The 55,287-nt window shown below is 42.6% G+C and overlaps 3 protein-coding genes across 5 annotated transcripts; all 3 read left to right on the plus strand.

Moving 5' to 3' along the window:
* Positions 1 to 5,532: 5,532 nt before the first annotated feature.
* Positions 5,533 to 28,928, plus strand: LOC306930013 (transmembrane protease serine 9-like). The gene is made up of 16 exons (XM_079510750.1): positions 5,533 to 5,592; positions 5,918 to 6,015; positions 6,542 to 6,642; positions 8,018 to 8,143; positions 9,741 to 9,877; positions 12,135 to 12,277; positions 13,102 to 13,251; positions 13,521 to 13,525; positions 23,763 to 23,827; positions 24,163 to 24,260; positions 24,812 to 24,912; positions 25,762 to 25,887; positions 26,610 to 26,746; positions 27,661 to 27,803; positions 28,437 to 28,589; positions 28,835 to 28,928. Exons 1-16 carry the CDS (start codon positions 5,553 to 5,555, stop codon positions 28,841 to 28,843), a joined length of 1,632 nt encoding a protein of 543 aa, XP_079366876.1. The 5' UTR covers positions 5,533 to 5,552; the 3' UTR covers positions 28,844 to 28,928.
* On the plus strand, positions 17,081 to 22,463 carry LOC306929055 (elastase-1-like). The gene is made up of 8 exons (XM_079509415.1): positions 17,081 to 17,208; positions 17,524 to 17,621; positions 18,183 to 18,283; positions 19,180 to 19,305; positions 20,034 to 20,170; positions 21,076 to 21,218; positions 21,965 to 22,114; positions 22,387 to 22,463. Exons 1-8 carry the CDS (start codon positions 17,169 to 17,171, stop codon positions 22,393 to 22,395), a joined length of 804 nt encoding a protein of 267 aa, XP_079365541.1. The 5' UTR covers positions 17,081 to 17,168; the 3' UTR covers positions 22,396 to 22,463.
* Positions 28,929 to 35,054: 6,126 nt separating the features above from the next.
* On the plus strand, positions 35,055 to 52,280 carry LOC306929053 (elastase-1-like). 3 transcript variants are annotated; one of them, XM_079509411.1, is made up of 8 exons: positions 35,055 to 35,186; positions 41,009 to 41,109; positions 42,688 to 42,788; positions 45,386 to 45,511; positions 46,232 to 46,368; positions 47,269 to 47,411; positions 50,068 to 50,217; positions 52,187 to 52,280. In XM_079509411.1, the coding sequence occupies exons 1-8, from the start codon at positions 35,183 to 35,185 to the stop codon at positions 52,196 to 52,198; spliced, it is 774 nt and encodes a 257-aa protein (XP_079365537.1). In that variant the 5' UTR covers positions 35,055 to 35,182; the 3' UTR covers positions 52,199 to 52,280. The 3 variants fall into 3 exon arrangements, with proteins under 3 accessions (XP_079365537.1, XP_079365535.1, XP_079365536.1); XM_079509409.1 differs by lacking the exon at positions 35,055 to 35,186 and adding an exon at positions 36,502 to 36,562; XM_079509410.1 differs by lacking the exon at positions 35,055 to 35,186 and adding an exon at positions 40,464 to 40,510.
* The last annotated feature ends 3,007 nt before the right edge of the window (positions 52,281 to 55,287 follow it).

Raw genomic sequence — 55,287 nt, forward strand, 5'->3', positions numbered from 1 at the left:
CAGTGGTGCTCAACCTTTTTCATGTCAAGGACCCCCAGAATTATCTGTATTTGGCTGCGGAAACCCCATCTGAAAATATGTTGTTCCAGGGACCCCCCAAACGTTTGCTGGGAAAGAATATATATTCAAACATTTCGCCACTTTTTCACGATCTTTCAAAAATAGCAGATCTACAAGCTTGTAGCGCGGCACCGAGTGCCACGCTACGAGCTTGTAGATCTGCTATTGTTCAATAGCTAAAGTATAACATAATGATTAAAACACCAAACGGGGTTCCCGTCAAAAATGGGTTAATAGGGCGATAAGGTAATAATACAAACTCCATGACACTTTTAATGACTTCGGGTCTAATTAACCACATGGACCCTGGAGCGTCCCCATTCTGGGCATGTGATAATATTGTAGGCAAACATTCGGGTGAACATTACAGATCTATACAGGCTCGGAATGTCTCACAAAGTGACACGCTGTGAACTTAGATGAGCTGTTTTCAACATGATTTGGTGTAGAGGGAAAATGGGAAGGGACCACCGGAGACCCTGGTCAATGAATTATAGGGTTTCCATAAAAGACGGCCCCATGCCCCCATGCAATGCAGAGACTTCCCTATTTACCAGAGGGCCATTGTTGTAAAGCTGCTCCATTGCCTGGCCCGTTAAGAGCTTGTAAATGGGCTGTGAAAGTTTTAATATACTTTTTTTTTTGTTACTGAGAGACTCAGGATTACGATAAACTAATCCATCTACAATGGCAATGTTCAATGTCAAAGAGTTCAGAAGGAAACAGAGAAAATAAATCTTCAACTCTGTTCTCACTGTATTTGAATGCCTCTATATTTGTGTGGGTTGATGAGGCAACATGGCTTCATCTCATTAGGCCTACTTTGCAGGTTTAATGCAATCTTTTTTATATATATTTTATTTTTTACTGTCATTAAAGCAGCAACATCCTGAAAGGATTTACTGTAGCAGCCTAAGGGCACCCAAGGATGTCATGGTGTATTTAAACTGTTTAATCCTTTAGAACTACATGAGAAATGTCTCCATTAAAAGAATATTGAGTGCATTCCTCTATGAAACCTGTTACTTTGTTAACCTTGCAATGCTATAGCTCCATCCTACTATAAATGCGCCACGTCTCTGCGTGCGTGCGTACGTGCGTGTGTGCGTGTGTGTACGGTTGTAATGCACGTAACTCGAGAACCGTTTGACCCACTGACTTCACATTCGACACACGTGTTCCACACCACGACAGGGAGTGCAGTGCCCGGTATCAAGTCGGTCGGACCCACGGTTCTCCAGAACCACCACAAAAGGCTCTGGTCAGGCTCTGCCAGTGGGCCTAATGAGGCCAACTCCTTTCACCTGGGCCAGGCTCTGCCAGTGGGCCTAATGAGGCCAACTCCTTTCACCTGGGCCAGGCTCTGCCAGTGGGCCTAATGAGGCCAACTCCTTTCACCTGGGCCAGGCTCTGCCAGTGAGCCTAATGAGGCCAACTCCTTTCACCTGGGCCAGGCTCTGCCAGTGGGCCTAATGAGGCCAACTCCTTTCACCTGGGCCAGGCTCTGCCAGTGGGCCTAATGAGGCCAACTCCTTTCACCTGGGCCAGGCTCTGCCAGTGAGCCTAATGAGGCCAACTCCTTTCACCTGGGCCAGGCTCTGCCAGTGAGCCTAATGAGGCCAACTCCTTTCACCTGGGCCAGGCTCTGCCAGTGGGCCTAATGAAGCCAACTCCTTTCACCTGGGCCAGGCTCTGCCAGTGGGCCTAATGAGGCCAACTCCTTTCACCTGGGCCAGGCTCTGCTAGTGGGCCTAATGAGGCCAACTCCTTTCACACTTTTCAGTTTGCAGTCTTCACACACAGGCACATAAACAGATCTCCATGTGGAACACCGGCTGACAGTTAAAACGGGTGCTATGGCAACGTATATCATTAGGTTCCCAAGTTGCATCGTTCCCAAGTAGGCCGGTGGCCAACTGCGAGGGGCACGGCATAGGTCTAGTATAGTGAATGAATGACAGTGATTTTTGTATTTATTTCCCTCTGAAACTTCCTCAACATGGTGAAGTTAACAGTCCATAAAAATAAGTGCAAGGGTTTGTTGTTGTTCTACATGTGCATTGTTAAACATAACTGCATTCTTTCAAACAAAACAGGCCTTTGAAGCAAAGAAGAACCACGTGTGTACAACCACATTCAGTTAAAAAGAAAAAAAGTTTCTTCATAATAATAATAATTGTTAGCATGATCACCATGGATGGGGCCATGGTGGAGCAGTTGCCCCCACGATCCAGCTAAGGATAAGCGGTTGAAGATGGATGGATGGATGGATGGATGATCAACATAGCAAGTCACATTATTGACAGTCACCAAAAAGAAAGGCAGGTGCATGTCAGACAGATTTATTATCTCTGCATGGCCGAGACTATGTTTTGAATTTGTCCGTCCGTCTGTGGACAGCTACTCTCCAGCACTGTTGGCATGATTGCAGCAAAACTGTGCACACACTCCCTGGATGCCAGAGCAGCTCCAACATTTTCACATGGGCCTGTTATAGGCCACCAGGAGGCAGATTTTTGCAAAACACATTTTTGAGCGGTGCAGCCACTCCAAGGAACAGCAATGTGTGTCCGTCTGTCTGTTTAGAGTACCGACAGGTGACAAAGTGGCACTGTTGAGTTTCTTAGCAGCCATTACGTGATTTCAGCTGTGACAGTACAGTCAGTAGAGGGACCCCCCGGGGACTCCCACACGGTAACTCTGTCATTTCTTGACCGGTTCGGACGCGGGGCGGCTCGCCGGAACCAGCCCCTCCCCCCCCCCCCCCTGGGTAAAGTATAGTTGCACCACTCACCACACACAGGTGTGATTTTTGACAGTACTTGACAGATTTAGTCCAAACATCACGCAAATCGTTACACAGCATCTCTAGTCATTAAACAAAATGGGCCTTTTAGATTTTTCATATTCCATCCTGATTAGCTATAAGATTTGCTTCCAAAGTTGGCAGGAGTGCTCCGTTTTGAACAAAATGGCTCAAATCATGAACCTAGCGTGCAATATCCGTGAAATTATGCACGCACATTCCCACTAGGCATGAGAGGAAGAAATGCCACTTGAACTTTTTGGCTTTTTCAAATCAGCCTCATGGTGGTGTTATAACAGGCCGATTTGCACAAGACTTAAGGCCAATAACCCTTTGCCCTGCATTGTTCACATCTGCCTTTGTCAAAAATGAAAAAGTCTTTCAAGTGACTAAAATGGTTATTATGTAACATTATATAACCATAATTAAGAGTTTGAGGCCATGCACAGTAATGACTCTCATTATGTTTGTGTGCATTTAGACATGAATCTCAGCATTATGCATAATTTAAAAGTAACATTCTAACACATTCTAGGATCCATCCATCGGAGTGAAGGAAAAGTAAAACAAACAAAATCACAAATTTCTCCTATGCTTACTGTATACTGTGTTTGGAGTTAGATATGATATATGTTCATTGTAAATAATAATAATAATGAAGGGGGGGAAAAACTGTCCACTTCCAGCATTCTATGCTCATTTGAATTAAAGTGGCTTTGAAAATCATCAATGGACAAGACTACGGGTGACCCTAAGGGTGAAAGACAGCATTTTGATCTTGCACTCCTTATTAGCAGTTTCCTGCAACCAGATGTTATTCATTTTGTGACTGAGACAGACTCCCAAGGCAGGACATTTGTCATGAACTTTTTTTGGGTGGCTCAAGAAGCACAGCTGTTTAGTTTGCGGGGGGTGTGTGTTCACGTTCACACATGTTTGTGGGATGTATTGCTATGCTAGTAGAACGTAAGGTTCTACTAGCATAGCAATATATAAGGTAATTTTATTTATAAAGCGCCTTTCAAAACAACTGCTACAAGGTGCTGTACAATAAAATAATAGAATAAAACAAGAACATCACAGTCATAAATAAACCAGCAATAAAATAAGAAACAGAGCAACAAAAAATAGAAATAGATACATACAGTACATATAAATCAACAGAACATCACATAATCACTATAGCAAACCAAATGTTTACGGTGCAGTCCAGATGAGTTTGTATAGCAGCTTCTTAAAGTTATCTCAGCATTTGTTAAGTAATGTGGTCAGTCATTCCAAAGTGTAGGTGCTACAAATGCAAGGATATGCAGATGCTATACTTTCATGGCAAATGAAGGCACCCTATAGCAGCCAGAATTGTACACCGACTTGTGAATGGTACAGATAAGACCTAATGTCAACGAGTTCTCACAGTAGTCACAGTAAGGTTTTATCTGTATAAGTGCATTGATAACGACACAGGCAGCCACACATAATAATTCTTTATGATGTCTCGCCTGTACAAGAGACAACGGTATATATGCACGTGGGACTGTGTTTCTATATTTGCTATTTTTGTAGCCATGCATCTTATGGGTATTCTGACATTTAATATTTTTTTACCTTTATTTAACCAGTAAAAACACATCTTTTACAAGTATTATATAGTATTATATAGTATAGTATGTATAGTTTACATAGATACTCCACTGTTACGTTCTTAGTCTACGCATGATTCATGATAACTACTTTTTATATATGTGATGTATACCATTTTGTTATTGCTTAATGTAAGTCGCTCTGGATTAAGAGCGTCTGCTAAATGCCTAAATTGTAAATTGTAAATTGTAAATGGCCAAAAGGCAGAAATATAATTCAACTTCAATGCTACATTAATGTACATGTCAAATTACACAACGCCAATATACATCCATGACACACCTCAAGGAACCTATGTAAATATATAAAACATATCAGTAACCAGGCGCAAGAATTGTGCACATACTGTAAAAAATAAATACACAATGTACATTATCAACAGGAATAATAAATATATGGCCCTATACAAAGGCTATTACACATCCGAACATGTGCAGGTGATGGACTGTACATCTAAGATTGCATACTGACATTGTGTATTGTTATTTAATATATATATATATATATATATATATATGACATACTGCATATGACCTGTTGTCCTTCTTTTCTCTCAGAGAATTTCACCCACTTTTTGGCGCCTGTACAACTGTGATGTATTGTAGGCTTATTCTGCATTCAAATAGTTCCAAACTGTTCCAAACCTGGACTGGATAATAGACCTGCTATTTGTCTCAACAACAACAACAACCGCAAATGGCTATACATTTCACAGGCAGTCATGTTTTCGTTTATTTTTCAGCTAAAAGGTTGGCTCATGCTATCCTTTTAAATTTAAACATTGATATACAGTATAGCTGGGCCATTCTACACAGAGTATGATCCATTTGCCATTGGTCACACCAGGGGGTGTGAGGCCATTGGCTATGATAACGTGTATTCTGTCTGTGTGTGAGAGAGACCACAGGTGCATACCTGGCTGCTGACACAGGGGAAGGCTAACCACATATTCCAGATTAACTGAAGGTCAACATCAGCTATAAAGGAAGGGGACTAGTGGAGTAGCCCCATTTCTTTGCAGACACATTTTGGAACACTTGCAGACATGCTCAGACTTTTGGTGTTGACCACTTTTGCAGCCATGGGTAAATGCAGACACCTGCACAACACGCACACACGCGCATACGCACACACGCGCATACGCACGCACGCACGCACGCACGCACGCACGCACACACGCATGCGCACGCACACACACGTACACACACACACAGAGGGTTTTACTTTTTGTCCCTCGCTCGCACACTTTCATTCTCCTTTCTCTTTCTCACCTTTTCACACACGCACACACGTACGCACGCTTGGAAATGCATTTAAATGATGTAACAGTATTGTTTTGGCACAGCTGTGAAACTATATGCCCAATTAGTTGACATTGTTTTCTGCTTGTCTCCCATGTGTGCTCCTCAGTGCTGGCTGACCTGGAGCCTCAGCCCAGGTATCTCAGCAGGGTTGAGGAGAGGGTTGTGGGAGGGGAGGTGGCCAGTCCCAACTCATGGCCCTGGCAGGTAACATTTTGCAACATACACAGCAATGTCCTCGTGTGCATTTAACCCAGAGAGAGTTAAATGCTATAACAAAATGGACCCCTAATTAAAATCTTCATCTTCAAAAGGTCATGCCCAAAATAGGAGTGATAGGTTGAAAGTCGCACATATGTGTAGCCTATACCGTGTATATACACAGACATTTTGGAATTCTGCTCATGAGATTTGAACCCTGTGGCTGTGGAAATTGACATCTTAAAGTTCAACTAAAGTTCATATGGTGATAAAATGGACTGTGGTAAAAACATTAAAAAGTCCGCACACAGCTCTGCTCCACAGTGTTCCGTTTATGGTGAAAACACTGACATTACAGGGTTGACGACGTTTCAGCCATTGTTGGAACACTCATCGCAGAGATATTAGGCTTTTTGGTCGTCAGGCAGAGACTCTGAGCCAATTCTGCTACGCCTGGTCATTATTTAACCCTAACCTTAAGCTTGGTATGAGAATTTCTTTCACTAGAACCGTGTTTTTTTGTTTCTCTCAGATCTCTCTTCAGTACAAGTCTGGCAGCAGGTTCTACCACACCTGTGGAGGAACCCTGATCACGACATCATGGGTGATGACTGCTGCGCACTGTGTGGACAGGTAACGTACTGTACTATTTGTAGTAAAGTACCAGCCTTCTCTTTATTTTATTGGTCGTGAATTTGAGTTATCCTCATACAGTAGGTCCAACATTTGGCTTAATTCCTCTTAAACCATAATCTACTTAAACCATATGGTAACCAAACCCTAAGAAATGACCTCTGGCCACATCTTTGGCCACCTAATATTTTCCTTCCACACCAAATGTCTTCACCGAAAATATATATCTATATTTTTTCCCAAATGTTCGCCTATTTTTGAGGATGTTCATCTGGTACGATATACCTGAATAGGGACGCTAGGGTACAAGTGGTTAAACACAAAAAACATTTTGTGTATGAAGCTACTATTAGCTCAAAATCTATGTTTACCAAAATACAGAAACAGCCTGCCATTTGCCGTTTGCCAAGTATAGACATTTGGGTTTGCGTTTAGTGAAAAACAATCTCTAATCCACTCACTCACTCAAAAAGAAAGAAGTAAAGCCTGCAGTGAGGGGCTGAGTTTCAACGAGGACAGCTGTGCTGCGTTACACAGAATGTTTGGGGAGTGATCACTATCACTAATGATTACGAGGCACAAGCCACTGCGGGTTAGATGACAACTCAATGGAGAGACTGTCATGTTGTGACTTCTTTCTGACAGCAATGGAAATCTAATTTCACTGTGACAGCAATGGTGTTCAAATTATACCAGGCATCAAGGCATGATACAGTCTCAGTCTGTCGTATTGTGTTGTTTTCCGAGGTCTGATGTGCCTCATTGTATTCACTTAATATAGCGCCTGAAATGCCATTCTATACACATTTCACGCCAGGCCTCTGTCACTGACGGGAGTATTGCATCTTTTGAACCGTGTGATTACGCCAAATACGGTATAGGAATGCCTTCCTTTTGAAAGGCATTTTAAGGCAAGCACTTAAATGCAGTATGCAAAGTACAGTACAATTGGAGGCCTTGGAAAAAACAGAAAGTGAATTAGCGAAAAAAGATAGATGGACGGACGGACGGACGGACGGACGGACGTTTTATTAGTCCTTTGAGAAATTATGTCAGCACCTTTCTACATGTACAGTATCATGTTAATTACAAATACAGTACACACATTTGCCTTACAATATAACATGTATAGGCGAACATGTCAACTGCATCTAACACACACACACACACACACACACACACACACACACACACACACACACACACACACACACACACACACACACACACACACACACACACACACACACACACACACACACACACACACAGATTATGGACGAGCAGCAGAGATAACGTTTACATGCAGAACTGAGTGCTATACGGTTATGGTTATCATAGTTGTAATGTGAACATGTCTGTCTTTCTACAACAGATCCAGGACGTGGCAAGTGGTTGCCGGCGAGCACGACCTGAATGTCGACAGTGGCAAGGAGCAGGTCCTCGGTGTCAGTCAGGTCTATATCCATCCCAAGTGGAACTCCAACAACGTGGCCTTAGGGTGAGCAGGATGGCACATCATTCTATCAGTTAGCATATACAGTTGGAGGCCATCGATATTGTCCTTTTCTTTTTGCTGAGGTTTGCGTGATCTGCGCAAAAGGACAGTTAACCCATTTTGGGCGGGAACCCCTTTTGGTGTTTTAAACATTATGTTATAATTTAGCTATTGAAAAATAGCAGATCTACAAGCTCATAGCGCGCCACCGAGTGGCGCGCTACGAGTTTGTAGGTCTGCTATTTTTGAAAAATCGTGAAAATATTTATTTCAGAAAACTGGAGGATTTAGAAGGATTTTTTTAAATTTTGAGGTCAGGCCTAAATGGGTCAAATGATAAGGGACAATATCGGTGGCACCCAACTGTAGATTTCACAACTCATTGTGGTTACACCAGTCGTTCCCAAACGTTTTCATGTGAAGGACCCCCAAATTGACACCAATTAGCCTGCGGACCCCCATTTGAAGAGATAATGCCTCAACCCGTTTAATGTCAAGGACCCTCAGTTTGACATGCATTAGTCTACGGACCCCCCATTTAATGGCATTTCTATCTCTGAGACCCCAGTTTATTATTGTAAAATTAATGTTAATTGAACTCTGAGAGTGTACAAATGGAACCAAATGGTCCCGTTAGGGTCCATTTGGTTCCATTTCACTCTCAGAGTTACAGACCCATAAGGGTCCATTTGGTTCCAAACTATCATTTAGCTGGGGACCCCCTGGAACTCCCTCAAGGGCCCCTGGGGGTCCCCGGACCCCACTTTGGGAACCACTGGGTTACACTGCCTGTTTGATTTTCTTTGGTACACCAGGGTTTACAGTTATAATCTGAAGATGATCTCAGTGTCTTTGCAGATACGTTCAAAGTAAATGTTCTGACACACGGTAGTACAGGTGTGTCAAGGTCTTTTTAAGTTATTATATTTCTAACTTATAGAAAAGAAACAGTTTGGATTGACATTTTGGACTAGTTACTAGTCCAACTGGCAGCCAGCAGTCTGTTGGCTTCGCTCAACATAGCCTCGGAAACCCAGACATTTTTATGCTCAACCCAACACCTACCCTGGCTGTGCTTCATTTCCCTTGTGGTATCCGGAGAACTCGCCAGTTTACCAACTCGCCGCGATTTATTGGAGTTTAGTTTGACCTCACCTTCATTTAAATTGCATTGAATTGAGAGAGAGAGAGAGAGAGAGAGAGAGAGAGAGAGAGAGAGAGAGAGAGAGAGAAAGAGAGAGACACAGAGAGAGAGACAGAGGGAGAGAGGATAGTTGTTTAGAGTCAACACTAGAGAAAGTAGGAATGCTAAAAGTTTCAACACCAAAAGTACAGAAACAATGTAATTCATTAGTAAACAATTCCTGAAATGGTAGGCCTACTTATCATTGGTATTCACATACTCACCTTTTATTTCTAGCTGACCATTTAATTGCACAAAATACTTTGATCACTTTGGAAATGAACTATAACAGCTGTGAGTTTAACATACTACACTAATGAAGACAGCATGTTAGCATAGCGATGAAGACATTGATGAAGAATGCTCGCCGTGGCGACTTGGTAAACTGGCGAGTTCTCTGGTATCCTTTCTGTTTAGATGGGACATCGCCCTGCTGCGCCTCTCCGATCAAGCCACCCTGAACAGCTACGTCCAGCTGGGCTCTCTGCCTCCTTCTGACCAGATCCTGCCCCACAACAATAACTGCTTCATCACTGGATGGGGACGCACTGCCAGTGAGTTGGATATTCATGAGCGGTGCCTTGGATGAGTTGATCTGCTGCACCCCACCGTCTTTAGTATTTGATGATGACGTATGATGATGATGATGTAGTCACTACATAAATGACTATAACGTCATGTGGGCCACTACATCAGGGGTGGGCAACTTTGACGACGGAGAGGGCCACTATAGTTCCACACTCACTCCAGAGGGCCACTATAGTTCCACACTCACTCCAGAGGGCCACTATAGTTCCACACTCACTCCAGAGGGCCACTATAGTTCCACACTCACTCCAGAGGGCCACTATAGTTCCACACTCACTCCAGAGGGCCACTATAGTTCCACACTCACTCCAGAGGGCCACTGTATTTCCGCACTCACTCCAGAGGGCCACTGTAGTTCCACACTCACTCCAGAGGGCCACTATAGTTCCACACTCACTCCAGAGGGCCACTATAGTTCCACACTCACTCCAGAGGGCCACTATAGTTCCACACTCACTCCAGAGGGCCACTATAGTTCCACACTCACTCCAGAGGGCCACTATAGTTCCACACTCCCTCCAGAGGGCCACTATATTTCCACACTCACTCCAGAGGGCCACTATATTTCCACACTCACTCCAGAGGGCCACTATATTTCCGCACTCACTCCAGAGGGCCACTATAGTTCCGCACTCACTCCAGAGGGCCACTATAGTTCCACACTCACTCCAGAGGGCCACTGTATTTCCGCACTCACTCCAGAGGGCCACTGTATTTCCGCACTCACTCCAGAGGGCCACTATATTTTCCACACTCACTCCAGAGGGCCACTATATTTTCCACACTCACTCCAGATGCCAAATTGCATATTTCTGTCGTAGCAAAAATGCGACGCGTGCAGTTGTAGATCAGCTATTTTTGCTATATTTGAATTGAAATCCTGAATAATGTTTTGCTATTTTCAAAGGGGAATCCTGAAAAGTAACCTTTTTATTTAATTTCAAATGCATTTAGTTATAGTTATGTTAGTTTTATGAACTAAATACAAATATATTGGACATAAGCTGCCCACATGACGTCCTAGTAATTCATTTTGCCATCGACTTAATGGGAATTTGGGGGCGGAATAACAATGCTTAGACACGCAAACACACAAAGCCATGCGTCAGAGCGGTTAGCAACGCTCAAAAATGCAGTAGAAATAAGAGGCTTTAGGACTGTAACTTGTTCCCGTCAATCATTTATGTGTGTTTTGAAAGCAAGCACCTTCCTCAGGGCACAGACTGTAGTACATGACTGACAACAACCCACACCAGGATGAAGTACATGAAAACAGAGGCGACCATGTGTAATAAATAAGTGTAGGGGTGGCGAAAGGCAATCTCTCAGAGATGGCGGCTCTACAGGGGGGGGGGGGGGGGGGGGGCGGGGGGTTGGGCATTGGGGGGGGAATAGACCACCCAGATTGGACTTTGTCCAGTCAAGATTCATGGCCAGTATTTAATAGTAATAAAACATATTCCAATATTTGAATATGTTTTACAAATGTCAAATCTATATGTTCTTTATATGATTATTATAAATATACATTTTCAAATGAATTGAATAGTTAATATTACAAGGTAATAAATGCAGAAGACATTATAATGCTCAACATAATTGCATTCTTTTGTTGTTGTTGGTGGTGCTGCTGCATAATTGTAGCCTACTTGTAGCCTACTTTTTCAACACACTACTGTGTTTATTGTATAGGCGAGTATTTGTTATACATAGATGTGTTACATAGAGATGGCCAGTGTATAGAATTAGACAGCAGTATAGTAATAGTATAAGTTGCTATAGTAGTAGTACTGTAGTAGTAGTGGTAGTAATAGAAGATTTGTGCCATTCCATCGCTGGGCTGGTGTCCCTCGGCCAAAATAGCCAATCTAAGAGCTCACAGCGCGACACATCGGCGATGGTGGCGCGTTGATACGTTGCCTGTTTTTGGCATGGGACTCCACCGCATCACTTGGTCGCCAAGGACTTATTTAACTTCTTTTTCATGATGTCCTGGAGCGCCAAGGACGTGTTTTTCGTGTTTTATAACATGGTAAAAAATAAAAAGTAAATTTTTTGAAAAAAATAAAAATATCTAAAATGAAAAAATATATATATGGTGGCGGTCTGGGACTGTTGGCGCCCCCTGGTGGCGGTGAATGAGTTTTAATATGAATCAAGCTTTACTGTATTCATACATGTACTGTATTGTACTCAAGGCTTTTTGCATGTCTCTTTTCCCAGCTGGTGGCAACCTGTCTGCCCAGCTGAAGCAGGCCTACCTCCCCCTGGTTGACTACAAGACCTGCAGCAGCCGACTATGGTGGGGAAGCACCGTCAAGGAATCCATGGTCTGTGGTGGAGGCGCTGCCGAGGCTGGCTGCAATGTGAGTATAGAAAAGAAAAACTACAACTGAAACTATTATCATAATTGTCATGATTTATGCCTTAAAGGAGCATTCAGTGATTTGGGTGATTTGGAAAAGACCCTGGTCCACCCGGTAACAAGATGTGCACATGTACACGCTCTACAGTGGGGGAAGTACAACAGACCAACAGCACATGCACCAATGCCCGCCCCACTCGATCATGATTGGAGGAAGGCCCCTCTCATCCTGATTGGATGAAGGCTTTGCCACCCAAAGCCCAAACCGAAACTAGGGTTTTTTGACCCCAGGGGCTCACTGGGGACAGGGAGGAACTCCTTATATGGTCAGCACACTTTATAGTAGGGAGGATTATCCAAAAAATAAGAAAAAATAAGTGATATTTGAATTAAGTGAAATCACTGAATATATCTTTAAATACATTAGCAGGCTGTTTGTTTGCGGCGTGACTCCCCAGAGGGCTAAATTTAGGTGACAGAACTTGTTCACATATTTTAAACTTTAATGTTAGAATGGAAGTCAATGAGACTCTAATCGGGCTGCAAGCCCAAATTTGGATTGGAATTTGGCTTATAAATGACAATGTCTGCCAGTACGTGTTTTGAGTCCCGGGTAGGACATAAATCTTACCGATTGCAGCTTTTAATGAAGATGTTTAATTTGAGTCAATATTTACACCATGCAAGTTAAAGTTTTACTTTGTGGCTTCAAATTGGACTAAAATGCAGAAAAGCATGCTTTATAAATAATCACACAACTGCCTCTGGCATGTGTTGCTGTCACTTAAATCACACCCTTGTGTCCTTTCTGTCTGCATACCATAGGGCGACTCTGGTGGCCCTCTGAACTGCCAGGTGGATGGTAGATACGTCGTCCATGGTATTGCCAGCTTTGTGTCCGGCTATGGCTGCGATACTCCCAAGAAGCCCACCGTCTTCACACGTGTCTCTGCCTACATCGATTGGATGAACTCGGTCAGTATAAGATCCATAACTAATGAAGTGATCTCTTACAGGAACATTTTTTATTCTTTATTCTTCAGTATAGAAGTGATATCATATGTATGTATGTACTCAAAAATAAATGGTGTGTAGACTAAAATAGAAATTTCAGTGCCACTCACTAAATCTCAAAAATCTTTCATGGTGTCACTTTTTCTTCCTTCAAAATGTGTACATTTAAGGTATTAAGGGTTAAAGTAAGGTCTATTATATTATTAAATACATGGTCTCTTTGTTTCCAGATCATGTAAGGAGGAACAGAAGAATTAAGTCTGCATTCAACTGTATGTCCATCAATCTTCTCCTTGTATAGTCTGATGCAGAAATAAACGCCAATCAATAAACTCATTGTATTTACTACTTTCTATCATTCTGAATAGTGTTTTATGCAGCATTTCACCATTATAATGATTCATGTGACATCAGAGGAGGTCACACAATTGCAAGTGCCATTGTGGATAATGGCTGCAAGTATAGTTGCAACTTGCAAGTAGTTGCACGTAGCTGCATGTTGCAAGGAGTTCAACCATTGGTGTGGTTTATTGGGCTTAAGGGATAGTTCAGATTTTGTTTTTCTTAAGCTGTATGAAATACTTGCCATTAATATAGTGGTTGCAACTGTATTCATTGATTGCCCGAGTCCGGGAGTACCACAGCCCACCACAAAATGGCCGGAACTACTTAATATTTCACCAAAACCAGAGCAGAACTCCCACCACGGGACTCGGGCAATCAATTAATACAGTTGCAACCACTATATTAATGGCAAGTATTTCATACAGCTTAAGTTAAAAAAATCTGAACTATCCCTTTAAGGCTGGCACTAGAGGAGATGCAATGGGGTTACTTAAGGTTCAGCCTCCATAAAGTATGGAGGCGCAAATTCCATGGCAATACATCCAGTAGTAGATATCCTGTTTAGGACCAGTGTTGAACTAATGTACAGTACAGTACCAGCTGGTATAACTGTCTGCCACACTGACAAAAAGAAATAGCATCACATTTGATAAATGTAAGTCAAGTTCACTTCACACATACATTGTGGGATATTGTATCAGTAAGTGCACTGATAATGACACAGGCAGCCACAGATGAGATATTGTTTGTTGCGTCTCACCCATGTAAAAATGAATGGACGACGTCACGCCGATACACAATACAGGCAGTAAATTAAGCCAATTTGGGAGCGATTTCAAATCTTTCTATATCCGGGTCGAAAGACACCCTGGACGAATGCTATTGGTTGGGACAAGACATGGGGCCACAGCAGGGGTGGGTCTTACTGAAAACCCACATGTACAACAATTATTCACACCCACCAACAAAATGAACTGCATCAGAAATACATATTTACAACTACAAACAATACTTTTGTTCTTAGAGACCCTATATGACATGCAAAAGAGGGGGTAATCCGGCTATCTAATTTATTTTTCTTTTTATCATGACATCACGCAGCAGTCTTATAATACTATTATATACTGTAGGCATATTACGGCTCCTGATAGTGTAAACCTGAAATTTGGCCTGGGGAGAATTAAGGCACCTCAGATGGGGACAGGGGGCTTGGTCACCGGGGCAGCTCGGGATTATGCAAAGGTTACCCTTGAAAAAAACCCGACGTCAACTCAATTTCATTGTAACTAAGATATTGGATAGAAATTCCGAAATTGTAATGCTATCTGCTATAGACTAACAAGCTAGCATGTGCAGCGGAGACGCTGAGCAGAGTTGTGAAGAGTGAAGTGCGAACTTGTCAATCAAAATCACATCAAGGTAGCAACGCCGCTCCCACAGCATAGCCGACTTATTACATGGTGATTGAAAGCAGACTTTAAAGTAGTGACTGGAAGCATAAAGTGACCATGTTTGGTCATTAATTAATCAATGATGAATTGCATTTTTATAGCGCTTTTGCTTTTCCAAGTGCTCGAAGCGCTTTACAAAGCAAAGCAAAGCAAAGTTCTTTGTTTACCCAGGGTGAATGGACTAAGCTCGAGACTTGTTTACAGCCAGACCCTGCTCATGAAACATTTCATGGTTGAGGTTCAATGCCTTGCTCAAGGGCACTTCAGCGTTGGTAATTTTAACGTGCCGGTCCGGGGATACGAACTGGCGACCTGCCGGTATCAAGACCGCTCCGCCACCGCTGCCTACAATGGTTCATTCATTCATTCATTGGGAGGTGAAGCGACAAACAGTCGACGCCAGCGTCCTCACTTCCCACATTCACACAGCAAAGGTGGCAAGCTCACACCGACCGACTGTTACGGCCCTTTAAAATTGGCTCGAACACCAAGGACCATGACATAAGGACAGTCAGTTTAAAAGTTTACCAAAAATATACCAAATTTATTTAAAATTAGGCAATAAATAGACACTGAACCCCAAACAAGCCAGGAATGCAACACACAAGACTGAATAGCTTCTTAATCAATAAAGGGTTAACTTAAATGCCAAAACAATAATAAACTCAAAACCTAACTAGGCATCCTACCAAACAAACAAAGATATGGGCTGGTAAACTAATAAGTGGGGGAGCCTGGGGAGCTATGCACTATGTGCATGTCGGAGTCCCCAGACTCCCCATAAACTACCAAAACCAAAATAAGAACTAAACTAGGCAAAAAAACTAACGGCAAACAAATACTTACGACCAGCCCAGTAACTGAAATAAAGCAAACCAAGAGCAACAGAACACAAGGGAACACAACTTTTCAGGTTGGGTGTTTGGGAGACAATGAGCTGCTCTCCACAGCTCCTCTTTATAGCCTGCTACTCATCACTCAATCAGGGAACAGCTGACACAGGGTGTGGCAGCCAGAGTCATCAGGTGATTGACAGGTGTCTGTTTAGACCAACAGAGGTCAGCAATATCACAGGCACTACAACAGAAAGACAGAGTAACATTAATGAACAGAATAGACAGATAGAGTATGAGTAGAGAGAGTATAGTGTGCCAGCACAGAACACCATGCGTTGATGCCATGTGTGCATAATATGTGCAAGCACCTAACACCGACTCATTGGAGGCAGTGTAGGGTTCAGTGTCTTGCCCAAGGACACTTCGACATGTGGACAGGAGGAGCCGGGATTCGAACCGCCGACCCAGGGATCATTGGACGACCTGCTCTCCTGAGCCACAGTCGCCCATCAAGTCTAAAGTTAAGCCAAAAAACTTGCAAAGCCATAGATAGAGGATAGTTTTTTCTGGGCCCGCACAGCAACACTACAGACTATACGCACAACTGTGTTTCTTTACAATTTGCTATTCTGTATGATGTCTCACCTGTACAAGAAACTACAATATACGCACAAGGGACTGTGTTTCTATATTTGCTATTTTTGTATATACTGACATTGCACACATTGCATATTATTATTTAGTATGACATACTGTATATGATCTGTTTTCCTTGTTTTCTTTCTTTTCTCTCAGAGAATTTCACCCACTTTTTTGCGCCTGTAAAACTGTGATGTAGGCTAACAATAAGAAGAATATATAACTGAGAAGATACTGATATTTTATTCCATAATGTTTTTTGTGGTTCCAAATCTGGACTGGATTATTATAGACCTGCTATTTGTCTCAACAACAACCACAATTGGCTATACATTTCACAGGCAGTCATTTTTCAGCCAAAAGGTTGGCTCATGCTATATGAGTATATGATCCATTTGCCATTGGTCTCACCAGGGGGTGTGAGGCCATTGGCTAAGATAACGTGTATGTCTGTCTGTGTGTGAGAGAGACCACAGGTGCATACCTGGCTGCTGACACAGGGGAAGGCTAACCACATATTCCAGATCAACTGAAGGTCAACATCAGCTATAAAAGAAGGGGAGTAGCCCCATTTCTTTGCAGAAACGTATTTTGGAACACTGCAGACATGCTCAAGTTTTTGGTGTTGACCACTTTTGCAGCCATGGGTAAATGCAGACACAACACGCACGCACGCACGCACGCACGCACAGACACAGGGTTTAACTTGTTGTGTCTTGCTCACGCACTTTCATTTTCCTTTTGATATGTTTATTGACAATGTTTACATGTACAGAAAAATGCACATAGTTATACATCACCATCAAAAGGATACACACAAACACACACACTCGCTAACAAACAAACACTCGCTTGGAAAAACATTTAAATGATGTAACGGTATTGTTTTGGCACAGCTGGGAAACTATAATGCCCAATTAGTTGACATTGTTTTCTGCTTGTCTCCCATGTGTGCTCCTCAGTGCTGGCTGACCTGGAGCCTCAGCCCAGGTATCTCAACAGTGTTGAGGAGAGGGTTGTGGGAGGTGAGGTGGCCAGTCCCAACTCATGGCCCTGGCAGGTAACATTTAGCAAAATACATACACAGCAATGTCCTCGGTGTGCATTTACTGTAACCCCGAGAGAGTGAAATGCTATACCAAAATGGACCCCTAATTCAAATCTTTTAAAGGTCATGCCCAAAATAGGAGTGATAGGTTGAAAGTAGCACATATGTGTAGCCTATACCGTGGATATACACAGACATTTTAGAATTCTGCTCATGAGATTTGAACCCTGTGGAAATTGACATCTTAAAGTTCGACTTCATTCGTCCATTCACCAACCTATCTTCATATAATTGGTCCTCACTAATAGTCATGATAAAATGGGCCGTGGTAAAAACATTAAAAAGTCCGCACACAGCTCTGCTCCACAGTGTTCCGTTTATGGTGAAAACACTGACATTACAGGGTTGACGACGTTTCAGCCATTGTTGGAACACTCATTGCAGAGATATTAGGCTTTTTGGTCGTCAGGCAGACCAATTCTGCTACACCTGGTCATTATTTAACCCTAAGCTTGGTATGAGAATTATGGCATTTCTTTCACTAGAACCGTGTTTTTTTTTTTATTCTCTCAGATCACTCTTCAGTGGAAGTATGGTAGCACATGGCGCCACACCTGTGGAGGAACCCTGATCGGGAAATCATGGGTGATGACTGCTGCTCACTGTGTGGACAGGTAACGTACTGTACATACAGTTTGTAGTAAAGTACTGTACCAGCCTTCTCTTTATTGGTCGTGAATTTGAGTTATCCTCAAAGGTCAAACATTTGGCTTAATGCCTCTTAAACCATAGAGTTACGTTTAAACCCTATGTAATCAACTTAAACCTTATGTTAACCAAACCCTAAGAAATGATCCCTCCTTGGCCACCTCATTTCTTCCTACTACACCAAATGTCTTCACCGAAAATAGCCAATCTATATTTCTTCCCAAATGTTCGCCTAATTTTGAGAATGTTCGTCTGGTACGATATGAAAAGGAAGGGATGTCCGCACACTGTTTCTCTGCTCCCAGGGAATCTTATTAGTACTTTTATATTTTATATGTACTAATAGAATTTCCTGGGAGCAGAGAAACAGTGTGCGGGCATCCCTTCCTTTTCATTGTACGTATATTTTTGACCAGCACCTGTAGAATTTCTGGTCTGGTACGATATACCTGTATAGGGACGCTAGGGTTCAAGTGGTTAAACACGTGTAATGTGCATTTTGTGTAATAACTAAGCTACTATTAGCTCAAAATCTATTTGTAAACGTTTACCAGAATACAGAAACAGCCTGTGCATTCAATGATTGGAGAGAACACTAACGAGCATATAACGAGTTTGACACTTGTACAGCCCAATCAGTCAACTCAGTGCACATTTTCCTTTGAAGTTCAAAGGGATCAATTAAGAGCTCCTGCCAAGCCCCCCACCCACCCACAGACAGAAACGTCCCTATAAGAGTGTCAACATAAACAGTGGAATGTCAACATAAACAGTGGAACAAAACCAAAATACTCAAAGTTCTCAAAGTTACGTATAATGCCTTTAACAACAATATGTCTGTCTTTCATTCGCAAAAACACAGCCAGAGGACGTGGCGCGTGGTTCTTGGCGAGCACGACCTGAACGTCGACAGTGGCAAGGAGCAGGTCATGGGTGTCAGTCGTGTCTATATCCATCCCAAGTGGAACGCAAGCTTTCTATCCTCAGGGTGAGCAGGCAGATCATCCTAACATCCATCATAGATTTCAAAACTCATTGTGGTTACACTGCCTGTTTGATTTTCTTTGGTATACCAATTAGTTTACAGTTATAATCTGAAGGTGATCTCAAGAAAGAACATAGTAAATGTTTTCTCTGACACACGATAGTACTGGTGTGAAGGTCTTTTTTATGTTATTGTTATTTTTCTAACTTATAGAAAATAAACAGCTAAAGAAAAGTTTGGGTTGACATTCTTTTTTTTTGTTTATTTTTTATCTCATAATTTTGCAACCCATTTTTTTCACCCAGTGTCAATTATCTAATGTAATCCTGGGCGCTACAATTCCTCTGCCAACCTGGGGGGGGGGGGGGGGGGGGGGGGGGGCAGTGGACTGACCTCATGCTTCCTTCTATGCATGAGTAGTCCAAGCTGCTTCTTTTCACCTCACAGGGGAGCGTTTCCCCGGCTGGACGTAGCGCGTGGAAGGAACACGCTATTCCGACCTGCAGTTCCTTTCCCCTCCATCAGGCACCCAGGCTCGCCAGGGGGAGGTAGTTTAGAGACCAGGATTACTGTATGTTTTTTGTGAGGGTACCTACCCTAGGGGACACGGGGAGAATTGGGTTGACATTCTTTACTGTCAAAGTAACTATAGTGCAACTGGCAGCCAGCAGTCTGTTGGCTTCCCTCAACCCTACACCAACAGCTGAATGTGTGCTGTAATTTCTGTTTAGATGGGACATCGCCCTGCTGCGCCTCTCCGCTGACGCCACCCTGAACAGCTACGTCCAGCTGGGCTCCCTGCCTCCTTCTGGACAGATCCTGCCCCACAACAATAACTGCTTCGTCACTGGATGGGGAGTCACTTCCAGTGAGTTGGATATCAAATTAAAAATCACATCCGTGTGAAGTGAGGGGCGAACTTATCATCATACATCATCCATTCATTGTCAGTGAGTTGTTTGTGTAGGACAAAAATAGCCGATTTGCTCGTCTGCATATGACGTAAATTCTCCATTCATTGTCAATGGCATTTAATGTTTGTGTTAGGACAACATTGCCGATTTGCTCGTCTAGGCCTACATATGACGTAAATTCTCAATGGCATTTAATGTTTGTGTTACGACAAAAATATACACTATAGCTGAATATAGTAGGGGCTCAAAAATCACACCCGTATGAAGTTTGGGGCGCTCTTATCATCGTACATGTCCTACACATGTTTGTGTAGGGCAAAAATAGCTGGACATAGGATGGGCCACATCCCAGTGTGAAGTGAGCGGGTGATCCAAATACAGTAGAGACTAAAGAGGCTTTAGGACTGGGTTTCCGAGGCTATTAGGACTGTAACTTGTTCCCGTCAATCATTTATTTGCCTGTGTGTTTTGAAAGCAAGAACCTTCCTCACTTCTCAGGGCACAGTACACAGACTGACAAGTGACAACAACCCACACCAGGATGAAGTACATGAAAACAGAAGCGACCATGTGTAATAAATAAGTGTAGGGGTGGCGAAAGGCAATCTCTGTGATGGCCAGCTGTACTAGACAGTAGTAATAGTATATGTACTGTAGTAGTAATAGAAGATTTGTGCCTAATTCATATTCCATCGCTGGGCGGTGCAGTCCCTCCGCCAAAGTAGCCAATTTACTAGCTCACAACACGACACATTGACAATTGAGGCGCGTTGTCAGCTTATACGTTGGCTATTTTTGGTACGGGACTCAAGCTTTACTGTATTCTTGTATATATTCTCCTTCCCGTCTCTTTTCCCAGCTGGTGGCAGCATATCTGTCCAGCTGAAGAAGGCCTATCTTCCTCTGGTTGACCACGTGAACTGCACCAGACCTGACTGGTGGGGCAGCTCTGTGAAGACCAACATGGTGTGTGGCGGAGGCGGTGCCGAGGCTGGCTGCAATGTGAGTATATAAGAAAATCAGACCCGTCTGAACTGATTGGTGGTGGTGCTGTGTGTGTGTGTGTGTGTGTGTGTGTGTGTGTGTGTGTGTGTGTGTGTGTGTGTGTGTGTGTGTGTGTGTTAGGGCGGCTGTGACAGTGACACTTGGTGGTCAAGCAACGCTATTTCCGTACTTGGACATACTGTACACAGGGATGGAGGGACGGGAGGGAGGGACGGAGGGAGGGAGGGAGGGAGGGAGGGAGGGAGGGACGGACAGACAGACAGACAGACAGACAGACAGAGCTGTTCATTGGAGTGGCTAGCACCACTCAAAAACTACAACTGAAACTATTATCATAATGTCATGCGTGGCTCCCGGGAGAGAGATTAGTGCCACATTTAGGCCACAGAACTAATATTTGTTCACGTGTTTTCAATGGAATTTAATTTTATACTTGTTTATATATTATAGGCCTACTTTATATTTAAAACTTAAAATTTTGAATGGAAGTCAATGAGACTCCTCCACGAATTGCAGCTTTAAATGAAGATGTTTCATTTGAGTCAATATTTACACTGAGAGATGAGAGTTTAAATTTTACTATGTGGCTTCAAATTGAACCAGAATGCAGAAAAGGGCAGAAAAGAATAGAAGATTCAAAATCTCGCATGCTTTATAAATTATAATCCCTCTGGCATGTGCTGCTTTATCAGTAATTGGACCCTCGTGTCAACATACTTTCTCTTTCTGTCTGCATACCATAGGGCGACTCTGGTGGCCCTCTGAACTGCCAGGTGGATGGTAAATACGTCGTCCATGGTATTGCCAGCTTTGTGTCCGGCTATGGCTGCGATACTCCCAAGAAGCCCACCGTCTTCACACGTGTCTCTGCCTACATCGATTGGATGAACTCGGTCAGTATAAGATCCATAACTAATGAAGTGATCTCATACAGGAACATTTTTTATTCTTTATTCTTCAGTATAGAAGTGATATCATATGTATGTACTCAAAAATAAATGATGGTGTGTAGACTAAAATAGAAATTTCAGTGCCACTCACTAAATCTCAAAAATCTTTCATGGTGTCACTTTTTCTTCCTTCAAAATGTGTACATTTAAGGTATTAAGGGTTAAAGTAAGGTCTATTCTATTATTAAATACATGGTCTTTCTTTTTGTTTCCAGATCATGTAAGGAGGAACAGAAGAATTAAGTCTGCATTCAACTGTATGTCCATCAATCTTCTCCTTGTATAGTCTGATGCAGAAATAAACGCCAATCAATAAACTCATTGTATTTACTACTTTCTATCATTCTGAATAGTGTTTTATGCAGCATTTCACCATTTTAATGATTCATGTGACATCAGAGGATGTCACACAATTGCAAGAGCCATTGTGGATAATGGCTGCAAGTAGTTGCAACTTGCAAGTAGTTGCACGTAGTTGCATGTTGAACTACTTAATATTTCACCAAAACCAGAGCAGAACTCCCACCACGGGACTCGGGCAATCAATTAATACAGTTGCAACCGCTATATTAATGGCAAGTATTTCATACAGCTCAAGTTAAAAAAGATCTGAACTATCCCTTTAAGGCTGGCACTAGAGGAGATGCAATGGGGTTACTTAAGGTTCAGCAAGGTTCAACCTCCATAAAGTATGGAAGCGCAAATTCCATGGCAATACATCCAGTAGTCTTCAAGATATCCTGTTTAGGACCAGTGTTGAACTAATGTACAGTACAGTACCAGCTGGTATAACTGTCTGCCACACTGAATAGCATCACATTTGATAAATGTAAGTCAAGTTCACTTCACACATACATTGTGGGATTGTGGTAAAGACAGACTGACTTTCCCACTTATGTCTTTTTACCCCAAGTATTTTATGTTTCAATACAATCACCTTATGCATTACAAATGGACAAACTCAGTTGAAATATACATTTATTGATTTAAAGAAAAAGCTCATTGCTCAACCAAACTTACTTCCTGTTTTTGGGTTTGATCATCCAAAACAGTCACAGCTGATTCCAGGGATCCTTTTATAGGCTGGTGGAGGAACCTAATTGGGATTTACCACTTATGGGTGTGTGTGTGTGTGTGTGTGTGTGTGTGTGTGTGTGTGTGTGTGTGTGTGTGTGTGTGTGTGTGTGTGTGTGTGTGTGTGTGTGTGTGTGTGTGTGTGTATTTGTATTATGTAACTTTATATTATGAATGAATTTTTGTGGTTCCAAATCTGGACTGGATTATTATAGACCTGATATTTGTCTCAACAACAACCACAATTGGCTATACATTTCACAGGCAGTCATGTTTTTGTTTATTTCTCAGCCAAAAGGTCATGCTATATGAGTATACAGTATGATCCATTTGCCATTGGTCACACCAGGACGTGTGAGGCCATATAAGATAACGTGTATCATGTCTGTCTGTGTGTGAGAGAGACCACAGGTGCATACCTGGCTGCTGACACAGGGGAAGGCTAACCACACATTCCAGATCAACTGAAGGTCAACATCAGCTATAAAAGAAGGGGAGTAGCCCCATTTCTTTGCAGAAACGTATTTTGGAACACTGCAGACATGCTCAAGTTTTTGGTGTTGACCACTTTTGCAGCCATGGGTAAATGCAGACACAACACGCACGCACGCATGCACGCACGCACGCATGCACGCACGCACGCACAGACACAGGGTTTAACTTGTTGTGTCTTGCTCACGCACTTTCATTCTCCTTTTGATATGTTTATTGACAATGTTTACATGTACAGAAAAATGCACATAGTTATACATCACCATCAAAAGGATACACACAAACACACACACTCGCTAACAAACAAACACTCGCTTGGAAAAACATTTAAATGATGTAACGGTATTGTTTTGGCACAGCTGTGAAACTATAATGCCCAATTAGTTGACATTGTTTTCTGCTTGTCTCCCATGTGTGCTCCTCAGTGCTGGCTGACCTGGAGCCTCAGCCCAGGTATCTCAGCAGGGTTGAGGAGAGGGTTGTGGGAGGTGAGGTGGCCAGTCCCAACTCATGGCCCTGGCAGGTAACATTTAGCAACATACATACACAGCAATGTCCTCGGTGTGCATTTACTGTAACCCCGAGAGAGTGAAATGCTATACCAAAATGGACCCCTAATTCAAATCTTTTAAAGGTCATGCCCAAAATAGGAGTGATAGGTTGAAAGTAGCACATAAGCCTATACCGTGTATATACACAGACATTTTGGAATTCTGCTCATGGGATTTGAACCCTGTGGAAATTGACATCTTAAAGTTCGACTTCATTCGTCCATTCACCAACCTATCTTCATATAATTGGTCCTCACTAATAGTCATGATAAAATGGGCCGTGGTAAAAACATTAAACAGCTCTGCTCCACAGTGTTCCGTTTATGGTGAAAACACTGACATTACAGGGTTGACAACGTTTCAGCCATTGTTGGAACACTCATCGCAGAGATATTAGGCTTTTTGGTCGTCAGGCAGAGACTCTGAGCCAATTCTGCTACACCTGGTCATTATTTAACCCTAAGCTTGGTATGAGAATTATGGCATTTCTTTCACTAGAACCGTGATTTTTTTATTCTCTCAGATCACTCTTCAGTGGAAGTATGGTAGCACATGGCGCCACACCTGTGGAGGAACCCTGATCGGGACATCATGGGTGATGACTGCTGCTCACTGTGTGGACAGGTAACGTACTGTACAAACAGTTTGTACTAGTAAAGTACTGTACCAGCCTTCTCTTTATTGGTCGTGAATTTGAGTTATCCTCAAAGGTCAAACATTTGGCTTAATGCCTCTTAAACCATAGAGTTACGTTTAAACCCTATATAATCAACTTAAACCTTATGATCCCTCCTTGGCCACCTCATTTCTTCCTTCTACACCAAATGTCTTCACCGAAAATAGCCAATCTATATTTTTTCCCGAATGTTCGCCTAATTTTGAGAATGTTTGTCTGGTACGAAATGAAAAGGAAGGGATGTCCGCACACTGTTTCTCTGCTCCCAGGGAATTTTATTAGTACTTTAATATTTTATATGTACTAATAGAATTTCCTGGGAGCAGAGAAACAGTGTGCGGGCATCCCTTCCTTTTCATTGTACGTATATTTTTGACCAGCACCTGTAGAATTTCTGGTCTGGTACGATATACCTGTATAGGGACGCTAGGGTTCAAGTGGTTAAACACGTGTAATGTGCATTTTGTGTAATAACTAAGCTACTATTAGCTCAAAATCTATTTGTAAACGTTTACCAGAATACAGAAACAGCCTGTGCATTCAATGATTGGAGAGAACACTAACGGGCATAGAACGACTTTGACACTTGTACATTTTCCTTTGAAGTTCAAAGGGATCAATTAAGAGCTCCTGCCAAGCCCCCCACCCACCCACAGACAGAAACGTCCCTAGGGAAGAGTGTCAACAGTGGAATGTCAACATAAACAGTGGAACAAAACCAAAATACTCAAAGTTCTCAAAGTTACGTATAATGCCTTTAACAACAATATGTCTGTCTTTCATTCGCAAAAACACAGCCAGAGGACGTGGCGCGTGGTTCTTGGCGAGCACGACCTGAACGTCGACAGTGGCAAGGAGCAGGTCATGGGTGTCAGTCGTGTCTATATCCATCCCAAGTGGAACGCAAGCTTTCTATCCTCAGGGTGAGCAGGCAGATCATCCTAACATCCATCATAGATTTCAAAACTCATTGTGGTTACACTGCCTGTTTGATTTTCTTTGGTATACCAATTAGTTTACAGTTATAATCTGAAGGTGATCTCAAGAAAGAACATAAAGTAAATGTTTTCTCTGACACACGATAGTACTGGTGTGAAGGTCTTTTTTATGTTATTGTTATTTTTCTAACTTATAGAAAATAAACAGCTAAAGAAAAGTTTGGGTTGACATTCTTTTTTTTTGTTTATTTTTTATCTCATAATTTTGCAACCCATTTTTTTCACCCAGTGTCAATTATCTAATGTAATCCTGGGCGCTACAATTCCTCTGCCAAACTGGGGGGGGGGGGGGGGGGGGGGCAGTGGACTGACCTCATGCTTCCTTCTATGCATGAGTAGTCCAAGCTGCTTCTTTTCACCTCACAGGGGAGCGTTTCCCCGGCTGGACGTAGCGCGTGGAAGGAACACGCTATTCCGACCTGCAGTTCCTTTCCCCTCCATCAGGCACCCAGGCTCGCCAGGGGGAGGTAGTTTAGAGACCAGGATTACTGTATGTTTTTTGTGAGGGTACCTACCCTAGAGGACACGGGGAGAATTGGGTTGACATTCTTTACTGTCAAAGTAACTATAGTGCAACTGGCAGCCAGCAGTCTGTTGGCTTCCCTCAACCCTACACCAACAGCTGAATGTGCTTAATTTCTGTTTAGATGGGACATCGCCCTGCTGCGCCTCTCCGCTGACGCCACCCTGAACAGCTACGTCCAGCTGGGCTCCCTGCCTCCTTCTGGACAGATCCTGCCCCACAACAATAACTGCTTCGTCACTGGATGGGGAGTCACTTCCAGTGAGTTGGATATCAAATTAAAAATCACATCCGTGTGAAGTGAGGGGCGAACTTATCATCATACATCATCCATTCATTGTCAGTGAGTTGTTTGTGTAGGACAAAAATAGCCGATTTGCTCGTCTACATATGACGTAAATTCTCCATTCATTGTCAATGGCATTTAATGTTTGTGTTAGGACAACAATGCCGATTTGCTCGTCTAGGCCTAAATATGACGTAAATTCTCAATGGCATTTAATGTTTGTGTTACGACAAAAATATACACTATAGCTGAATATAGGAGGGGCTAGCGCCCCTCAAAAATCACACCCGTATGAAGTGAGGGGCGCTCTTATCATCGTACATGTCCTACACATGTTTGTGTAGGGCAAAAATAGCTGGACATAGGATGGGCCACATCCCAGTGTGAAGTGAGCGGGTGATCCAAATACAGTAGAGACTAAAGAGGCTTTAGGACTGGGTTTCCGAGGCTATTAGGACTGTAACTTGTTCCCGTCAATCATTTATTTGCCTGTGTGTTTTGAAAGCAAGAACCTTCCTCACTTCTCAGGGCACAGTACACAGACTGACGAGTGACAACAACCCACACCAGGATGAAGTACATGAAAACAGAAGCGACCATGTGCAATAAATAAGTGTAGGGGTGGCGAAAGGCAATCTCTGTGATGGCCAGCTGTACTAGATAGTAGTAATAGTATATGTACTGTAGTAGTAATAGAAGATTTGTGCATAATTCATATTCCATCGCTGGGCGGTGCAGTCCCTCAGCCAAAGTAGCCAATTTACTAGCTCACAACACGACACATTGACGATTGAGGCGCGTTGTCAGCTTATACGTTGGCTATTTTTGGTACGGGACTCAAGCTTTACTGTATTCTTGTATATATTCTCCTTCCCGTCTCTTTTCCCAGCTGGTGGCAGCATATCTGTCCAGCTGAAGCAGGCCTATCTTCCTCTGGTTGACCACGTGAACTGCACCAGACCTGACTGGTGGGGCAGCTCTGTGAAGACCAGCATGGTGTGTGGCGGAGGCGGTGCCGAGGCTGGCTGCAATGTGAGTATATAAGAAAATCAGACCCGTCTGAACTGATTGGTGGTGGTGCTGTGTGTGTGTGTGTGTGTGTGTGTTAGGGCGGCTGTGACAGTGACACTTGGTGGTCAAGCAACGCTATTTCCGTACTTGGACATACTGTACACAGGGATGGAGGGACGGACGGAGGGACGGACGGACGGACAGACAGACAGACAGACAGAGCTGTTCATTGGAGTGGCTAGCACCACTCAAAAACTACAACTGAAACTATTATCATAATGTCATGCGTGGCTCCCGAGAGGGCGAGAGAGAGATTAGTGCCACATTTAGGCCACAGAACTAATATTTGTTCACGTGTTTTCAATGGAATTTAATTTTATACTTGTTATAGGCCTACTTTATATTTTAAACTTAAAATTTAGAATGGAAGTCAATGAGCTTTAAATGAAGATGTTTCATTTGAGTCAATATTTACATTGAGAGATGAGAGTTTAAGTTTTACTATGTGGCTTCAAATTGAACCAGAATGCAGAAAAAGGCAGAAAATAATAGAAGATTCAAAATCTTGCATGCTTTATAAATTATAATCCCTCTGGCATGTGCTGCTTTATCAGTAATTAGACCCTTGTGTCAACATACTTTCTGTCTGCATAGGGCGACTCTGGTGGCCCTCTGAACTGCAAGGTGGATGGTAAATACGTCGTCCATGGTATTGCCAGCTTTGTGTCCGGCAGGGGCTGCGATACTCCCAAGAAGCCCACTGTCTTCTCACGTGTCTCTGCCTACATCGATTGGATGAACTCTGTGGTCAGTATAAGATAACTAATAATCTCATATAAGGAACATTTGTTTTTGAACTCCCGGCTTCAGTATAGAAGCGATATCATGTATACTGTATGTACTGAAAAATAAATGGCTTGTTTTGCAGACTAAATCTCAAAACTCTTTCATGGTGTCACCATTCTCTTGCTAAATGTGTACATTTAAGGTATTCAGGGTTAAATTATGGTATTTTCTATTATTAAATACATGGTCTTTCTCTTTGTTTCCAGATCATGTAAGGAGAAGGAGAATTAACTCTGCATTCAACTATATGTCCATCAATCTTTTCCTTGGGCAGTCTGATCCCTCTGTGCAGAAATAAACACAAACAATAACAAACAATAACAAACAATAAACTCATTGTGTTTACTACTTATCATTGTCATTATATCATTATATCTGTTTTATGCAGCATTATAGCCTTTAAATGATGCATGTGACATCAGAGTATGTAATCTTAACAGTTATATAGGGAAGGACACAGATGACAGAGCATTGCAAGCAGTCTATTTTCAGGAAGGTCACTCAAACCTCAATCTGAGAACCCATCGTCAATAAATAATGGAAACACTGTCTAAATTCTAGACTCCAGGTTTTACACCTTAATTGTTAAATTATCAGCTGAAATGATTCAATGGAGCTCTCTTTATATATAGCCCTCTCATAAAGACAAAGACATATCTGCAAAGACTCCAATGTACTGTACTGTCACAACACATAAAGGCCATGACATTTGGTGTTCAAAGGTAAAGGTCAAGAAGTTTGATTAAACACTATAGCCTATGCTGACAGGAGTCCCCTAAGGCTCTATATTTGGCACTCCTCCTTTTTCCCTTTTTATACCAAATTACTTCTCAGAAAATACCAGATACAAGCTCACACACGTTGAGAGCTTGTATGTAGATCTATTTTTGAGTGGTGTAAACCACTCCTACAACTGGCTTTGTTGATACTCCTACAACTGGCTTTGTTTGTCTGTCTGTCTGTCTGTCTGTGCTCAAAAAATGAGCACGGTTGCTATGGTCACCCAGTTCACACGGGTGTGATTTCATTACGTCAGACATTACGTCAGACCACAGCTGATCAGTCTATATAAGACCTTACACCACTCAGTTCACACGGGTGTGATTTTTAGTTTACGTGTCTGTCTGTCTGTTTGTCTGTCTGTCTGTTCGTACCAAAAAATGAGCATGGTTGCTATGGTCACCCAGTTCACACGGGTGTGATTTCATTACGTCAGACCACAGCTGATCAGTCTATATAAGACCTTACACCACTCAGTTCACACGGGTGTGATTTTTTGCTGTATGTCCGGATATTTTGGCAAATGTTTGCCTATTATGACATGCCTATATATAGAATAGGGAGGCTAGAGTTCACGTAACACATTCCTCATTTCCTCATACCTGACGAACACCCATAAGGGGTCGAAACGTTGTCATCCTCCTAATTGAATAACATTCCTGTGGGAGCTACGAAACAGTGTGCAGACTACTTCTCCTTCTCCTGCACGTAACACATTGTCATTGACATATATGCACACCTCCTCGTTACCCTGGTCCCTATTCAGTGACTACTACAGAATACAAACGGGCCCCTTCATAGACCAAAAGAGTAATTCCTAGGAGTTTCTCTCCAGCTCTCACTTGGTCTTTATTTATCCTCTACTCGACAAACAGAAGTATTGCAAGGAAGAGTCAACAAGCATGTGTATCTTGTTGTCTTGCCTCTGACTGTGTCTCTACTATCATCACTAGCATTAACAGTTATCTAAGTGAGCTAACATCAAACACCTTTATACGAGCAACAACCAACATTCATATCATTCCCCACGGTTTTGTTTGTTTGCTTTCTAAAACAGGTATACTGTGGTACGCATTTGAGTGAAGTGAGAGTACAGAAAAGATACAGCTTCAGGCAAACAACACCTTTCTGAATGAGAACCGCCGGTGTTGTGTAAATAATAGGTGCTGAGTAAAGGAATGATTGTGTGGGACAAAACACAGGTGCATACCTGGCTGCTGACACAGGCCATGTGTGAGCACATTATCCAAATTAAATGAAGGCCAACCTAGGGTCTCAGGAGGCCTTTTGACCCAAAACATGCTCAGCGATTACTCTCATAGTAGCTGCCTGTAGGTATACCGTAATAAGATTTCAAGCTGCAGCTGCAGTAGCCTCGGTCCCAGGCTCACTTAACTGCGAAAAAGAAGAGCCTGGTCACAACCTAAGGCAAAGAAGCTATCGAAAGGCGGGACTTCCGCCGTGTAACCCCCCCCCCCCCCCCCCCCCCCGGAAGTTAACGTTTTTTGACCAATCGCAGCGTTGTGTTCCCGAAAATGTATTCCCGCTGAAATGATCATTGGGTGGGGACTAGTAAACACAGCCGCACCGCGTGACGTAGTTATCTTACACGCAACACTTCCGCCACTTCCGCTGATAGTCTTTTCAGCGTACTTCTTGCCCAGGGTGCAGCTGCAGTGCTACTCAACCTGCGGCCTGTACGTTGGCCGCATGCGGCTCCTGCTTCTGCGGCCCGTCATGGTCATACCAATAAAAACACAATAATTTGTTTTTTTTTCCATTGTTTTGAACAAGATTGTAGGATTGTATACGGTATGCGCCCCTTTATTTGTTTGTTCCAAGATTGTAGGCGCCCCTTGTTTATTCCAAAATAAAGTGATATGGCCTGATGTCAGCTGAGTATTAACCACTTACTTATTGATTCAACTGTGATAATTGGTTCATTTATATGTTCTCTTCACATTTTGTGAACATTTTGTAACTTCATCATTAATCACAATGTTCATTGAGGTTTGGCCTTATAGATAGAAATGTGGCTTTTTACTGTGTGTTTTCATTTTTGAGTGGTGTAAACCACTCCTACAACTGGCTTTTTTGTGCAGAAAAAATGAGCATGGTGGCTATGTTCACCCTGTTGTAATGACGTAATGAAATCACACCCGGGTGAACAGGGTGAACATAGCAACCATGCTCATTTTTTCTGCACAAAAAAGCCAGGTAATGAGTCAGCCATGATTTCATTACGTCAGACAGACCTTACACCACTCAGTTCACACGGGTGTGATTTTATTAGACTATAGTCATGTAGTCCTCCTGAAACATTTTATAGGCCCGTCAATCTAAGCTGAAAAGGGGGCGTGACCAAAAATAAATTGCCAATATAGAGGGTATGCACGTGACATCATCAGACCCGGAAGTTATGCAGGAATGCCTACTGAGTGGCAAAAAATACTTTCTGGCCTTGACAACCCATGCATCCAAACAGAAAAGTCCAATCTGGTTGCATTAAACAACGTTAGCCCAGGCGGTGGCGTAACCGTCTGGGCACCCGACTGGTAATCCAGTCGCAGTGTGCCGCGGGTTCGACTCCCGAGCCCGACACGGCCTTTACTGCATGTCTTCCCCCATCTCTCTCCCGTTTCCTGTCAGCCTACTGTCTGTCCCTTCAAAAACCAATAAAAGGCGTAAGCCGCAAGAACATATCTTAAAAAAAACAAAAAAAAACAACGTTAAACAATGTTAAAGTCACTTTGCATGTTGCTTTGCCACTCGATGTGCCATTCATTTTAAGCATGCGCATACCCTCTATAGTAATGATCCTTAGGGTCATCCAAATAACAAAACAAATTGTGAATGCACACTGTGCAGTGCATATTGTACATTTTTTAAGAAAGTTATCAAGATGAAATTTCCCCAGTTGATTACTTACATGAAGACAATGATGTATTGTAGTGCATTACAAGTTTTCTGAAATTGTATATTTAAATATGCAAATTAGGCATTAGGCTATATAGGACAATATGCCCGAATTTGCTAAACTTTACAGAATCAAAATCGGAAAATTGGATACAGCCAGAGCAATATTATTTAATTTTGTTTACATGTTAGAGGTTTTAAACGAGGGAATATTCAATATCTATACCTGCTGTACTATATGTATGTACAGAACTTTCTTGGCCTGTAACAATATCTGGTGTGTGTGTGTGTGTGTGTGTGTGTGTGTGTGTGTGTGTGTGTGTGTGTGTGTGTGTGTGTGTGTGTGTTTGAGGCGTGATAACACTATGTACACATATGTTCCAAACCTCTGACCTCTCGCTCTCTCTCTCTCTCTCTCCAAACCCTCCCTCCACAGACTCGTACAGGCACACACACACACGCCAACATACTAAATATCCTCTACATAGGCCTATGAAACCATCATGAAACCACCTGCTGACTAGATTTTTTTATGGCCGATATGGCCGATTCTGCTACCGATTATAACTTTGTTTGTTTTCTCTCTTTTTTTATTTGATGTAATCATCGTGATGTACCAAAATCACCAAACTAATGGTTGGTAGCAGCATCAATTAGATGTTTTTTTTAAAGGATAGATAGGGACAGGTATCAATAAGATTTATCTTCTTCCTGCTCCTTTTCTTTTCTATTATGGAATATGTAAAAAGTACAAAGCGCACACACACACACACACACACACACACACACACACACACACACACACACACACACACACACACACACACACACACACACACACACACACACACAATAATTTTCTTAAGACAAAATAATGTCCAAACTATTACTTAACAAGCCTGTCTCTCTCTATACGGTTTGTTTGCTCTCCCATGTAGTCTCCCAGCTGCCTCAATTAGATGCCTCAAACACCTACAGTACACCTGTCTGTGTTCTGAGGACGTGTAGAGAGTGTTAAAGGGGCTGGGGCTGAAATCTCGTAAGAGGGCACTTTTGAACAAAAATAGCGAAAATAGCAGGTCTACAAGCTCACAACGCGTCGCAGAGCTTGTAGACCAGCTATTTTCGGGGTGCAACCCAGCACTCTTCATCTATACTGGAGATGCGGTTGTACGACATGGATTTCGAAAACAAATTTGTCCAACGCAAAATGGTGCGTTCCAAGTTGGAAAGGAAAGGAGTGGCATTTGCATTTCTTTCACTGTAGAAATGCTGCATTCATGGTCTGGAGACACCAGTTGTTTTACAGACGGGTAAAAACAGACGGGTTGATGTCTATGTGTGCACGTCCCTGACCCTACAGGAGTTGTAGTTGTTGATACAGTGGCCATTTCTGGCTGTGGGAAAGTAACACCTGCATCTACCACCTGTACGTCCCCTCGTGATGCCACAATCTACGGGCCGACGGCCTGGAATAAACTCCCACTACAGCTCAGACACGCACCCTGTAGACATCTTTAAACTCCCACTGTATACAGCTCAGACACGCACCCTCTGTAGACATCTTTAAAGCTCAACTCAAGACTCATCTCTTCACTCTTGCTTTTAGTTGAGTTTATGAGGGGTGCTCCTATCTCCAGCTTTTGGTGTCTGTCCACAAACCTTGTCCTACACAAACATTACATTCCTATTGACATTGCATTGAGAATGTTACGTCATAGTGTCTGCAAATTGTACGATGATAAGTCTTCTGCACTCACCACACGTTTGCGTATGTGGCTATGCAGCGAGCTAAACACTCTAAGAAAGCAGCCAAGACAGGAGCTGAACTTGACACATCTTTAATAGAAGCTGTGAAACTATGAAAAGAAAGGAAAAGAGCATGTGTAAATTCCACATATTACATAATTTGCCTAAACATTAAACAAATGAGCATTAACAGCACAAGTTATCACTAAAGTAATCCTTTACAAGCAACATCTAGAAATAACACAATACACAAAGTAATGACCTAAACAGGTAGGCTATACTAGGCAAGTGACCAAACCGTATAATCAACTATCACGTGAAAGCATAATCATTGTAGGTATGGAACTGTACTGTCTCTGATGTAACCAAATCAAACATAAATCAGATACCAGAAAGCATGGCTTAATACTCTTTTCAGACACTCAAACCAGTAAATAAAGTACATAATGTTCCCCAAAGTCACTACATTAAACCTAGACCTAGAATGCCTGTGATCATTTAATTAACTTCGTAAATTTTCATGTATCATAGGCATAGAACGGTCGCTACTGTCCCTGGTTGAATTCAATTGTGTGCGGCCTGAATGTGATAAATGCTCCGTTTGTACTCACCCATTAAATAATTCCAAAAACGTGGAGTGAAATATGGTCCTCTAGTTTTATATCCATGTGAAAGTTCTGTCACAAAACGTGTATTTAGTAAATTATCTCCACTTTTTCAAGAGATGCACACGGACGTCTTTCTCTCCGGGCGAGGGGGGACTGGAATGATCGATGAACTGATTTTAGACGTCATCACCAATTGACAAGGGAAACACAAAAGTTTGGGTCACACAATTGGCAGGTGGTGTGATTAATTACCCAGCACCTATCGCAAGGCACCTGCCAATTGTGTGACCCAAACTTTTGTGTTTCCCTTGTCAATTGGTGATGACGTCTAAAATCAGTTCATCGATCATTCCAGTCCCCCCTCGCCCGGAGAGAAAGACGTCCGTGTGCATCTCTTGAAAAAGTGGAGATAATTTACTAAATACACGTTTTGTGACAGAACTTTCACATGGATATAAAACTAGAGGACCATATTTCACTCCACGTTTTTGGAATTATTTAATGGGTGAGTACAAACGGAGCATTTATCACATTCAGGCCGCACACAATTGAATTCAACCAGGGACAGTAGCGACCGTTCTATGCCTATGATACATGACAATTTACGAAGTTAATTAAATGATCACAGGCATTCTAGGTCTACATTAAACCAAACTGGCTTAGAAACATATTTACTTACAAACGTTGCTTCTCAAGGGCACACAGAAACACAGGACATCAAATTGAAGCGGCCTTCTTTCACTGTGAATGAACTACTGCAAAGCTGGCACTGCTACTAATCACTTCATTGCTGAAATGGCTACACCTGGCTAGCCTGGCTAATAAGCCAGACTAATATCACACAACACTGTCGCGGTATATTAGTCTGGGCTGGCTCCACTTGGATTTCATTTCCCGGGGGGGCGGGTTCAAACATTTTCTCTTTGACGCAATTGGTCAGAGCTACTGTCAGTCAAAAGTCTCAAGCATTGAACGTCACTGTACCAAAGCCCGCCCATATTGCATACCGTGTCCCGATTGGTCCGACCTGTTCTCGGTTGTAGGAAAGAGGCGTGCTACTGAGCCTCGCCAGACCGTAATCCGCTGGTAGGCAATTCTTTTTTGCCAACGGCTGATTCGGTCTGGTTTATTAACCAGGCTAACACCTGGCTACCTGGAGCATTCACAGGAGTAACACTATACACATAAACAAAACATTTACCTGCCCCTAGCACTACACAGCATTGAGGCAAAGTCCATGTAGTGGGGGCAGAACAATACACTGACACCACGCTAGACAGGAACGCCCAAAAGCGTCACATCCGGTTTTAGCCTGGGGTAAGAATTTTCTATGGCTGCCAATGCAACTTGGTCCAATCCTTAATCACATACGGACAAACATCTATGCCGATGCTATCTAACTTGCGGAGGTAGCGTGCCTTGTCCACGGGCAACAGATCTTTCAACGTATGGCATTGCAAATACGTTTGATAATCGCTACTCTGCTCAATATTGTTTTGAAAATGCCGCAAATTGCATTGCATTGCAGTGAACGAGCGCAAATCACAACTTCCCCCGGTTGTGGGCGGAGTCACAGTTTGAGGTGCTGTTTACGCGCCATGGTGTCAGTGTATAAGAGCTATATGCTGACATTCCCTCAGTGGTGTTTATCGCCCTCTAGGGGCAGGTCAATGTTTTTGGTTTCTTGTTTAGGGGTTTCTGTTCATAAAGTTCCACATTTGAATGCTCCAGGTGTTTCCTATCAGCCAATCAAGTGATTACTAGCAGCTTTGTGGTTAGTTCAGCCACAGTAAAAGAAGACAGCTTCAGTTTGATGTCCATCCTGGTTCTTTATGTCTTTGAGAAGCAACGTTTTTTCACTCTTCAGCTCTCACCACACGTGTACGTATGTGGCTATGCAGTGAGCTAAACATAGCTTCTGTTAACAAAGCAGCCGAGACAGACAGGAGCTGAACATGACACATCATTCTCCATGAAATTATTATATTTTTTATTCACCATTTTATTTATTTTATTTTATTGTATTAGTTGTTTGTTTGTTTATTTAGAGGACTGTTATTTTCTCAGCTGCTGTTGGCTACCAGTTCCCACCTGATGTTGTGTGGGAGTTCAGACTGATCCAGACTGTACTGAATAATTGCCAGCTTGCATAGTGTTTTGAGGTTAGGACTGAAGTCTAGGACATACAGGTCACCTGGTCTGTTGTCTGCTCCAAAGAGGATGATACGATCTCCCACCATGCAACAGCACATGTTAAACATCCTATGTGGGTGTTTCCCCTTGGGCTCAACCATCTTCCAGGAGAAGGTCTCTGGACTGAATTTCCACAGATCATTGAAGTATTGGTTCAATCTGCGTCCACCAAATATGTACAGCTCTCCATTGTAGGTAAAGGTAGAATGATCCCTACGTATGTCTGGAAGAAGCTGTGCAGAAGGTGTGTTCAGCCAATGGTTAGTCTCTGTGTCAAACACTCTGATGGTGTTGTACTGACCCATCCCCTTGTAGCCCCCAAATACAAACATCTTGGTCCCGATGATGGTGGCACAGTGACGTTGTGTAACAGGAGGTGGAGGTCCTCTGGTGTTAATTAAAGTCCAGACCATTGTGGTGGTATTCAATATGTAGATGTCATTAGTCACAGTGCATCCAGTCTGGTTGCATCCTCCATGGATAAACATTACCTTCCCCAAGACACAGGCTGAGTGGTAGAACCTCCCCTCTGGAACAGTCCCAGAAACCTGTGGTTTGAACCATATGTGGGCGTCAACATCAAATGCATGAAGCACATTCTTCCAGTACTTATTTGTGTAGCAAGTGTTCCTTGTGTAGTGATTATAACCTCCCCAGAGGTAGACAGTATATTCTATCAGCACAACTGTGTGTCCCCAGCGCCTGGAGGGAATCTCAAGGTAACGTTTTCCTATTCCAGGCGCCACTGGGGTCAACTTCCTCCAGCATAAAGACACTGTGTTGAAGATGTGTACTTCAATGCAATCTCTACTACTATGGTTTCTGTCTCCTTCAAAGCAGTAGATCTCGTGTCCGACCACCACAGCAGCCTCGTTCTTCCTATGTTCTCCTTCCAGATGTATCGTCCAGTGAAACATTTCACACAGCAGCTTCACCGTCAATGAGTGTTGACAACTAATTTACAGATGAACTTTTTAAAATGAAGGAGGATCGGTTTCCTTGTTACAAGTCGCTAGCTGATCGCTATCGGACAAGTCTTTTTAAAGAACGATTGCACGGTTGTGATGTCATTGAATGATTATGTCATATTGTCACGCAATCTGGTTGGCCATTTGGCCAAAACTAACTATGTCAGTACTATGACGTCAATCATCCATATTTGGGCCTATGGACGGAGAGAAAGTAACCAAGCCAGGCAACACCCGAAACCACATTGTGAGGAAGTGAACTGGCATGAATTTGCAGTCTCAAAGCCATGAGCTCAACCCATGTCTGTCCCTATTCATCATCTAACTCTAAGATCACCTACTAACCCATTTCTGTCCCTATTGGTCGTCTAAGAGCACCAATGTCTCACCATTTGGTGGGCGGTATATGGGGCAGCCGGTCAGCATGTGTTCCACAGTCTGTAGTGGATCCCCACATTCGCAGTGGGCACTGTTCGAGAGACCCCACTTCTGCATGGCTGCACCGAAACGTCCCACACCTGTCCTCAGGCGGTTGAGGGTTGTCCACTCCTTGCAGGGGAGATGCTGGCCAGGAACATCTGTGGGGTCCTCAATGCAGTGGTGAAGCCTGGATGGTTCCGCTGCCTTCCACTGGTCCCTCCATCTCGCCTTCACCCAGGAAGCCTTGGAGGTGTCAACTGGTGTTGTGAGGAGCAGTTCCTGGGCCTGTGTGGCAAAGTACTTGAGTTGCGTGCGCTGTGGCGTCTCCGTGACGACCTTGTGGAGGAGGTGGGATTTGCTCAACTGTGCCTTCCGAGCGAGGGCCAGAGTGGCTGTTTCTCTCGCCTGACCTCTGCTGGAGCGATTCCAGCGAGGACCGGCAGTTGGTTTGGTTGGAGTGGCTCGTAGGCATCCAGAGACAGTCCATAGGGCGGTGTTGAGGGCTGCGTCCCGCTTTTGGACATGAGCGCTACGGCTCCAGGCTGGGGGACAGTACTCAGAGGCTCCAGGCTGGGGGACAGTACTCAGAGGCTCCAGGCTGGGGGACAGTACTCAGAGGCTCCAGGCTGGGGGACAGTACTCAGAGGCATGAGCGCTACGGCTCCAAGCTGGGGGACAGTACTCAGAGGCTCCAGGCTGGGGGACAGTACTCAGAGGCTCCAGGCTGGGGGACAGTACTCAGAGGCTCCAGGCTGGGGGACAGTACTCAGAGGCTCCAGACTGGGGGACAGTACTCAGAGGCTCCAGACTGGGGGACAGTACTCAGAGGCTCCAGACTGGGGGACAGTACTCAGAGGCTCCAGGCTGGGGGACAGTACTCAGAGGCTCCAGGCTGGGGGACAGTACTCAGAGGCTCCAGGCTGGGGGACAGTACTCAGAGGCTCCAGGCTGGGGGACAGTACTCAGAGGCTCCAGGCTGGGGGACAGTACTCAGAGGCTCCAGGCTGGGGGACAGTACTCAGAGGCTCCAGGCTGGGGGACAGTACTCAGAGGCATGAGCGCTACGGCTCCAGGCTGAAGTTAGTCAAACGGTCCATGCGTTCCTTTGTTATCGTCCGTCAAAAATGCAACGGTGGATGAGGAACGATACAGAAAGGGAGGTGGACTCTCTGTCTCCCTCTAGTGGACGAGAGCTGTGTTTTTAAATGGTCTAACGTGGGAGTGGACGGAATCTAAACAAGAACTAAATAAAATCCATTTTACCCAAAATAGAGCTGCAAAACTAGCTCTACATTGCTCATTTAGGACCGGCATTGAAATAATGCAAAATTAATTGTCATGGATGAGAGACTATAGCTTGAAGTTTGATTCTGTTAAAAAAAAAATCTATACGTCACATGAACCTGCCTATCTGTCTTCCCAGCTGTTGATTGCAGAGAGGTGCTTTCACCCCTTAAACCCAAAACTGTTATGTCACTTATACTGGAATAGACTTACATAATATTTAGTTGGTTTTAGACTGAGAAGAGATATGATGAGGAAAGAGATTGTTTTAGATCGTGTCTAATATTTGTCAGTTTACTACATTTTTCTTTGATTTATTTATTATTTCATCTTGTGTGTTTCTGGTTATCGTTGTTATATTGATATTATATTGATTTTGTATGTACTTGGCATATTTTAATGCATTACTTTTTCACTATTTAGGTTAATCGTTTTTGTCCTTTGTACATGAATGTGTATATAGGCTCTTTGTTTTTTAATTGTCTCTGCTGAGGCAGTGACTAATGGGGATCTAAAATAAACAATAAACAATGCGTAGTCAAAATAGGCAAAAAATATATATTCAAACAAATGCCTTTGATACATCTTTACGAGACGAAGTAAGGCAATCGTCAACATGCAACGTGTGCAGTAGCCTAATGTTTGCACAATGCATTTGCACTGAGTCCAAATCCTCAAATAACCCCAATGGACATAGCTGTGATAACTGTGGGATGAACACAGGTGGATGTCTGCTACTCTTGAGCGGCACACACACACACACACACACACACACACACACACACACACACACACACACACGCACGCGCACACTCTAAGGCACGCACGCGATCAGTAGAGGGGACCCCAGAGACTGCCAAAAGTATAAAATGGTAGCCCGTTCAAATCTCCAGTGTAGAAAGTCATACAAGTCAGGCTGCAAACATGCTCAGGTTTCTTCTGTTGACCTCTCTCGCAGCCCTAGGTAAGAGTCAGAATACGAGCACTGCTGATTCTGACAGGACACTCTGATATAGTTTACCGTTTGTCATAATCTGTATAGTTTTTAGTAATACTTTAGTTATCTGAAATGTTTTAGTTTTAGACCAGGTTTAGTCGACTGAATACTATAGGATTTTAGTAGACTATGCGAAATGCATGAAAATAGACCATCTACAAAATAAAGAATGGCTTTTTTTCCGCACAGCCATGCATAAAATGACTTTACTTAGTTCTACTGCATGGATCTCTTCTCCACTAGTCCCTCTAACATTTTAGTCAAGTTTTTATGTATTGACGAAAATATGCTTTAGTCATCATAAAGTTTTACATTTTTATTTAGTTTTCGTCACTATATAAATTAAAAATTATAAAAAAATATAAAAATAAATAAATAAAATAACATTTCTCGTCATATAGTTTTAGCCTACAAAATGATGGCCACCTGTAAATCTTTCCGTCTTTCTATATGTGTGCTCCTCAGTGCTGGCTGACCTGGTGCCTCAGCCCAGGTATCTGGAGGACAGTGTTGAGGAGAAGGTTGTGGGAGGAGGAGTGGCCAGTCCCAACTCATGGCCCTGGCAGGTATGTGATGTCTGACTCGAAAAACTCTCTAGGGCAGGGCAGAGTAATCTAGTAAGAGAGTGGCGACACTATAGCGTTGACTCCCATTGTAACAATGGAATGCGGAAGTGCACATTCTAACTCAATGGGATAGTTCCAATGTTTGGAACTATAGGCCATAGCACACCGCTTTGCGGCGAGATCAAAGCGTGTCGCCACTCTCTTAATAGATTACTCTGGGTCAGGGGTGCCCAAAAGCCCGGTAGATCACAAAGGCAAAATATATACTTTAAATATAAAAAATATATTGTGCATTTTGTGGCATCTACCACTTAAATTAAGGCGACGTCTTGATTGATTGACAACCGACATGATGGGCCTGTCAGTTCTTAAATCCACAATGCAAAACGTCAGTAGCATTACAAAGTACTATATCTTCAGCAATGGCGTTAATCATATTCATCATATTTGGGGTGGGTAGATCTTGTTGAGGTGGTCATTTTGAAAGTATAGCTCTCAAGTCAAAAAAGTGTGGGCACCCCTGCTCTAGGTCGTCTAGCTGAGACGAGCCCTCCATCGTCGCTTCCATTCATCCATATACAGTACATCTGGCCAGCTTGTTGGTGCTTTTGCGCTCCTGCATCGTTCTTGAGTAAATCCACATTATGTTAATGTGGGACATCCTCGTGACCGGTGCCCGCATGTTTTGGTTCCCACGGCACTAACTTGCTGGCTGGAAGCTCTTTGTGTCTTTGGCAGTGTCCTGCTATAGTCTCCTTCTCCTGGCTTCTATTTTGTGCAGGCTCGCCCTTGACATTCCATCATACATGGTCTTGTTGGTAACATACTCTTGCTGATGTACGTACTACATCAGTACTACATCCTGGTGTAGCGCCCGCCCGTCAAGAGACGTCTGCTGGTTTGGCATCAGGGTCCAGCATTCACTGCCGTATAGAAGAACAGAAAACACTGGTTCCCAATCACTTTAAAAAAAAAAGGAACTTTTCAGGAATAAAAAGCTTGCAGTTGCAGTTTCTATTAGGTTGGATTCCCCATCGATGAGGTCACTGGTAGACAGGTTTCTGAACTGCCAACAGCCCTCCTAGTATAGGCCTATGAGACACAGACTGAGTAGGAAGACAAATTGTTTTTATTTTATTTTATCATGATTATTAGCGAGGAGCCATTATATGAACATAGGTTGAAAAGTGGTACTTTAACTTAACTCATGGGACGGTACGGCTGGAACCAAATGGACCCGTACAAACCTTAAAGTGTCCATTTGGTTCCACCACGGCCATTGTAAACGGCCAGTACTGTCACTGAAGGGCTATATCGAAGTGTTTTTTTGGTTTGGTCATATGAGGGGCAATTTCGCATCGATTATAATGCCAACTTCACTTTGCGTAGTAAAATTGTATCCAATTAAAAAAGGCCTCTGCGCCACTCGAATCCTCGTCCTTGGGCGCTCCGCCAAGATGACAATATATCAGTGAGTTCATTACATGAATTCTTTGTGTGTGTGTGTGTGTGTGTGTGTGTGTGTGTGTGTGTGTGTGTGTGTGTGCGTGCGCGTGTGTGTGTGTGTGTGTGTGTCAGATCTCTCTTCAGTACAAGTCTGGGAGCAGCTTCTACCACACCTGTGGAGGGACTCTGATCAAGAGAGGATGGGTGATGACCGCTGCTCACTGTGTGGACAGGTGAGAGTTTCACGCGGACGTCATCAGCAGCGCAGCTGTGTAAAGTAACCAAGTGTACTTACTTACTTAACCCATTTCGACCTCATACCAGATTCTACAAATGTCTTCTAAATCATGATAGTTTTCAGAAAAACCTTATGTTTCTATGTCAGTTGTTCTCAAACTATTTCATGTCAAGGAGCCCCAGAATTATACATAATTGGCCGCCGACACCCATCTGAAAATAATGTTGTTCCAGGGACCTCCCCAGAAGCAAAGATTTGAGTTAAAACGTTCTCTCTGAATGAAAGATTTTCAAAAATAGCAGACCTACAAGCTCGTATAGCACGGCACTCTGTGCCACGCTATGAGCTTGTAGATCTGCTATTCTTCAATAGCTAAAGTATAACATAATGCTTAGAACACCAAAAGGGATTCCAGCCCAAAATGGGTTAAGTACAATTTGGAGGTATTTGTGTAGTTTACTTGAGTTAGATATTTCCAATACTTTTTTACTTCTACTCCACTATACATCTCAGAGGCAAATATTGTACTTTTACCTCCACCACATTTATTTGAAAACTTAATAAAAAAAAGTTACCAGTTACTTTGTAGATTTATTATTAATATAATTACAATTAACATACAGTAACCACTTCAGCTCTAATTTCAACCATTTGAAAATAGCCGATCAACAAGCTCACAATGTGTCGCCATGCGACACATTGTGAGCTTGTCGATCTGCTATTCTCAAAAGATTTTTGATACATTTGAAAACTTTAAATGGGATATTCTCCACAATGAGTACTTCTACTTTTGGTACTTTAAGTACGTTTTGCTAGAATACTTTTGTATACTCTTACTCAAGTACATTTTCAATTCAACGTTTTTTACTTGTACGAGTATTTCTAATCTTGATTGCAGTATGATACTTTTAAGTAAAACATTCGAGTACTTTTTCCACCACTCCACAGGATAATGTTTTCCCCAAGGTGAAGCGTGTAACTGTAATTCATTGTCCATCCATTCCCTGAGTTTCCCCTCGGCATGAAATTCGTTGCAGCCATCTGGAAGTCTCATTTGAAATGTGATTTATTTCAATTTTGTCCCCTATTTCTGTTTGTAACTGTTTTGTTAATTACTGTCTGTCTACTGCGCCCGTTTAATTTGATGACTATCCTTGGTTAAATATAGTTTAATTTCAATTAATAATTGAACAGTTAAAACTCATTACAGTAATGTGTAGAGTAATGTGCACCAGGTCCAGATGATCAGCATTTAGACAGATCAACCCATCTGAGTGTGAAACATCAGTTTACAAGTGATATCCATTTCATTGTTATCTGGCCTGTTTCACTATGTGTCTCAGCAAAAGACACAACAGACTTCACAATAATGTATAGGAAAGGACCTGAAGGCATACACTGGACGAAGAAAGAGATTAAGACTTATTTGAAAGGGGAAAAAAACTGAATGTTTCTGGCAAAATGCCTGACATTTGCCCAGATTGTGTCTTTAATACACATTATAAAAGCAAGTGTACACAGTAATTGTGAGTAACTTTGTTTGTTCTGCGTGTCTCAGCAAACTTTCTAGTCAAGAGGGGCCAGAAAACCAGAGCAAAGCATTCCTTGTCTTAGTTTTATGGTTTGCAGTGGTGGAAGTACATTAACTTAAATAAAGATTTGTATACATTTGAATACTCAAAATGGGACATTCCGCATAATGAGTACTTTGTACTTTTACTCAAGTAAATTTTGAATTCCGGACATGTATAACATTCCGGACTTCCGGACTTGTACTTGTATCAGAGAGTAGTTCTAGTAGGCCCTACATTGCAGTATTGATACTTTTACTTAAGTAAAAAATATACTTTTTTCCGCCACTGGTTTCATGGTTTGTTGCATGAGATGTAGGCTATATGCCTTGTGTGGGCGGCAGTGGATCAGGGGTAGAGTGGCCAGTAAAACAGCTCAATATTGGGAACCCAGTTCGATCCCGGGCTCCCCAGAGTTAGTGTCGAAGTGTCCTTGAGCAAGACACACTGAACCCCTAATTGCTCCCGATGTGCAGGTCGGTGCCTCGCGCATGGTTTCCTGTGCCATTGGTGTGTGAACTGGTGAATGTTTGATTGATTGATTGATTGAAAATGTTATTAACAGTTTGCAGAATTACAGTACATTTCAAGCACAAACTCAATACAAAGGCTGTTAACTGTGAGTGGACGACCCAATTAAGCATTACACTTGTTTACAACAGGGTCCACCATGTTCAATTCATCAAAACATTAAGAGACGTACAAATAGACACTTCTATATAGACAAAGAACAGTACAGGAATTCATCATAATGGAGGTAAAAAGGGAAAAGAAACATATACAGTGAGGGGAAAAGGGTGGGGCGGTGGGGGGGGATTCAGATTTTTTACGGGGGCCAGTTTCGAATTGCAGCCATCCGTAGGTGCCCTTTGAGAGCGGTTTTGAAGGAGTCAAGGGATTTGCATGTCTTAATGTAATGCACAATAATGTAATGCACAATAATGTAATGCACAATAAGCGCCAAAAGGCACTATATATAAATGCACCATTTACCATTTTACCTTGTTGCTTTGCTCCACAGGAGCAGGACTTGGCGTGTCGTTCTGGGAGAACACAACCTCAACAGCCAGGAGGGCACTGAGCAGTACATGAGCGTCAGCCGTGTCCACCTCCACCCCAGATGGAACTCCAACAATGTCGCTGGAGGGTTTGTAAAACTCTATTTATTATACCTAGTTGTTGAGCACCATATAGTGTGCTGCATCAAAAATAGTTGATCTACGACTACAAGTGAGCTTGCATAGTTCTGCAATTTTTTTGGCGTGTGGCACGGTGGCACCGGCACCTATTTAAGTAGCCTATTTAAATGATATTTTTCATGATCCCACTGAAAACATAATGTAGTAAAATGTACTTACCAGCGGCCATCGCCATGCAGACTTGTGGTGGACATTTTTTGTCAAAATTAAATTTTTGACATACAAAATGAGGACAATATCACCAGAAGCACAATCTATATTCATATATGCCATATAGTGTCGTAGTAAATAAGGTGTCAAACATATTCCGAGACTTGACATTCAATGGGTCTATATGATCAGCATAAGAACAACATTATAATGGTGTGTAAAAATGTTCCACGGACAAGACCATGTCTACGGACACATTGATGGGCCCTGACTATAGAACAAATCCATGCGTGATCAAATAGCCCAAAAATACATAAAATATTGCGTAATACTAGCATGATCCCACTGAAAGCTGTTCAACCCGTGTGGCGGCTGTGGCCCATGGTGCGCTTACAATTGGAACACAGTAAATAGCCAGAGAGTAACACTGGGGATACGCGTGTAAAGATAAGATAGGCTATGCAAACAAAGATGTCATTTCTCTGAAACCCTCTGGGAATGTTGCTCTTGACTCGCAGATGGGACATCGCCCTCCTGCAGCTCTCTTCCGAGGCTACTCTGAACAACAACGTCCAGCTGGGTGCACTGCCCCCTAGTGGCCAGGTCCTGCCCCATAACAACCCCTGCTACATCACTGGATGGGGACGCACTCAGAGTGAGCCTGACTGAAACTGTTTTTTTATTCGAAATTAAAAAAAAAGGTCTTCTAAATCATGACAATTTTCTGAAAAAAACTCATGTTTCTATATCAGTGGTTCTAAATATTTCATGTCAAGGACCCCAAAGATTATATGCAATATGCCGCCGACCCCCATCTGAAAATATGTTGTACCAAGGACCCCCCCAGAAGCAAAGATATGAGTTAAAAACGTTCACTCTGAAAGAATATGTATTCAAAGATTTGCGCCACATTTTCACAATTTTTCAAAAATAGCAGATCTACAAGCTCATAGCGCACTCGGTGCCGCGCTATGAGCTTGTAGATCTGCTATTTTTCAACAGCTAAAGCATAACATAATGCTTAAAACACCAAAAGGGGTTCCCGTCCTGAATGGGTTAAACTAGAAATAGACATTCATATAACAAATGCTCTCTGTAGGAAAGCATGCAATTAATTGACGTGCTCTTTGAACCTCCTATTCCCATCCCCTTACAATGGGCTCTATGCACACACACACACCATTTTGGAAAGAACTTATGGGCCCCTAGCTTCCCTACTTCCTTCACAGGTGGTACCGCTGATACTCATGAAGGCTCTATGCTGTTCCATTCTGGTCAAACTAAACAGAGTTTAGGGTGCTGCTATTGTGCGTGTTGGCTCACTGGAAACATTCTGCTACACCAGTGAGTCTCTTAAGTGCCCTTGAGTGGGTTCCAAATGGCCCTGTATACGGGTGTGTAACTCTGAGAGGGTACAAATGGATTTGTACACTCAATTTGGGGGTCTCATTCAATTTGTATACTCTCTCTCTCTCTCTTATGGGGTATTCTGTGTGCATACTAGCTAGAGCCCATTCTTGTGCAGTCCACTAAGCAATCTCTTTATTATTCCCAGCTGGTGGCAACCTGTCTGCCCAGCTGAAGCAGGCCTACCTGCCCGTTGTTGACCACAAGACGTGCAGCAGCTCTGGATGGTGGGGAAGCTACGTCAAGGACTCCATGGTCTGTGCTGGAGGCGGTGCCGAGTCTGGATGCCAGGTGAGGTCTTTTTTTTTACCTAAAGAAACAGTGTGGAAACCATTACAGCCTGCAGGCTCAAAGGTAATACAGGTAAATTGATTGCCAGAGTCCCGTGGTGGGAGTTCTGGTCTGGGTGAATATTCCGGTCATTAATTGGTGTGGGGCACTGGGGGCCACGCATTCAAAATAAATGAATCCACAAAATTAGCATACTTTGTATTGTTGACCATTATTTCTACCATTTATAGTGCAACTTCCGTTCAACTTTGACCCCTCTGTCACATGGAACATGTTAGTCACAGTGCTTTAGTGAGTGAATTAATTGTCGTGTCAGTAAAGATTTGTTGTCTCATGCAAGGCTTCTCTTTGTCCAATGGTGGAGTCTATAATTACGTCACAAAAAGGACATTTTAAGGCATTATTCAACACCGATAGGAAAGAAACTCGGGTTGCTGTATATGCAGCCAGCCCACTAATTAGTTGAGCCAACAGGTGTTGTGTTACCCTATTGTGCTGAATATAAGACTATGTTGTTGTTTTTTCAATGGAAATATCCTAAAAAACGGACTGCCAAATATTGGCAGTTTAAAAAAATACAAAAAATTACATCAATTTAGAAAACACCAACATGGACTATACACGAAAAAGCAAAAGCTTGTTTCCATTCCATTTCCACCTTGTGACATAAAAAAACAAAACACAAACATACTGTACAAACTGAAACAACCATGTAACAGATTTAAAAAAAATCAGACCAGTCTGAAGTGAGTGGTACTGTACTGTACTGTACTGTACTGTACTGTACTGTACTGTACTGTACTGTACTGTACTGTACTGTACTGTACTGTACTGTACTGTACTGTACTGTACTGTACTGTACAAGCTCTCCTCCTTGGTCTCCCTCCGTCTGTGTGTTGCACAACAGTGACAATCTGCACAACAGTGACACTTGGGAGTGACAACATGCTACTTCCGGACACAGACACACACACACACACACACACACACACACAGACACACACACACACACACACACACACACACACACACACACACACACACACACACACACACACACACACACACACACACACACACACACACACACACACACACACACACACACACACAATAATAAGGCTGGGAGCTATACATAAAGGACAAGAGGTACCCTAAGGGTAGAATATTAAGACATTCAATGTTCTTTTTCCACAAATGAGCCTTGAAAAGTGGGGGTCGTCAGTACAACACGGGAAGGTTACGTTTTGTTGACGTGGTTTGTGTTGTCATTATCACATTCTCTAGGGTGACTCTGGTGGACCTCTGAACTGTTCTGTGTTGTCATTATCACATTCTCTAGGGTGACTCTGGTGGACCTCTGAACTGTTCTGTGTTGTCATTATCACATTCTCTAGGGTGACTCTGGTGGACCTCTGAACTGTTCTGTGTTGTCATTATCACATTCTATAGGGTGACTCTGGTGGACCTCTGAACTGTTCTGTGTTGTCATTATCACATCTATAGGGTGACTCTGGTGGACCTCTGAACTGTTCTGTGTTGTCATTATCACATTCTATAGGGTGACTCTGGTGGACCTCTGAACTGTTCTGTGTTGTCATTATCACATTCTCTAGGGTGACTCTGGTGGACCTCTGAACTGTTCTGTGTTGTCATTATCACATTCTATAGGGTGACTCTGGTGGACCTCTGAACTGTTCTGTGTTGTCATTATCACATTCTCTAGGGTGACTCTGGTGGACCTCTGAACTGTTCTGTGTTGTCATTATCACATTCTCTAGGGTGACTCTGGTGGACCTCTGAACTGTTCTGTGTTGTCGTTATCACATTCTCTAGGGTGACTCTGGTGGACCTCTGAACTGTTCTGTGTTGTCATTATCACATTCTCTAGGGTGACTCTGGTGGACCTCTGAACTGTTCTGTGTTGTCATTATCACATTCTATAGGGTGACTCTGGTGGACCTCTGAACTGTTCTGTGTTGTCATTATCACATTCTATAGGGTGACTCTGGTGGACCTCTGAACTGTTCTGTGTTGTCATTATCACATCTATAGGGTGACTCTGGTGGACCTCTGAACTGTTCTGTGTTGTCATTATCACATCTATAGGGTGACTCTGGTGGACCTCTGAACTGTTCTGTGTTGTCGTTATCACATTCTCTAGGGTGACTCTGGTGGACCTCTGAACTGTTCTGTGTTGTCATTATCACATTCTATAGGGTGACTCTGGTGGACCTCTGAACTGTTCTGTGTTGTCATTATCACATCTATAGGGTGACTCTGGTGGACCTCTGAACTGTTCTGTGTTGTCATTATCACATTCTCTAGGGTGACTCTGGTGGACCTCTGAACTGTTCTGTGTTGTCATTATCACATCTATAGGGTGACTCTGGTGGACCTCTGAACTGTTCTGTGTTGTCATTATCACATTCTCTAGGGTGACTCTGGTGGACCTCTGAACTGTTCTGTGTTGTCATTATCACATTCTATAGGGTGACTCTGGTGGACCTCTGAACTGTTCTGTGTTGTCATTATCACATTCTATAGGGTGACTCTGGTGGACCTCTGAACTGTTCTGTGTTGTCATTATCACATCTATAGGGTGACTCTGGTGGACCTCTGAACTGTTCTGTGTTGTCATTATCACATTCTCTAGGGTGACTCTGGTGGACCTCTGAACTGTTCCGTCAACGGCCAGTGGGTTGTCCACGGTGTGACCAGCTTCGTGTCTTCCTCCGGCTGCAACGCCCAAAAGAAACCCACCGTGTTCACCCGCTCATCTGACTACATCAGCTGGATGAACTCGGTCAGTATCACTCCCAGTGTTGAGTTTGTCGACTAATACTATGACGAAAAATGTGCGCCGACTACCTTTTTTTCACTGACGGAAACTAAATGGAAACTAAATGAAAACCCAAGCTATGATCTAAAATGTTAGGAAGGGACACCATATCAGAGGAGCAAATATGATAAAGACTGCTCTGGTACATGTCTAAAATGTAAGGAAAACGTGGGCACATATGTGCACCTAATGTGGCTCTGCCCAAAAATCCAAAAGTTTTGGGTGGAAGTGAAGAACGAAATCTCTATTATAATAGGGCTAAGGATCGAACTAGATCCCCTACAATGTATCTTGGGTTTACACCCAACGACACCTGAATTAAATAGATTTAAGAGAATCCTGAGTATCCTATGGTACTGTGCTAGGTTGTCAATACTACAATGTTGGATTGAGGATGTTGTTCCATCTGTATCAAGTTGGCTCCATAATGTTCTACAACGGCTCACACATGTTCTCCAAGGAGACATGGGGGGATTTTTCTCAGTTTGGGGCCCAGTTGTGGAATACATGGGAGGAGAATACGCAGAAATATTATCAAGAGGTTTTGCAAATTAAGGAACTATTCCTGTTAAGTACAAAGGTTTTATGATTTCGAAGACTATACAGGAATATATAAGTAGTAAGAAGATGATGTATGGACGTATGTATGTATAATGTATGTAGGTATGTCGGTGTTAGTCTGTCTATGTGAGTCATGTATCAGTTTGTGCAAAAATGAAAAATAAAATGATTGAAAGAAAGGAAGGGACTTGACTATAGTGGACAGGAGATCCAGTATACGTAAGAGACACATCATTTTATGCTTGGTTGCATGCTGAAAATAGCAGATCTACAAGCTCACAACGCGTCACAGCGAGTGTAAAATCAGCTGTTACGACGCCATATCAAGGCCTGCCAAAATACATTTTATTAGAGTAAAACAATTGTAGATTTAGTCGACTAAAGTCTTATGATATTTAGTCAAGTAAAACTATAGGCTAACACTAAATTATTCCAGGTGAATAATAAATGAAATGAAGACGAAAACGGAAATGAAAACGATTCAAAAGACAGACTAAAACTAAAATAAAGATTTGCCATCAAAAGAAACACTGGTCACTCCGTACTCCATCTAGCTAGCTATATGCACATACAGTACACTATTTTGTAAAGAACTTGGGCCACTTCCCCATTTCCTTCACATGTGTTACTGATGATACAAATGAAGGCTCTGTTGTTCCATTCTGCTCAGACAGAGTCAGAGTGCTGCTATTGTGCATGTTGGCTCACTGGAAACACTCAGTGACAGTGGGTCTCAGTGTTCTTGAGTGGGTTCCAAATGGTCCTGCACGGGTGTGTAATTCTTTCTTTTCAAAATCTTTTTATTTCCGTTTTATAACAGTATGGGTGTCAAGTCACAGGTTCATAGAAAAAATAAAAAATAAAATATCAGATTTTAGTATCAGTGACTGAGGTAAACAAACGTAGCCTACTGTATGAATCAGAGATCGTGGGCAGACATAATGAAAAGACTGTTATTGTGCAAAACATGCCCCTTCAAGACAAAAGAAAAACATTTTCTCCCCTTCAAGTCCCAATTTAGTATAGCCAATTCCCAATTCCCCAGCCTCTCTACAAGTACTCCATCCGTCATTGGGAGGGTGAAACGGGTGTGTAATTCTGAGTGTACAAATGGAACCTTACGGGTGCATTTGGTTCCATTTGTATACACTCTCAGAGTTATGGGGGACCTTGAAATTAAAAGGTTTGAGAACCCCACTAAAAGGAACAGAGCCTTAATTAGTATCATCGGTAACACCCGTGAAGGAAGCATATCGAAGCGGTCCAGATAGTAAGAGTTATTCTGTGTGCATAGGCCTATTATAGTCCATTCCTGTCACATTTCAGGGAAATCTTTGCCGGTATTAATCTCTCTGTCCTTCCCTTTTTTCAGATCATGGGTTAAAAAGGAGAGGATCTCGGTGAAGATGTTCAGTGTGATTTCTGCCTGCATGGTGTCTGTGAATAAACCGTATTAAACAACACCGTCATCACGTTGTACTCGCCTGATTTAGTTTCTTTGTTCGTCAGGGCATTGGCTAGGCTCAGTAAACATGCATTAGTCATTGTGGATACTGGATAGAGTGCATTTCGGATGAATGGGTGGGTTATTATTACATAAGAATACAGTAGGACCTGCACTCAAACTGCAGTTTTCAGAGTCACTCCCTAAATGGGATGTGTGTGGGATGCTCTCTTTTGTTTTGGCCTTTCAGTTTCAATATTAAATCCATTTCAACAGACAACATAATGCAAAGCATAATAGTAAGAGAATATAAAGGAAATGTGTGTTGCCTATATCATACGCGGGCAACTGGCGGCCCGGGGGCCACATCATGCGACCCCCACCATCACTTAATGGGGCCCGCAGGTTAATATCAGAATACTGATATAGTATTATTTTCTGGTGTTTCCAAACAATTCCAAACAAGACCCGCTTGAATTACTTCAGTCTACGTATATATGTTAGTCTTTTTTAATGTATTTGTATTTAGTTCATAAAACAAACAACTATAACTAAGTGCATTTGAAATTAAATAAAAAAAGGTTACTTTTCAGAATTCCAAAAAAGGTTATTGAGGATTTGAATTCAAATATAGCAAAAATTGCCGATCTACAAGTGCAAAACGTGTCACAGTGCGACATGTTTTTTGAACTTGTAGATTGGCTATTTTTGCTACGACAGAAATATGCAATGTGGCCCTCTGGAGTGAGTGTGGAAATATAGTGGCCCTCTCCATCATCAAAGTTGCTCACTCCTGGCCTATACCAAGAATTATAGCCCAGCAACCCTGCAGCCATGCTTTTAGGCCTGACATTGAAATAAAAAAAATGTCTTCTAAATCATGACATGACAGTGAAATACCTATGTTTCTATGTCGGTGGTGCTCAATATATCATGTCAAAGTTCCAGGGACCCCCCAGAAGCAAAGATTTGGAGTTTAAAACGTTCGCTCTGAAAGAATATATAAAGATTTGCTAGCGATCTACAAGCTATGAGCTTGTAGATCTGCTATTTTTCAATAGCTAATGTATAACATAATGCTTAAAACACCAAAAGGGGTTCCCGCCCAGAATGGGTTAAGCCCAATTCATACTTAATTGTATGACGGTGTCATACAAAAATAGTCAATCTACAAGCTCACAACGTGTCACATGGGCAACGCAATGGAAGCTTGTAGATCAGCTTTTAGGAAATAGAAAGTGCCAAGTAGAAAATGTCAGAGGACTTCTAGGGGAACTCAAATTATTGGATCGTATTATTTGACAGTCAGGGACAGGATGGCAGAAAGCACATACACATGCATTATGGACAAAGTTGCATGCAAACAAAAAAATGTAATTGATTGATTGATTGAATGAATACTTTATTAGACAGAAATGTAAACAGCACGTGGTGCAGCAGACATTAAGGTAAAAGCCACAAAAAGTCCTGGGAACTGATCCTATGCAATTCAATTAATCAATATAGTAAAAAATCACACCCGTGTGAACTGAGTGGTGTAAGGTCTTATATAGACTGATCAGCTGTGGTCTGACGTAATGTCCGACGTAATGAAATCACACCCGTGTGAACTGGGTGACCATAGCAACCATGCTCATTTTTTTTGGTACGGACAGACAGACAGACAGACAGACAGACAGACACGTAAACTAACAAAGCCAGTTGTAGGAGTGGTTTACACCACTCAAAAACAAAAAACAATAATACATGTCATCAACAAATACAAAACACAGCACTGTTTATTTCCCCTTGTGGTCTCCTTCAGGACAGTTTTGCACAAATTCACATGAATTCACACGCACTCACAAAGCTGACATGCTTTGTGAGTGGTCCTAAACATGGAGAATATTAGAGAGTTGTGGGAGGTTATGTGACTAGACAACTCCTGGCTCTGCCAGATAAACATTATTCTGCCCAAACCAAACAGCTTAAGCAAGCCCTACCCTTTTTTAGCACACAGGTCTATAAATATTTGCCTTGTGGGGTCATTCAAATTATCCTACCTCAGCATTTCTGAAACCTTGGGTCAAAAACGAAAATGAAATATGCAAACGAAGCAATTGCACATGGAGTGTGTTAAGGGTATAAACTCAAGTGGGTGCTTTTGGATGAAAATAGAAAAATAAATAAAGCGTAACTAGAAAGAGTACACTCAGCTCAGCACTAAACTATTTCTCTGAATATTACCCCTCTTCCCCCAACCCAGTATTTGTCTTTACTATTGTGAAATGACTACACGTACACGCCTCACAGGAGGGGTTTACCCAGGCTAACAAAATATTGCAAAACAATACCAAACCCTACCCAGTCAATATACTGAAGGCTGTGGTTAACCTAGGAAGGACCTGGAGGCGCCGCTCTGGAAATACAGAGGACAATATTAATTGTCCCCATGTCAAAAACACTCTTAAAACCCATTCCCCTACTCTTTACCGGGTGCATGTATTTGGTCCAACATACTACAGTCCGACAGGCATTAGTCCAACACCCTATACCCTAAATAAAAAACCTAACCCTACCTCACAGGGAAGCCACGGGTGAGTTTTAACCGGCAATGCATGTCGGGAGCCACGTGTGAGTCTTAACAAGCCGCGTGTGTGTTGGGGCTGTTGCATGTCAGACTCCCCCCTTTACTGACTCCAGCAGCTTCCCAGCTCTCCCTCACAAAATCATCCTAATTGCACCTGCCGAACTCTGTAAATGGAATATTAAATGACACTAATTCAACTATATCCCCATATAATCCAAATTAATTATTATTCTTACCAAGTGATGGTACAGTAGGCTGTAGGAAGGCTGTACTGTACACCTCATGCCTCCAGGTCCCCAACAAACACTGGGGGCTGCCCTAAGGTTCGACCTCCCGTTAGTTCGACCGGATTAAGGTTGGTGAGGGATGCGTTGCTCCCGTGCTTGCGGTTATGTTTAGGTTAGAGTTAGAGATAGGGTTAGTAATGGTCGATCTAACGGGAGGTCGAACCAATGACATG

The sequence above is a fragment of the Electrona antarctica genome (genome assembly GCF_951216825.1).
Source record: "Electrona antarctica genome assembly, chromosome: 9".
In the NCBI taxonomy this organism is placed as follows: Eukaryota; Metazoa; Chordata; class Actinopteri; order Myctophiformes; family Myctophidae; genus Electrona; species Electrona antarctica.

What these genes read in the sequence shown, in the direction of transcription:
- LOC306930013 (XM_079510750.1), top strand. Translation starts at nt 5,553, where the DNA reads ATGCTCAGACTTTTGGTGTTGACCACTTTTGCAGCCATGG. An exon ending in CCAACTCATGGCCCTGGCAG is followed by an intron (nt 6,016 to 6,541) that starts GTAACATTTTGC and finishes TGTTTCTCTCAG; the next exon opens with ATCTCTCTTCAGTACAAGTC. An exon ending in TGGATGGGGAGTCACTTCCA is followed by an intron (nt 26,747 to 27,660) that starts GTGAGTTGGATA and finishes CTCTTTTCCCAG; the next exon opens with CTGGTGGCAGCATATCTGTC.
- LOC306929055 (XM_079509415.1), top strand. Translation starts at nt 17,169, where the DNA reads ATGCTCAAGTTTTTGGTGTTGACCACTTTTGCAGCCATGG. An exon ending in GACCACTTTTGCAGCCATGG is followed by an intron (nt 17,209 to 17,523) that starts GTAAATGCAGAC and finishes TGTGCTCCTCAG; the next exon opens with TGCTGGCTGACCTGGAGCCT. An exon ending in TGGATGGGGAGTCACTTCCA is followed by an intron (nt 20,171 to 21,075) that starts GTGAGTTGGATA and finishes CTCTTTTCCCAG; the next exon opens with CTGGTGGCAGCATATCTGTC.
- LOC306929053 (XM_079509409.1), top strand. Translation starts at nt 36,514, where the DNA reads ATGTCTTTGAGAAGCAACGTTTTTTCACTCTTCAGCTCTCACCACACG. An exon ending in TGGATGGGGACGCACTCAGA is followed by an intron (nt 46,369 to 47,268) that starts GTGAGCCTGACT and finishes TATTATTCCCAG; the next exon opens with CTGGTGGCAACCTGTCTGCC. An exon ending in GTGCCGAGTCTGGATGCCAG is followed by an intron (nt 47,412 to 50,067) that starts GTGAGGTCTTTT and finishes CACATTCTCTAG; the next exon opens with GGTGACTCTGGTGGACCTCT.